The sequence below is a fragment of the Quercus lobata genome, chromosome 9 (assembly GCF_001633185.2).
Source record: "Quercus lobata isolate SW786 chromosome 9, ValleyOak3.0 Primary Assembly, whole genome shotgun sequence".
NCBI lineage: Eukaryota > Viridiplantae > Streptophyta > Magnoliopsida > Fagales > Fagaceae > Quercus > Quercus lobata.
The window spans coordinates 8,567,284-8,628,231 of record NC_044912.1 but is presented as its reverse complement, the minus strand read 5'-3'; the positions used below and the strand labels follow the sequence as shown (position 1 = coordinate 8,628,231).

Genomic DNA, 60,948 nt, shown 5'->3' with positions numbered 1-60,948 from the left:
CATTTTAACCCAACATGGTAATAGAATTTTGTTTAAAATAAATTATCTTAATATGGTTGATAAGCCACATAACGCCGATTAAATAAAAAACCCTCATAACTCAAAAACCCATTACAAGAGATGTAACACATTTTGAAACTATTGGTGCAATCATCTCAGTACTTGTGAAGCACTTTTGGTGAGACACATGTTTTGATCTTGGTGTATGGAACATCTCAATGGGAGAAAGCTCCAGGTTTGTTCAGATATAGTCTCTCTTAGTTCTATGGAAATCAAATACATGAAAATCATTCCGCTTACAATTTTAACTTTGACATAGAATTTGCCAACACTAAAATGATCATTTGTGTAGTTTCTAATATACTTCTAACTTAATTATTATTATGAGATAATTTTTGCTTCTGTCATTCTTTGGAAGTTCCAGCTCTTGAATTTTGGATTTCTTTGGAAGTTCCAACTCTTGAATTTTGAACTTTTCTTTTTATTTTTTTAAGGGCAAGCTATTGTTATATATGCATCTGATAGGTCATAAAACAATATCACATTCCATAATACTCCAGAGAAAGTTGGTTATCTAAACTTTTCCCCCAAGTTTTTTATTTTTAAAAGGGAAGCTTAGAGCCTGTTTGGGTAAGCAATTTCCACAACTCAATTCTCAGTTTCCATAACTCATAACTCAAAAATGGTGGGACCCATAGCAAAAAGGTTGTTTGGCCAAACGATAACTCTGTTTCCATAACTCTGTTTCCATCACTCAATTCTCTGATTTTTGAGTTATGAGTTATGGAAACTGAAAACAACAAAAGGCTGTTTTCAGTTTTCATAACTCATAACTCAATGGCATTTCCGTAAATAAACACACATGAGGGACCCACAGCCGCAACTTTTGACCACTTTTTGACTTTTTTTTTTTTTTTTTTTGGGTTGGCGTTGGCTGTTCGTACCTCTTCTTCTTCTTTTTTTTTTTTTTTTTTTTTTTTACTGGTTCGTCTGTTCTGTTCTATTCTTTTTTTTCTTTAGTACCTAGACTCACCAAACTTAGTGAAAAAAAAAAAAAAAAAAAGCTGCACTGTGACAGGCGTGGGCCCTCCAAATAGTGTGAAAAATAGTGAGTGATGGAAATTGAGTGATGAAGGCAAACGGATGTGAAAAATTGAGTGATGAGTGATGGAAATTGAGTGACGGAAATTGAGTGACGAAAAATGCTTACCCAAACAGGCCCTTATAATCTTTGGGGTCAAATCCCAAAATATTATTAAATTTTGATTAGAAGATCTTTCTTTTTATGTTTGGGTTCCATCTAGTACACCCCCTGCTGGGCACTTTAGAGCTGTTTGAAATTTCATTATTTTCTGTGACAAGTGACAGCTGCATTTCAGTACGTAGGTTTGGTACTTGTCCATTTCAAAGTTCCCACATGACTATTAGTTTAACTAGCATTTCATGGTGCTTCCACTAGAAACATACATGGTTTAATTCCCTTTTCCCACGATTATCGAATTATAAAAATAAAAAATAAAAAAAAATGTTCCAGCAACCTTGTAAAGCTTTCTTTGTAATTAACTTATAGTTGCACTTATGCCTTCGAGATTCCAAAACTATGATTATTCTGTATCTCAAGTGTCAAGAAGCAGAGAGATTTTTAAACAAAGGAGTCAAGAAGCCTTTTTTTTCTTCTTATAAATTGCCACTCAAAAGGGCATTGAGTTTGTTGAAGATTAGACACAAGGGAATTTGTTACATCATCTTTTGCAAGTATAAACAATTAAAATGAACCGATAGCAAGGGGAGAGGTATCTGCCTAAATATTGGCTGTCCCAATCTCCCACCTTTTTTGCCTCCAATCGCTTTGAAAATCTGAATGGCCGGATTGTCAGCCTCTCATCTTTTGTTAAAAAAATCGTTTTACGAATCCTGTGTATTCAGTATTCATCACTTTTTATGAATCCTGTGTATTCAGTATTCATCACTTGTTATGGTATATGAAGTAATGGAAGGGTGACATATCAATAAGCCCCTGCAAAAAGGAAAAGAAATGTTTAGCTTCTCTTATTTATGCTCTTAATCAAGAAAAGAGAGAGAGTGAAAACAACAACAACAACAACAAAAAAGAAAAGAAATCTTGGAGTGGAGGATTACCTGTAAAAACATGGGTTCATTGACTATCATCTGATGCAAGGGAAGGTCCAACTTTAACTGGTTTTAAACTTTTTAGAAACCTTCGTCCATTCTCAAATGCCAAAAAAATGAGACCAAAGAGGTATAACAGGAAAATATTCAGTCTTGATAGAATGTAAAGCACGTTAGAGATATTGCTTCCTCTCTCTGTGTTTATTCTGATTAATGTCACCCTTGGCCCTATCCACCCTGCAGGAAAAAAGAAAGAAAGCAACATGTATCAACACATGATTTCAAAAAGGAATGTAGAATATTATATTGCACATGTGATTTGGTTATTGTTAGTTTGTTACTTATGATTTAAGTAATAGCATATTTTTGGTTAGTAGTTAGATTCATCAAAAGTTGTTCAACTAGTCTATTGAGGTTAATTTTATGAACATGTTACTTATTAATAGCCCAACATTCAATATCATAAAACATAGCTGATCTTAGTTCAACTTGGTTACACCCTGAAGCTATGATGGATAAGCCCTTATTATGGTATAGTCTAAGCAGTAACTTTGGTTAGCAGCTGAGCTAGTTTTTTTATCACAGCATACTGAAATCTAGAATTATAGTTAAGAAATTCCAGTGCAGTGAATTTCCTGTCATTAATTTAAATTTCCAGATCACTTTATCCACAATATTGATATGCAATGGCTGAAGGGCTAAAACTAGAATGTTACTTCTAAGTGCTATAAGGAATTATTGGGCACTCCTACAGCACTATACTTCCGATTTACATGCATATCTGTCCTACTCCTATCTGCGAACTCACATGCAAGGCCCTATTTTATGTTAGTAGGGATTGTGGTGCTCTGATAGTATTGGATAATGACTCCTGAGCTACAGCTAAAGGTCATGATGTCAATCCAATCAAAGGAAGAAAGAGAGGCTTTTGTCTTCAATGTGGAATACTTACCAGACTTTTTCTTTGGCAAATTAGTCCATTCATTAGGATTGATACTCACTTCTGATGCCTTCATTAACTCAAGAATTGCTTGATTGACCTGAAATTTAAGGGAAAAGAAAAGTTTTTAGGTTCTGTTCTCCTTGTAACTATGGTCCAATCAAGTCACGGTCATAGATTTCAAGAAGCACTAATAATAATAATAATAATTATTATTATTATTATTATTAAGCACCAATTATTTAAATCCTTTTGTCTAAGATTTTCACCATGCCATAATCCAATGAGCTGCTTTATTGTAATCAAATCAATTATAGATGAAAAATATACCTCTTCGGTCCTCTCATGGCTCACTAGATGACCTCCATGAAGTTCTATCATTCTAGCAACAGGATGCAGTTTCTTTGCAAGTCTCCTTGCATAATATATTTGAGCAATTATATCATGCCTACACATTCACAAACAAAGTCTTGAGTGGAAATCCTGAATCAATGAAATTAAATGGTAAAATGTTCTAAAATTTATCCTTTCTGAAGCTTTAAAAATTGAGTTTGCAAGATATGCTTATTACTCATTGTACAAAAGAGTATTATCTTGATACATATCACAGAACATAACAACAATGCTCAAGTGCAATAAGAAATAGAGTTGAGAAAAGATTTTGTGACCAAGCACTGTTTAATTAATACAGAAAATATGCCTGCACACCTGCCATGGATGACTGAAACTAGAAATCCAGCTGAACGGATCAATTCAATTTCTGTTTGTGTCATTTTATGGGTCCAGCAAGCATTAAGTTGACCCTCAAAACCATAGTTAGACTGCATTCCAGTTGCTGATATACCTTTTACATATTCCTGCAGCACACAGATTGTAGGTCAAGTTAGGGACATCTTAATGTAAAGTCTATGAACAATTAATTGAGAATGATTTTCCATTAATAGAAAATCCAATTCTATGTTTAACCTCAATACTTCTAGGTGAGTTTTCAAAAATTTACAACAAATAGTTAAAGGAACGCAATTGAGAAGTGATAAGCTTTTAACATTTCTTACTTGATATAAGATTGCTCTTCTTGTGTTAGGTCCAACACATTCTTCAAGATATTCCTGCAGATTGTAGATAAAGTGAAATTGTACGAGTTAACCACAAAAAGAATGGCAGTGTATTTCTAGTTTAGAATAAGTGAAAGTAAACCAGTGCAAAAAAAATTGTAAAATGAATATCAAGATTATCTTCCACTAAATGTTCAAATAAAACAGTTTTTTTCAGCAGTTGAACATCCAAATACATAAATAGCAAAACTTTGGACAGAACCGAGAGCATCTTTTTACCTTTGAGTAGTGGGTGTCCAAGTCAACAGCTGCCCGTTGCTCAGGAGATTTGGCCCGTAAGAAATGGATTGCAACGGATAAAGTTTTTAGATCAAGCTGCAAGAAACAAAATAATTTGAGCATCATTTTGAGGAATAAGTTACTTGCAAAATTAAGTTACTGAACATAATAAATTTATATCAGGTGAGAATTTTACAATAATATATAGCTACAAAGTAGCTTTTGATACAGGATATCCAGCAGATCCCCATAAGTAGAACATATCATGTGCCCATGTTGGGCAATGGACATCTTATGTTTGCAATAGACACCAATACATCTCATATCTGTAAAGCAAACCTATTGGTGATTGCACTTCCTTCTTTTGTTAAATATGCAGAATTACAAGCATATGCTCATAATTTGTGAAAACACATGAAATTTATCTGTAATTGATGACTTTGATTCAAGATGGCTAGAGAAGAACAGACTTGAGTCGAATGTGGGCCTTGTGCCATTCATGAAGTCCATGATAGTCTTTTGGCCCTTGGTAGCTTAAACTCTACTCTTGTGATAATTAGGGTATTTATGTACAGTTGGGATTTAATTAAACTAAGGATTAAAATTAGCTTTTATTAAGGGTTTCTGATTTATAAGGCTAGTAAATCTTTGTTATTGTGATTTCCAAATGAGATTTAACAACTCATGGTTTTTTTAATCTTGTGTAGTTTTTTCTCTTCTTTACCTTGTAATCTCTGCAATCTTCTCTGATTTCTTATTCTCCTTCTTGGCCTCAACTTTCGAAACTACTTTGTTCTCCAGTAGTATCACCAACAGAACTGGCTTTGTTATTTTCTAACCAAAAATCTTATTTTAATATCCCCTTACCTTTCTACACTAAGCCATCTTCATAACACTCCGCAAAAGTTCATTGTGCACAATTGCCAAAAGAAGAAAAAAAAATCACTTTTTAAGTTGCACATGATTGATCTCTGCTCCCTCATCCGGAGACTAAATATGATATACTGAAAAGGAGCATCTCTTAAGCCTTGCAAAATCAACAGTCCTCACTTCTTCTCCTCTCAATTCACAATCATCTCCTCCAATGACAAGTGGTGGTATATCTATTTGATTCAGTAATAAAATAATACTCACATTTACCTCCATTTAGTTTTGTACGAAGCTAAAGAAGTTTTGGTGCGGATGGTAAAACATATCTTTTGCGTTATGAGTCAAACTATGACAGCAATGCAACAGATCTCAACTGTGTGCATTCATACTTGATCACAAATCATGTTCTTGCAGTTCTTCCAGAAATTACACCCTGAAAGACTCATCTAGTCCAATATAATGTATAAAAGCTGCTGCATAGCTAACAAGATTTAGTTTCAACTGATAACCAGTACCTGTCCACCCACACAACCAGCCAACCAATGGCAATAGTATGGATTGTGGACAACGTGCTAACCTCACATTAGGATACAAGACAGTCTGCAATAATTTTGTTTGGCAATATGGATCTTTTTATATAATGCAAACCTTTTTTAAACTACTGAATACTTATTTAATAAGAAATACCCAGATTAGATTGGCCATGAGTAAACATAAAATTACAAGACTTGGTAGTTATGCCTCCCCAACTATAGTCATCTAAAAGCAGTCTTCTAAGATGAGTATGTAAACTAATGACAGAATTTGAGCAAGGACGAGCTAGATGTTTGAAACCAACATGGGTTCCACTATATTAAATAAAAATGTGGAAAGCTGCCACGTTTATTAAACATAATTGGAAAGAAACAATGAGGTTGTACTCATATGATAGACATACATCAATATTCCACAGTTCAAGAAGGAAATAAAGATAGTCAAGATGAGTGGTGCTGAGAGATATAAAGTACCTTTGGAAAACATTCGAAACCTCCACCCGTCACATTAAGTAAAGCCAAAGACAGAATTCTTTCAGGCACCATTGCTGCCAACTTGCAAGCTATCATAGCTCCTGTTTTGATAGTAAAAAGAAAGAAACTTAAAAAGGATTTGATTCAATATCAATCAAAGAAAATATTTTTCCTGCAATGTGAATCTAAATCAAGGTACCAAGGCATTATGAAAATCAACCATTTCTGGGTTCTTTATAGAACCCTCTTTGATAAGTAATAAACAACCATTTAGAGAATCTTAAAGTTGAATTTCAATATTTCAACCAAGTGATTACTGAAGCTTCATCAAAGTTGGAACATTTTTCTCTTAAACATTAAAGCTAAAACACCACCAATAGAACCTTGAAAAATTCAGGGTCATAGACTTACCCATGGAGTGTCCAAAAACATGAGCTTTTTTCCAGCCCAAATGATCCATCAGTGCAATTGCATCATTTGCCATAATCTTTGTTCTGCACCCCAACAATCAGAGCAAATTAATTAGAAATTCAATTCATATTTTAAAAAATAACTTCCTAGTAAAAGAGCCATTTGATTACTCAAACTTTAAGTAAAATAAAATTGAAAAAAAGAAAAGAAAAAAAATTCAACTTTGTTATTTGACTTTGACTTTTACAAGATAAAAAATTCACTCCAACTAATAGTTTCTAGATAGTCTCATCTAGGAGAAAGCTGTCATTTCCTCCAATTCTGAATTTAAGCCACATAATCATTCAATAAAATGGAGTAAGGAAGAAAGAAGATTAAAATCCAAGCAAATGTGAAACATAACAATCCCAATGAACCAAAAATTTAGCAGAAAATTCACATGGACACAAGCACACACGCGCGTCCACAGCACGCGCCTCAAAATGCAAGTGTGGATTCAAAAAGAGAATGAAAAAGACATTATATCCTCATCTCTATGTCATACTATGTGAATTGTGACCTTAAAAAACCAAACAAAAATCAAGAAAAAACTGAAAAATTGAACAACTTTATTAATTATTATCCCTGTCTATGTTATATCAAGGATTCAAGAACACGCACGCGCTAGATTAAACTAGTATAGAATTTTAAGAACTCAATTAACATACGTGTAATGAGATTTTTTGGTGGGTACGGAGCTCTGACCCATTCCACGATTATCAAAGGCACAGACCTCGATGCCACCGCCACTCTCATTGTCATCTGGAATTGGATTCCAATCACAGCCACCGCTCCTCGTTTCATCTTCATTGGGCAAATCGCTCCCCACCATACCTTTGATCTGTGGGCCCCATGACTCGTGGGTCCCAGCTAATCCTGACCATCCAAATTCATCATCAACCAAAAAAAAAACCATCAAAATTCAATCACAACCCATTTCAACACATACAGATTCTGAATTCAATTGACCACCAAAAATTCTAAATACCCAGAAATGAAAAATGAAAAAAAAGAAGAAGTGGCACCTATGATGAGGAGGACCTTGGTGGGTCCATGACCATAGGTTCTGTAAAAGATTTTGGTCCCATTGTTGTTGTTGTTGTTGTTTTGGTCGTGATTGAGCTCTGTGTCTTCGCTGTCTTGCTGGGTTTTTCTAACCTCGCAAAACGGCATCGTTGTTTTTTTTTTTTTTTAAAAGACACAGAGCTGAGAGGGAGAAAACAAAGAAAATGTGGGTTTTTATTAAGGTTTAGATGTCTTGTACTGAATTGGAGGAGAGAGAAAGACAGAGAGAGAGAGAGAGGAGGTTTGGTCTGAGAGTCCTATGGTTTTTAAAGAGTTTGGTGCCGGCTAATACGTATACCTCGGATCCTACCACGTAGGATGGTCGGCTCGTTCCTTCCTTTCTAGAATGTAAACCAAACTCACTAAATCGGGAAGTTACTGTTATAAATTATGTTGCACTATTGCCTATGCAGACCCAAATAAAGAAAATAGAGAAAGCTTGCTTTTTAATTTTTTTTTTTTTTTTAATGATAGTAGTTGAATAATTAATTCTAGTGATTTTGATAATTAGGTGAGAAAGTAATCATGTTTAAGGGTCTCGTTTGAAAATTGAAAAAATTGTAAAAAATTTGGATTTGTTTGGAAACAGTTTTCAGTGTACAATATAACATATATTTTCATTACATTTTTTAACATGTATTTTCACAATATTTAAACAACGTTATTAAAAATATTTTATAAGCAGGTTTTAACCATTTTCTCATAAAAAATTCTGAAAATAGTATATAAGTTAGTAAGACTCTTATTTTAAGGTTTACCAAAAAAAAAAAAAAGACTCTTATTTTAATAATTAATAAACTGATGATTAGTTGATGATAATTGACTTTTTAGAAATGGAAAGTTTTCAACTCTCAACGTAGTTTCCAACTAATCTGGTGAATAATGGTTTACATTCTTGTCCAATTGCAAGAAAGTTGGGGTTCTTTTTGTGGGGGAGAAAAGGTCTGTTTGGTGGGGGCAAATTGCCAAAGAGTGGTAAAATGGGCGGTGGGAACAATGTCTAAGGTTGAGTCAGAGCCGCATACTTTGAATATTTCTTTCTATCTTTCGGTGTCAACAACATTTTTAAATAAAAGCTTTGACTTCATTTTTTGTGTGCCACTACTTGTGGTCTACATAAGACAGCAGAGTACTATTTACCCTTCCATCATACTGATGTGGTATTTTTTTCTTTTTTTTCATCTCATATGAGAAGGTTCTGATAATTAAAGTCATGGTGAAATTTATTGTTGCTGTATGTGAGAGAATAGAATAAAACGTCTTCTTACTTAATGGGAATAGACAAAATATTGTGAGAATTGGAATCTAAGATTTTGATGCTTCGTATGGACTCTTTTTTTTTTCGTCTCAATACTAATATGACATTTTGAAAATGAAGTTTTGGATGAAAATCAAATTATAATAAAAGAAAACAGAGTAGATGGGGTCAAATCATGGACGTCGTATACTCGCAATGTCTAGTATTTTAGGTGGGCAAAATCCATGCGAGGCAGGTTGAATCTAGGGCAAATTGAAAGTAGTTTTTACCATCTTTAATGAAGTCACTTTCAACATTAATGGAGTAGATATGAAAAAAAAAAAGAAATAAGAGGAAGGGTAGTTTTGAAAAGGTTAGGAGGGAGATAGAACCAGCTCAAGGTATTGTGGGGTTTAAGGCGACAACTTTAAGTGAGATTTATTTTTTTATACTTTGAATATTATTAGAATAATTATTTAATTTTTGGTTTTTTTTCATTTAAAATCTATTTTTTTTAGAAAAAAATTACAAATTAAAAAGAACCCATCGCATTACTCAATGACTAAACAATTAAAATAAATACTATTTATTAAATGAAGTAACCAAATACTAAAAAATTATTATTGAAAAGTTTAATAAAGTTATATATTTTTATTTATTGGTGAATATTTACTGCTTAATTAATATTTCTATTGGTACAAGAATATCTCTATTGGTAAAAATTTAGGGGCTTTTATTTATTGGGGGCTTTAGGCGGTTGCCTATTTGGCTCACCCATTGAGCCGGCACTGGAGAGAGAGAGAGAAAGAGAGAAAGAGAGTAATCAAGTAGGAAAGAAAATTTTTCATCCCTAAAAAGAAAAGTAAAATTTAGTTACAATTTCTTAAAGTTTATATCTTAAATTTTCTAATTAATTTAAACAGATGATTGTAAGTATCATTTCCAAACTCACATCTATCTAATTTCTAAGTAGTCAAGACACTTCCTTACTTTAAGATGATTCAATTACACATCAAAATAGGATTCCGTGGAAATATCTTAATTATATGATTATATTTACAACTATATCAAGTAAGTATATTTATCACATGTGTGATTTTCTATTCATTATAAATTTTACAACATAAATTACAAATTAATTTATTTACTTCTAAAATACCGAAAGAATTAAATACTTTATTATTATTATTATTATTTATTTTTGTTTTTTTTTTACGTGACAACTAATTGTCAGTTTATTAGTAGTTCTAACATTCCCCCCCCCCCCCCCCCCCTTTTTTTATACCTATGATATAAATTTATTGTCCAGTCACTAGTGTCCTTAGAATTTTCCTTACATAAATGGTTACATTAAAAGATTCTGGATATACATATCCTTTTCAGAAATGGATAACATCTCAGATTCACAATGATCCTATTCAGCAAAAAGAAATTACATCGTCTAATTTAGAAAGATAATCTAGAGAAGGAAAATAAAAGAGTGCAATCCAAATATCCAAATTCTAAATCACAGAGCAGATAAACACCTATATATGTATGTTGACATATTATTTATTGTTTGGTGGGTCATCACTATTCAATTTTGGAAGGTAAGGACGTGGCAGATAAGGAGTCCAACATTGAAATTGAATCCGCGTTAGGTAGTTGGCTATCTAGGGGTGGATGGAATTATTATTGAGGACACAGTCAAGCCTTCAACAAGGATTCAAGGTCGAGTTTGGCTCCTACCCCCAATCATTATATCTTTGTTTGGGGCTCTATATATAACAATGTCTTTGTTTACAAATCCATCTCTAAAAGGTTTGGCATATTAAAAATGTGTTTGTATAATTAAGCTACTGCAATACGCCGTTTTGGGTTTAAAATGAGTGTAAAAAATTATGAAAGTCGTAGTTGTAAAATGGCATTTTAGAAGACTCCCAAATCACCTAATCAAACAGACTATTAAGGTATCATAGGACATAGCACTGTATGTTATTTTTTATTTTTTATTTTGTCTTTTTTTTCAATTTCTAGAATCAAACAATAGAAAATTTTACACCTATATATATATAATACATACTTTACGTTTGAGTTTGGTTAAATTATCATTTTCACCAATAAATTTTTTTTTTTTAAATTTTTGATATCATTTTAATCCATACACTTTAATATTTTTTGTTAAATTGATCATTTTGTTTATAAAAGTGACACTATTCATATATGTGATATGACATCGTTTTAATGAACTTAACAAGAAGTTATCAATTTTATAGACGACAATGGATGAAAAAATCAACTCGAGAAATGTTATTTGACTTATTTCGGTGAACCTAATTATGTGAGGTTGGGCTTTTGGTCGTTGGAATAAATTTAAGGTAATTAAGTTTAACCGCTAGAAATCATTCAAACCAGCACCAAGCATATATTTTCATGAAATTCGTTTAGGTTGGAGCATAAAAAAAAGTGGATGGCCAATTTGTTTAATCACGGAGTGCACACTATTTTTGATAAGCTTATTTCCACGTTTAATGTTGAGGAGATATCTTGTACACCCATTATACATAGTTGTCTCACACTTTGTGATTCCCACGAATACATAATGATACATACATGGGGCAGAGAAACTATTTTGCCTACAAATATCATCTCCAATTAAACTAGCTTGGTGGGATTTATTCCAATCTACTGTGTGATAATTTATAAGACTATTTATGTATATTACACCAAATAAGTTACGTGATTAATTAGAATTACACATAAATGATCTCTTCAACAACCCAATTGCCACGTAAACCGTTTTGACAATACGAATTGTAGTTTCATATTAAAACTATATATAGATAGTCTCTTTAATTGCCACACAGTGAATTAGAGAAAGGTTTCTCTAAACTGCTTTGGAGGTAAATTTTTTTGAAATTATTATTAAAGTTTTGAAGTGTAGCAATTGCCAATAGATATCGCAAATATGACATAGCACATGAAAGTAAGAACAAAATGTTACATTTGGCCTGTCGCTTTCATGTTCCATCATTCAAGCAGTAAGTCTCAACTCTCACCATATGTTCATAAATAAATAAATAACTAATTTAAAAAAAAAAAAAAATCAACAACACTAAAGTAAACTCCACCATATAAAAGAAGAGAAACTTGAGCATGGCTCAAAGAAATATCTCACGCAAACTCATCTTTCACATCATCACATATTCACGTGTGTACAGTGTATGATCACCAACATATGCTACACGTTTAAAATGGCTCAATCATTGTTCTTTTTTGGCATGAAATGGCTTTCGAATCTCACAACTAGTGGGGATGCTATTATTCGTGATCATGATGTCAAGCATAAAGTATACAATATTCTCATCCATACGAGTTTTTACAAACAAATTTGTGTTATTACTATTTCTAAATTTGCAATAGTCTAATAGGGTAATAGGTCAACATTTTTAAAAGGATAAATTAATTTCATCTCTGAAATAGATACAATATATATCACATTTTTTGTTGAACTGATAAATTAACTTCATCTACGAAATGGATACAATATCACAATTTTGGTTGAACTGATAAATTATCACAGTCTCAACAACTTAAACTATTATCAAAATAATTATGAAACTGGATAAATTTGGTTGTGAAACAAGTCCATATACACCCATTCATACATATACTACTCTAATATATTAACTTACCTGTTTAAGTTGAACACATTATAAATTAATTTCTTTCGCTGCTGGCATTTTTATTTTTTATTTTATTTTTTATTTTTTATTTTTGTGTGTGTGTGGAGAAAATGAGTAAACAAGTTGTTTAAATAGATATTCTCCAAAAAAAAAAAGTGGTTTAAATAAAAAAAATGAGCTTGTCTCATGCTAAATCGATGCCAACTTTGCTTTTACCTTTAACAAACATATCACTTTCAGATTTAACCATTCAAAATATTTGGATAAAATGTTCATCCCTTCTCTAATATTCCCTTTAAGACGTAAGGGAAAAGAACAGAATAAAATGGATTGATTTGGATTTTTAGAGAATATTTCATTAATTCCTTCATTTGGAAGTCTAATAAGAAGGAATTGAATGATTACGAGGAAATGACCATTTCATTTCACCTCCTCCTAAATATTATTGGAAAGGGTAAAATATTATTTTGGTCCCTAAACTTTATTAAAAGTTTGTTTTTTATCCTTAGACTTTAAGAAGTTCATTTTCTGTCCCTAAACTATTGAAAAGTTCATATTTCATTCCTAAATTATTGAAAATGTTTTATTTATGTCCTTAAACTTCACAAAAAGTTTGTTTTTATCCCTAAACGATTAAAAAGAAAGTTCTTTTTTCATCCCCATTTTTGTTTCTAAACTATTGAAAAAATTCTTTACAAAGTTTAAAGATGAAAAAAGAACTTTTTAAAGTTTAGAGACGAAAAACAAACTTTTGGTAAAGTTTAACTACCCAAATAATATTTTACCCTATTGGAAATCACACCAGGAATATAAATGTATTGAAATCATTTGGATTTTCACTAAATCCAACTTTTATAATAATGAGAATTATTTTTAAAAATGTGGATATCCACACTCCTATAGTCCTATGGATGATTTTTTTTTGGTTGAAACCCACTCCTATGCATGACAAAATTAAGTTGTATAAAATAGTAAGTTTACCCTACTCCTCCTATTCTTTAACCAATAGAAATGGATCTCTTTTTAAGAATTAAATTTTCATGCACATGTTATGTTTTATTTTATTTTTTCAAAATGAATCATAATTCTAAGGGTCTGTTTGGATACCGCTTATTTGTCGAAAATTGAAAACTTATTACTGAAAACACTGTAGCAAAATAATTTTTAAAGGTGTGAATAGTGCTTTGGGACCCAAAAATGCATGGATATGCGCATTTTGCTGAGTTTGGTGGTCTCATGAACAGTGCCGGGGACCCAAAAAAAAACCAAACGCACTGAAACGCGCATTCAGTACTATCTAAACTCACACTAAATTTATCAAAAAATTATAAGGTAGATCAATTAACTTTTGTTTTGTAAGACAGATTACTTTGACAAGAACTGAAGTATAATTTAGGGAAGCTCGAAGAAAATAAGGAGGTCCTTATATTTTCACCTAAATTCAAGGATAGTTAAAAGAGTATTTTGCCCAATATATATATATATATATATATATTTTTTTTTTTTTGTGTGCAAAGACAAGACTTACTTTGGGTATTTTTCTTTTTATTGAAAAAAATTTCAAATTATTTTTATTTTTTATGGAGTCCTTAAACTGCGTAGAAGAAAGCCCTACAGCTAGTGTGGCATGTATTTATTTTACACACATGCCAGTTCAATTTTATGACAACCTTCATGAAAGGCTGTCTATCACTGCTTATGCTACGCATAAGATTAATAATAAAGAAAAACAAACAAACCATTTGAGTAATCGAACAGATATTAACAAATGAATAAAAGCAACTAAGATTTGCTGGCAAATAAGCAAAATTTTATTTCATCCCTCGCTGGCTGATAACTTCATTTTGGCTTGTTTTCTATTCAAACAAGCTGATTCCAACTATATGGCTTTTACAAGAGCTTGAGCTTTTTTTTTTTTTTAATAGAAATAGTTTCAATTATGGCGTTCACTCTAAAAGTTTAAGATAAATAGAAGTTAGCTCATGAATCATCGGGGAGGCCATAACCTTGTTTGCAGTATCATAAGTTCATAACCTCTCAAAGAAATATATGAAAATTTGGCAAGCAACATATAGCCACTGGTGTAAGAGACAGACACTCAAAGTATGATAAAGCTTGAATTGGACTTCTTAAGCTTGGACCAAGCTTTAACTGAATCAAAAACTCAGCCTAGCCCTCATCAAGGACAGGGTATTGGATGGTGGGCTTGGCAATATTTTGGGATCTTGGTGGTGAATGTGGATTGGGTTTGTTGCCAATGAGGGCAAGAGCCTCTTGGAAAGACTGACGTGGGCTGGTTTCTTTCTAGAATGGCTTGCCTAGGTTGCCATGGACTTCTAAATTACCACATGTGGCTTCTAAAATAATCATAGATAGTAAAATTATGTGAACTGTATCATAAATTATAGGCAGGGGCGGAGCCACATGGCTAATTCACCATCACCCCAAAGGATCCGGATCCTCTCTATTCCAATATGAAATGGAGAGTGTCCAGTTAAAGGCTGAGATTGATTTAAAATCAATCTATGGCCTAAAATCAGCCACGCCATTTAAAATACACTTAACAGAACAATGAGTTACTTAACGTTAGTTTTCAACGTTTCTTCTCACTTTCTCTGTCTCTCTCATCAAAACTCCATGGCTCCTCTCTCTCACCTCAACTGAGTTTCTCCCTCACTCTCCCTAGCGCTCCACTCTCGCAACCCCGACTGCGCCTCCACCGGTCTCTCCCCCTCCACGCTTGCTCTCTGCCTCTCCCTCAACCCCGTCACTTCCCGCATTCCCAACTCAAACCCATAAGCAAAAACAAAGAAAAAACAGTATATAGTAACTCACCAGCTGAGATCCCGACCCCACACACTCGCACCCTTTTTAGACCCAGATCAGAGAGAGAGTAAGGGTTGGGGTTTGGAGAGAATCGGGTGTTTAAGTGAGAATTTGATGCTTTTCAGACCCAGATGGGTTAGGGTTTGGATAGAAACGGGTAAGAGAGAAGTTGATGCTCAATCTCCATGGTTACAGCTAGCAGCCACCGTGTTCCGCTCCACCAATTCCGACGGTGGCTTTGGTAAAGTTCCCCTGTCTTTCTCTTTGATTTTTCCTTCTTTTAATTTTCTCAACAAAAAAGAAGATTTTTTAATTTTTTGTATTGTATTAGGATTTCGTTTTCTTTTGATAAAGAAACTGAATTCCCTGTTGTACTTGGGAAAAAAATAATGTTGAATTTGTGTTATTCGGTACAATTTGTGTTCAAGTGAAAATACAACAAAAAAACAGAATCTATATGTATACTAAAGTAAATAATGATTTACCTATGATACTAAATCTATGATTTTTTCCTCTGATCCTGATTTCTTTGCCTAAGAGTATCCATTTCTTATTCCTTAGTTTCTTTCACTGAAACAGAACTATGATTCTTAGCTTGATAATAGTTTCTTAGTTTGAAGTTTGTCACAATGGATCAGTTTTTTCTCGTTCCCTATGTTACTATTGTGGTTTGAGTTGTGAAATGCACTGAAGATGTTTGAGAAAATATACCTACTGAAATCCAACTTATTTGGTCTTGGGTGTCTGTGTTTCCCTAGGTTATCAATTAAGTAGAGTAGTGTATGTGTTCGTTTTGACACTTTAATGATCTAAAATCTGGTTTATTTGATGGAAAACCAAATTGTGTAAGTATCTTTGTTAGTGGATTTGTAATAAGAGTGTTGTGCATCTGTCTCCTTAGGTTCTAATTAATTGGAGTAATAAATGTGTTTTTGTCACATTTTTGAGCCTATAGAGTAAAAATATTTCATTTAAAGTCATAGTATCAAGAAATATGTTAATGTTTGTAATTGTTTGGCCTAATTAAACAGCCATGTGATGCATCAGTAAGTATTGGGCTATTGATTCACTTTTGGGCTATTGATGTGGTTTATATACTGTTCTTACAATTAACAGCTCAGATGCACTATTTATTTATTTATTTTTCAAATTTTTTTTATGCTGAAGTACTGATGAGTTTAGCTCCAGCAAGCCACTTGCTGGAGCTGACAGAAAAGATCTGATTGCTAGAGCTGACAGAAAAGATCTGATGAGGAAGTTGCCAAAATTTATATATGATGAGGAGAAAACTTTGGAGGTGAGAAGCTGTTCCTGCATTTGCAATCCTTTAAATTATTCATTATGTGTGTATGCATGTTTGTTAATGTGTTCAACTTTGAAAGTAAAGTCTTTTTGGTTACAAATAAAGGCCTAGTTATGGTTGGTTGTCATAAGAAAAACAAGAAAAATATAATGGTTCGTATGTATAAGTAAGCTTTATGAATTGTGCTTCAATAAAAAGAAAAAATGAAAAAGAAACACTGTACAAATTGTTTGTGTTAACTTGTATTTTCATCCTTTTTTAACTATTATTGATATTGTTTTAGTTATCATTTTTTTTAAAATGTTTGCAATGCATTGATATTGCATTGGTGGTGTGATGACTATAGAGAACCCGCAAAATATTAACAGAGAAGATTGCTTAATTGAATTCAGCCATAGACGATGTTTCTGCTCAGCTACATGGAGATGATGCCCCTAATGGAGTTGCAGTGAGTTCAAATGAAGTTGGAGCTTCAATGTAACAGAATATTTGTTGTAATTGCCATATAAATCATCACTACTTACGTGTGATTAGTACTGGAAAAACAATGTTTTGAATCCTTTATCCCTTTTAATTTTCTATTCGGTTAATAAATTCAGGTTGATTGTACTTATATAAAAAATTTACTAGAAATGATAGCAAAATATGATTTGTTTCACAGTAATTTTCCCTAAGTAGTAATTATTTATATTTAGGTACTAATTGTTCTCTCACGTGGTATTCTCACATTCCTACAATAGAGTATTGTGGATTTTTTTTTTCCACACAAACAGTAGCAGATTTTCCACCTGAGATTGCACACTTGAGCTTATGAATAGTGCAATGGTTTTAACTCTCTCCCTTTCCTTTTTCTTGTTTTGTATTAAAATAAAATTTCAAAGAATCCTTAGCTGTTAGTGCTTAACTTCAAGATGCATTCTATTTGTTGTTGACGGATTTCTAATAATAATTTGATTTTTAACTTTTGGCTTTAGAAGCATCGGTCATACAGCAAAAATTGAAGCACGACCATTCTCGGTTGAGGAGCATCTAGAGCATCTACTGTAAATTTGTTGTGGCTGGCAGTATTCCACCTCATATTACTTATCTTAAAGAAGTAAAAGTGCTGCACAAGTAATATATAACCGTGCTAGTTTCTCCAAGCCATGGCCTTTGATTTTGTTAGCAATAAATATGTTAGGATTGCTTTTAAGTATCTTATAAATCTTTAAGAAACTAATCCTTAATTGCTTCAGTGACTCCAAATCAGTCATCACAAAGTACTTATATAAAAGGCACAACCAGCGTGAATAAAAGCTAGTAATTTCTTCTCAAAGACAAGCTCATAATTATGATTCTCAAAGACAACAAAAATTCATTGAAATTTTTATCCACAACCAAATGAACAAAACCCAAAACAAAAAGGCTTTATAGCTTAGTTAAATTAGCTTTACAATATAAATATGTGATTTCAGTGTTTCAAGAAAGCCAAAATAGCTACATCTTGATTTTGATCCCAACTAAAATAGATACGCGTCATGTTCTTTATATCTAAAATTTCATGAACAATTTCTCCCAAAAAAAAAAGAAAAGAAATCGTGAACAAAGCCAGCTTCATGATCTTCACAAATCCCTCCAGCACTCGCCTTTTCTCACTCTCAGTGATCAAAAGAAGAATAGCATACCTATAATCATGCCATTCAACCTGACAAAAGAACAAAAGAGTGATTTCATTGATAAACATATATCAAAATTTCCAAAAAACTTGATCTAGCAGTAAAGAAACTTGATAAATGATAATAAGACCAAAAAAATTTCCTATCATGCATTACTTTAATGGTAATAATAACTGCTGATCACCACCATCACATCCATTTACAACTAATCCAATCGCCTTGAAGGACTTGAAACTTTTATGGGAACAGCTAAAACATAAAAATTAGATCAAGCAGGGATTCGTTTGCTTCACAGTGAGTAGCTTGAAAGTCACAAGCTTGAGCTATTTGTATCAAGCCTCTTTGCTACACAGAACTCCAAGCCATAATTCAACTAAAACTACCTAAATACTCACAGGTTGATCATGATAATGGAATTGTACCCAAATACTGCCCATGAATTTAGCTACAAGAAAGCATGTCTCTAGTAAACAAAGAACTTTATTTTTTCTGTGCAAGAAGTAGTGCTGCAAGTTTGCTTACACTTTGGAAACAAACAAGAGAGTCCCAAAAATCAACCAATATCTAATAAGCTATGATAAATCCTAAAGCCCCCATATCTGCTAACTGATAAGGAGTATAACCAAATCATAAGTAGAGCTAACCTTATAGCACTTTGACGCCTGTTCTCACCATTGTTTCAAATGAAGCTAATTTGTGATCAAATTCAACAAACTATTCTTCTCAATTATAGCCAATGGCCTTTTGGCCACTGTTTACAAATCAAATTTTTCATGAAAGACATAAAACAAGCACAAAATAAAAATTCAACCTTTAGCCAACTAAAAACACATTTTGAAGAAATAACACTTTGGAAACAAACAAGACAGTCCGAAAAAACAACCAATTATTAAACCAGTATGTACTAGAACAAGATAAATCCTAAAGCCTCCGTATCAATCTAAGATATCAGCTAATTGCTAAGGAGTACAATCAGATCATAAGTATAGCTAACCTAATGGCACTTCACAGCTCCTTGTATGAGGGAGTTTGACCATCAGTTCTCACCAGTCTTTCAAATAGATCTACTTTGATCAAATTCAACAAAACTATTCAGCTCAATCATAGATTTAGTATCATAGGTAAATCATCATTTACTTTAGTATACATACAGATTCTGTTTTTTTGTTGTATTTTCACTTGAACACAAACTGTACCGAATAACACAAATTCCACATTATTTTTTTCATAAGTACAACAGGGAATTCAGTTTCTTTATCAAAAGAAAACGAAATCCTAATACAATACAAAAAATTAAAAAATCTTCTTTTTTGTTGAGAAAATTAAAAGAAGGAAAAATCAAAGAAAGAGAGGGAACTTTACCAGAGCCACTGCCGGAATTGGTGGAGCAGAACACGGTGGCTGCTAGCTGTAACCATGGAGATTGAGCATCAACTTCTCTCTTACCCGTTTCTATCCAAACCCTAACCCATCTGGGTCTGAAAAGCATCAAATTCTCACTTAAACACCCGATTCTCTCCAAACCCCAACCCTTACTCTCTCTCTGTGTGGGGTCGGGATCTCAGCTAGTGAGTTTTTCTTTGTTTTTGCTTATGGGTTTGAGTTGGGAATGCGGGAAGCAACGAGGTTGAGGGAGAGGCAGAGAGCAACCGTGGAGGTGGAGAGACAGGTTGAGGCGCAGTCGGGGTTGAGAGAGTGGAGCGCTAGGGAGAGTGAGGGAGAAACTCGGTTGAGGCGAGAGAGAGGAGCCATGGAGTTTTGATGAGAGAGACAGAGAAAGTGAGAAGAGACAAAAGAATGAGAGAGACAAAGAAAGTGAGAAGAAACGTTGAAAACTAACGTTAAGTAACTCATTGCTCTGTTAAGTGTATTTTAAATGGCGTGGCTGATTTTAGGCCATAGATTGATTTTAAATCAATCTCAGCCTTTAACTGGACACTCTCCATTTCATATTGGAATGGAGAGGATCCGGATCCCACCCCAAACGCCCCAACACCCCCCCCACCCCCCCGCAGCGGGCAAATTTTTTTCATTTTTCCTCCAGAGTAGCTAGAAAAATGACATGGCCCTCCTAAAATAAATATCTGCTGCATGGCTTGCATGGCCCTTTGTTTTACAGCTCCTAAGCCAAGCCTCTTCTGTATACTGTTTTCTCTTTTCTTTATTAATATATTTCTATCATTGATGTCAAAAAATATCCCCCAAACTTCTTTTAGTCCAATAGCAATCTTTCTAGCAAAAAAAAAAAAAAAAAAAAAAAAAAAAAAATAGACATCTATTATTGTAATCAAATAAAACAAAAATTGGCTCAAAACAACACTTTCATATTTCAACCCCAAGTCAAGATAGCTAGGTTATTAATTTTTGGGTAAACTACTTATTTGGTCCTTATCCTTTACACTATATTTCAATTTGGTTCCTAATCTTTCAATTGTGTTTGGTCTCTAACCTTTTAGTATCGTGTCAATTTTGTCCCTGTTATTATATCTTGGATGAAAATTGATGACATGATGAACGATCGAAATAAAATTTCAGTATATTGTCACATTAATGAAAGCTAATTTTTTATTTTGGCCATTAGAAGCGTCATCAATTTTCTTCTAAAAAATGATTGTCAGGACTAAATTGACACGATATTGAAAGGTTAGGGACCAAATTGACACAATTGAAAGGTTAGGGATCAAATTGAAATATGATGTATAGAATATGGACTAAATACGTAGTTTACCCTTAATTTTTTTTCTCCTTTGAAGCGTTGCCAGCCCAGCCCTATATCCCGACTCAAACAAAACAAAACATTCATTAGTCTCATCTCTCATGCCTCCTTTGCTGCTCACCATCCGAAAAAAGAAAAAAAAAACTGACCTTTTTTTTTTTCCTTCACGTGACGCCGCAGCCACCACAAAAAAAAAAAAAAATCTATTTATTGAAATTTTTTTGCTGAAAGTGTGCTAATATTTGTACATTGAAAAAGTTTGAAAAAGTGAGAAAATGCGGAAAAGAGTGAGGTTTTAAAAAGATGTACATAAAAACTAAAAACTAAAAGTTAAAGCTGATCCCAAACAAGTTCTTAGTATATTGCTACTATGAATTGGCATCCCCAAGTAATAATTTCTGGCTACGCCCTTGATTATAGGTACATAAAATTAAACTCTTGTTTGTTATATACATTACAAAAATATTCTAAATGTGTACGGTTTGTATTAAAGTTTTTCCTATTAAACATATACAAAAATACTTCAACTTAACTTAATTTCATATTTTTATTGAAAGTGAAATTGTTTATTTTGTTAAGGTAGGTACTTCGAGATGGGCCTATAGGGTAAGATTTCTTATATTTGTAACCGCTTTTTCTTTTTAGTGGTTTTTTCGGGAGTGGTGCCTTGAAATTTACCCGATGGGGTTTTGTTTGCAAGTGTTTTCCCCATCGTTATCAAATCACCATGTCAAACTTATTTTCTATTACACTCTAATTTAGTTTGGTGATTTGATTGTGCTTTAATTTGATTTCCATGTAATTTTACTAATTAATTAATTTGAGTAATTTGATTAATTGCCTGAGGTCAATTTATAACCCAACAATGCTAGAGCTAGGATTTAATCGTTGTGTGGGCTGAATAGAATATGTTGTCCACATTGTAGTAACAACATATTTGTATTCTATTATATACATCCATATAGTTTGTAAATCTTAGCAAACATTATTGTGCTAACAACATATGTTGATTCTATTATCTATTTATATCATTATATAAATTTTCATTACACATAAGCATAGCAAACCTTAACCTAACCTTAAGGAAATAAACGTTTAATATCATATAATGCATATTATAATTAAAATATTATCAATACAATTTTATTTAAACTTGAGAAACGTTAAATGCTAAAAAAAAAAAAAAAAATCACCTTCTCAAGTTTTAGCTTCCAACCTTGAACTCAATATTCAATAATTTTCTAAAATTTTGTAGTATCTCAAGCCTTTGCTGCAATATATGAATCAGGATAATGAATCTGGTGCGGACACGAGGTACAAGCCCCCAATTATACGCATGTATAGGAGGAAGAGCAAAAAGAGACGGCCCAACTTGTGGCCTTATGGATGGAGCCTATTAGTTATTGGGCTTGAGATTAAGCAAGCCCAAGCATTTAATAATTAGGGTTTCTTTATGCATTTTATTGTTAGCTATTTAAGCAATTTTTCTGATTATTGTAAGACAGTTTTGAGAATTATAAAAAAACGTGTGTTTCAATTTTTGCTTGGTGCTAACTCCAAGCAGCCCTTAGGTGTTGACTCTTAGGGTTTATTTTGTGGTTTATTTGTTCCATTGAAATAGTGTGGTTGTCCTACGTCAGTTTTGGTATCAGAGCCAGGTTTCCAGTCCATACAACACAACCGTAGACAACCACTTGAAAGCAAAACCATCAAAAGAGCAAGCCAGCCAAAGATAATAGTACCTTTCAAGTTTTTGCCCCATGAGATCTTGAACAAGCCCAAACCAGCCCCTGCGATCCATATATTCCCCCAAGCCCCATATGAGTTTTTCACCCCTAAGCCAACAGAGAAGCCAGCGGCGCCTCCCAAGTTGGTGACCACGATTAGTGCCCGCCTCTGATCACAGAACCCATAACCCACAAACCACAAAAAAAAAAAGAACCCACGCAAGCCATTAGCCACCTGCCGCCGAGACCCACAAATCAACCCTCAGCTGCCCCAGACCCATCAGCCACCAGTTGTAGACCTATCAGCCACCTGCCGTCGACACCTTCTTCACCCCTGACCATCGCCGTTGAGGATGTCGGCCATCTTTGATGCAAGACCCGAGACAAGCAGCTACCACTTTGCCACAATCTTCCCCATCTTGCGTCACCATAGTCGTTGACCACTAGCATCGCCGTCCATCTCTTTTAGTTTCAGTGGTTTTCTTTTTAAGTATGTACTTGAGTTCCTTTTAAAGTCCTTTGTTTGATTTTCTTTTAAGTCCATGTCTGTAGTTTCTTAAAGCAACAATGCATTTTATTATTTTGCAAAAAAAAAAAAAAAAAAAAAAAAGGAAAGGAAAGAAATTATTGTTACTGTGATAGCCCATTGTATGTATTGGGCCTTAAATTGTTCTCCACAGGCCCATTTGTCCAAGTCAGATCCATTCATGTGAGGAGCTAAGCCCGTGATTATCTAGTGCAATAAGTTGGCCACTGACTAGGGTACAACTCTTACCCTCTTTTGGTGGGTTCAATTTTGTCTCAATGGAAAATATTATCTTTATATTTTTTATGTGCATATCCCACCATACCCCATTGGCCTACCCATTTTGTGCTCAAGTTAGCTATTTTATTATTTGTGCTTTCTTTCAGTACCCATTCTAAAATTCCAAAAAAAAAAAAAAATTTCTTTGAAATATATGATTCTCATTATTAATTGTGGAGCTTATTGGAATTTGACTTTTATTTAGGCTCTCTCTCAATATTGTGAACACTGTCACTACTTGATTGCAATTTATTTCTTTGATTCATTGATCTAGTCTCTAAATGCACTCTTGCTTGACCTTAATTTTATATTGAGAATTGGTTACTTGAATTTTTGGGAATCTCAACTGCATTCATAAATATAGTGCTGCATGCATCTACGTAGTGGTCGCATCATGTCAAACCCTGAACATCAATCCACTTCCGAGCCTAGGTCCTCCTTAGAGCAAACCATAGAAGACCTAGCAAAGAGTGTCCATAATTTACTGGATAGGGTAGAGCGAATTGAAGTATCTCAAAAAGAGACAATTAACCATGAAGGAGATAACATGCTTAGGCAAAATAACCACGGTTACTTTAATAGGGCTCCAAACTTTGAACATGATCACTATAATCACAATGGCCCTAGGGATTATGATGATAGGACATCCAAGGAAAAGATAGAAGCACCCACCTTTGATGGCTGCCTTGACCCATGGGTTTTCACTGATTGGTTGCGTCAAATGAAGAAATTCTTTGACTATTACCATTGGGCTGAGAATAAGAAAGTGAGGTATGCCAGGATGAAGTTAATTGGAAGAGCCGACCTTTTCTAGGAGGACCTTGAGGAAACCTTTAGGTGACGACGTGAGCCCCCCATTACTGATTGGCTTGAGATGAAGGATGCACTCTCAAGGAATTATCTTCCTCCAACTTATAGGAGCTCCCTTCTTGAGGAATGGGATCGTCTAAAGCAAGGCACTGCTCTTGTGGCTGAATATATAGAGAAGTTCAAGGAGTTCAAAAGGCGAATTCGAATAGTTGAGGAAGAGGTTGTCACACTCAATAGGTTCAAGAAAGGTTTAAATGCAAATCTACTAGGCAAGATTATCACCCGAGGAGTCACTACCTTAGTAGAAGCATATGACCTTGCTAGGAATTGTGAGTTAGCATCCAAATCTATCTTTTGGCGACGTTCTGAACTTCGGAGTGTTCCTACCAACCCTTAACCTTTTGGTAGAAAATCTAGACTTGCCTTACCCCCTAAGGTCAACCCCAGTAGCACCCCAATAGAAAAAGAGGACAAGGGAAAAGGTGTGGTCAATGAGCCTTCAAGGTTAGGCTCTCGCCTCCAATGCTTCAAATGCAATGGGGTTGGACACATCGCAGCTAGATGTCCCTCTAGGACCCTTGTCATTAAAGAGGATGATGAAAATGTAGAAGATGTTGAGGAGCTGGTGTATGATCCAAATGTTGAAGAAACCCAAGATGTTAAGGTAGAATGGGAAGATGATCATAGCTATCTTGCATGCATTAGAGCCATCTCTCACCAGGTTGATGACTTCAAGGACTTTGGTGTCCCTAGAGTGAATGTGGTAAGGTGTGCTTTGGCAGAGCAGAAAGACACTGATGATTGGCGAAGGAGTGCCATCTTCCAAACTTACACTAAGTGTGGAGACAAAACTTGCAAGGTTATTATAGATAGTGGGAGTTGCATTAATGCGGTGTCCTCTAATGTTGTTTCCCGCCTAGGCTTGAAATTGACCCCACACCCTAACACATATAAAGTTTCTTGGGTGGATACGTCCTCCATAGCCATAAAAGAAAGATGTGTTGTCCAACTTCAATTCCTCACCTACAAGGCTAAAATATGGTGTGATGTAATATCCATGGATGTAGGCCATATTATCTTAGGTAGACCTTGGCTTTATGATTTGGATGTCACCCTTCATGGGTGATCAAATTCTTGCTCTAACGTTTTGTTCCCGAATTTGGCTTGGAAATATTTTTCCTATATCATGAGGTCAATCATTTCAGAATCAAATTTTGGGTAAAAAATGCGTTGGTGGCAAGTAATTCACGAGCCTTCATCGCTCTGAAAATGTGTTGAAAAGTGACCTTCGGTCACCATTTCCACAATAACTTTTGAACGGTAAGGAATTCTAAGACGTGGCCTGAATGTTTTAGAAAGTACACATTCGGAGCTTGAATTTGAACATAAAATTTGTATTTTTTTGATGGAAATCGAGAGAGTTATTGTCATTTCTATTTGAACCAACAAGTTACACGAAATATGGATTCCAATTATGAGCCGATAGAAGGGCGTAAAAATGGAAGTCTAATGTTTTATTCCAAAAGGAAATATTTTTTCTATATCGTGAGATCACTCATATCAAAATCAAATTTTGGGTAAAAAATACGTTAGTGGCTAATTATTCACGAGCCTTAACCGCTTTGAAAATGTTTTGAAAAGTGACCTTTGGTCACCGTTTCGACAAAAACTTTTGAACAGTAAGCAATTCATAGATGCGGCTTGAATGTTTTAGGAAGTACACATTCGGAGCTTGAATTTGAACATAACTTTTGTATTTTTACAACGGAAATAGAGAGAGTTATTGTGGTTTGTATTTGGCCTAGCGAGTTACTCGAAATATGGATTCCAATTATGAGCCGATAGAAGGGCGTTAAAATGGAAATCTAACGTTTTGTTCCCGAATTTGGCTTGGAAATATTTTTCTAATATCACGAGCTCAATCATCTCAGAATCAAAATTTCGGTAAAAAATATGTTGGTGGCAAGTTATTCATGAGCCTTAATCACTTTGAAAATGTGATGAAATTTGACCTTTGGTCACCGTTTCGACAATAACTTTTGAACGGTAAGGAATTCTTAGACGCGGCCTAGATGTTATAGAAAGTACACATTCAGAGCTTGAATTTGAACACAAATTTTGTATTTTTTCAATGGAAATTGAGAGAGTTATTGTCGTTTCTATTTGGCCAAGCGAGTTACCCAAAATATGAATTCCAATTATGAGCTGATAGAAGCGCGTAAAAATGGAAGTCTAACGTTTTGATCCAAAATTTGGCATGGGAATATTTTTTATATATCGCGAGATCACTCAGCTCAAAATCAAATTTTGGATAAAAAATACGTTAGTGGCTAGTTATTCTTGAGCCTTAATCGCTTTGAAAATGTGTTGAAAAGTGACCTTCGGTCACCATTTCGACCATAACTTTTGAATGGTAAGCAATTCTTAGATGCAACTTGAATGTTTTAGAAAGTACATATTCGGAGCTTGAAATTGAACACAAATTTTGTATTTTTCCAATGGAAATCGAGAGAGTTATTATCGTTTGTATTTGGCCCAGCGAGTTACCTGAAATATGGATTCCAATTATGAGCCGATAGAAGGGCGTAAAAATGGAAGTTTAATGTTTTGTTCCCGAATTTGGCTTGGAAATATTTTTTTCTATATCATGAGATCACTCATCTCAAAATCAAATTTTGGGCAAAAAATACGTTAGTGGTGAGTTATTTACTATCCTTAATCGCTTTGAAAATGTGTTGAAAAGTGACGTTCGGCGGTCACCGTTTCGACAATAACTTTTGAATGGTAAGCAATTCTTAGATGCGACCTGAATGTTTTAGAAAGTAAAAATTCAGAGCTTGAATTTGAACAAAAATTTTGTATTTTTTCGATGGAAATCGAGAGAGTTATTGTCGTTTGTATTTGGCCCAACGAGTTATTTGAAATACGGATTCCAATTACGAGTCGATAAAAGGGCGTAAAAATGGAAGTCTAACGTTTTGTTCCCAAATTTGGCTCGAAAATATTTTTTCTATATCGTGAGATCACTCATCTAAAAATCAAATTTTGGGTAAAAAATACATTAGTGGCTAATTATTCACGAGCCTTAATCGCTTTGAAAATGTGTTGAAAAATGACCTTTGGTCACTGTTTCGACAATAACTTTTGAACGGTAAGCAATTCTTAGATGCAGCCAGAATGTTTTAGAAAGTACACATTTGGAGCTTGAATTTGAACACAAATTTTGAATTTTTTTGATGGAAATCGTGAGAGTTATTGTCGTTTCTATTTGGCCTAGCGAGTTACCCGAAATATGGATTACAATTATGAGCCGATAGAACCGCGTAAAAATGGAAGTCTAATGTTTTGATCCAAAATTTGGCTTGGAAATATTTTTCCTACATCATGAGGTCAATCATCTCAGAATAAAATTTTGGGTAAAAAATACGTTGGTGGCAAGTTATTCACGAGCCTTAATCGCTTTGAAAATGTGTTGAAAAGTGACCTTCGGTCACCGATTCGTCAATAACTTTTGAAACGTAAGGAATTATTAGAAGTGGCAAGAATGTATTAGAAAGTACACATTAGAAGCTTGAATTTGAACAGAAATTTCGTATTTTTTTGATGGAAATCGAGAGAGTTATTGTCATTTATATTTTGCCCAGCGAGTTACAGGAAATATGGATTCCAATGATGAGCCAATAGAAGGGCGTGAAAATGGAAGTACAACGTTTTGTTCGAAAATTTGGCTTGGAAGTATTTTTTCTATATCATGAGATCACTCATCTCAAAATCAACATTTGGGTAAAAAATACGTTAGTGGCTAGTTATTCGAGAGCCTTAATCACTTTGAAAATGTGTTGAAAAGTTACCTTCGGTCACCATTTCGACCATTACTTTTGAACAGTAAGTAATTCTTAGACGCGGCCTGAATGTTTTAGAAAGTACACATTCGGAGCTTGAATTTGAACACAAATTTTTGAGAGAGTTATTGTCGGTTTTATTTCACCCAGCGAGTTGCCCGAAATATGGATACCAATTATGAGTCGATAGAAGGGCGTTAAAATGGAAATATAACGTTTTGCACTCGAATTTGGCTTGGAAAATTTGTTCCTATACCATGAGGTCAATCATCATAGAATCAACTTTTGGGTAAAAATTACGTTGGAATTATTCGCGAGCTTTAATCGCTTTGAAAATGTGTTGAAATTGGACCTTTGGTCACCGTTTCAACAATAACTTTTGAACGGTAAGGAATACTTAGATGCGGCCGGAATGTTTTAGAAAATAAACATTCGGAGCTTGAATTTGAACAAAAATTTTGTATTTTTTCGATGGAAATCAAGAGAGTTATTGTTGTTTCTATTTGGCCCAGTGAGTTACCCGAAATATGCATTTCAATTATGAGCCGATAGAAGGGCGTAAAAATGGAAGTCTAACATTTTGTTCCCAAATTTGGCTAGGAAAGATTTTTTTCTATATCATGAGATCACTCATCTCAAAATCAAATTTTGGGTAAAAAATATGTTAGTGGCTAGTTATTCGCGAGCCTTAATCAATTTGAAAATGTGTTGTAAAGTGACCTTCGGTCACCATTTTGACCATAACTTTTGAACTGTAAGTAATTCATAGACGCAACTAGAATGTTTTAGAAAGTACACATTTGGAGTGTGAATTTGAACACAAATTTTGTATTTTTTCGATGGAAATGGAGAGAGTTATTGTTGTTTGTATTTGGCCCAGCAAGTTAACAAAAATATGGATTCCAATTATAATCTGATAGATGGGCGTAAAAATGGAAGTCTAATGTTTTGTTCCCGAATTTGGCTTCAAAATATATTTTCTATATTGCAAGAGCACTCATCTCAAAATCAAATTTTCGGTAAAAAATACGTTAGTGGCTAGTTATTAACGAGCCTTAATCGCTTTTGAAATGCATAGAAAAGTGACCTTCGATCACCGTTTCGACAATAACTTTTGAACGGTAAGGAATTCTTAGACACGGCCTAAATGTTTTAGAAAGTTCTCATTCAAAGCTTGATTTTGAACAAAAAATTTGTAAGTTTTTTATGGAAATCGAGAGAGTTATTGTTGTTTGTATTTGGCCCAGCAAGTTACCAGAAATATGGATTCCAATTATGATCCGATAGATGGGCGTAAAAATGGAAGTCTAATCTTTTGTTCCCGAATTTGGCTTCGAAATATTTTTTCTATATCGCGAGAGCACTCATCCCAAAATCGAATTTTGGGTAAAAAATACGGTAGTGGCTAGTTATTAACGAGAAAATGCGTAGAAAAGTGACCTTCGGTCACCATTTCGACAATACCTTTTGAACGGTAAGGAATTCTTAGACGCAGACTCTATGTTTTAGAAATTTCACATTCAAAGCATGATTTTAAACAAAAAATTTGTAATTTTTTTATGGAAATGGAGAGAGTTGTTGTCATTTGTATTTGGCCCAGCGAGTTACCAGAAATATGGATTCCGATTATGAGCCGATAGATGGGCGTAAAAATGGAAGTCTAACTTTTTGATCCCGAATTTCGCTTTGAAATATTTTTTCTATCTTGCGAGATCACGCATCTCCAAATCAAATTTTTAGTAAAAAATAAGTTGGTGGCTAGTTATTCACGAGCCTTAATCGCATTGAAAATGTGTAGAAAGGTGATCTTCGGTCACCGTTTCGACAACAACTTTTGAACGGTAAGGAATTATTAAATGCGGCCCTATTGTTTTAGAGAGTTCTCATTCAAAGATTGAATTTGAACTCAAATTTTGTATTTTTTTGATGGAAATCGAGAGATTTATTGTTGTTTGTATTTGGCCCAGCGAGTTACCCGAAATATGGATTCCAATTATGAGCCGATAGAAGGGCGTAAAAGTGGAAGTCTAACGTCTTGTTCTTGAATTTGGGTTGGAAATATTTTTCCTATATCACGAGGTCAATCATCTCAGAATCAAATTTAGGGAAAAAAATACGTTGGTGGCAAGTTATTCACGAGCCTTGATCGCTTTGAAAATGTGTTGAAAAGCGACCTACGGTCACCGTCTCAACCATAAGTTTTGAACAGTAAGAAATTCTTAGAGGCGGCCTGAATGTTTTAGAAAGTACACATTTTGAGCTTGAATTTGAACACAAATATTGTATTATTTTGATGGAAATGGAGAGAGTTATTGTCGTTTGTATTTGGCCCAGCGAGTTACCAGAAATATGGATTCCGATTCGGAGCAGATAGATAGGCGTAAAAATGGAAGTCTAACGTTTTGATCTCGAATTTCGTTTCAAAATATTTTTTCTATATCGTGAGATCACTCATCTCAATATCAAATTTTTGGTAAAAAATACGTTAGTGGCTAGTTATTCATGAGCCTTAATCCCTTTGAAGATGTGTAGAAAAGTGACCTTCGGTCACCGTTTCGACAACAACTTTTGAACGTTGAGGAATTCTTAGATGCGGCCTTACTGTTTTAGAAAGTTGACATTCAGAGCTTGAATTTGGATAAAAAATATTGTATTTTTTTAGTGGAAATTGAGAGAGTTATTGTTGTTTGTATTTGGCCCAGTGAGTTACCTGAAATATGGATTCCAATTATGAGGCGATAGAAGGGCGTAAAAGTGGAAGTCTAACGTTTTTTTCCCAAATTTGGGTTGGGAAATAATTTTCCTATATCACGAGGTCAATCATCTCAGAATCAAGATTTGGGTAAAAAATACTTTGGTGGCCTGTTATTCACGAGCCTTGATTGCATTGAAAATGTATTGAAAAGTGACCTTCAGTCACCGTTTCAACCATAAGTTTTGAACAGTAAGGAATTCTTAGAGGCGGCTTGAATGTTTTAGAAAGTACACATTTTAAGCTCAAATTTGAACACAAATATTGTATTATTTTGATGGAAATGGAGAGAGTTATTGTCGTTTGTATTTGGCCCAGCGAGTTACCCGAAATATGGATTCCAATTATGAGCCGATAGAAGGGCGTAAATGTGGAAGTCTAATGTTTTGTTCCCGAATATGAGCTGGAAATATTATTCCTATATCACGAGGTCAATCATCTCAGAATCAAATTTAGGGAAAAAAAATATGTTGGTGGCAAGTTATTCACGAGCCTTAATCGCTTTGAAAATGTGTTGAAAAGTGACCTTCGTTCACCGTTTCAACCTTAAGTTTTGAACGGTAAGGAATTCTTGGAGGCCATCTGAATGTTTTAGAAAGTACACATTTGGAGCTTGAATTTGAACAAAAATTTTGTATTTTTTTAGTGGAAATCGAGAGAGTTATTGTTGTTTGTATTTGGCCCAACGAGTTACCCGAAATTTGGATTCCAATTATGAGGCGATAGAAGGGCGTAAAAGTGGAAGTCTAACATTTTTTTTACGAATTTGGGCTGGAAATAATTTTCCTATATCACGAGGTCAATCATCTCAGAATCAAGTTTTGGGTAAAAATTACGTTGGTGGCCTGTTATTCACGAGCCTTGATTTTGTTGGAAAATTTAGACCCCGGTTGATAGAATTAACAAGTTTCAAACCCAAGTTGTTTATTAGATTTATTATGAATAAAGCTTGCATGTTGTGTGTGAAAAACATCACAAGATTGCATAAGTGTATACATGTTATGACAATTTTAGATATGAGAAAATCACTTTAACTCACACATAATCATAACTGCTTGATGGGGACTATCACCTTCAAGGTACATCCTATAAGTCCCACATCTCCTAGAATACACTCTTGCAATCATTTTTAAAACATTTTTGATCTTTTTGCTTTTAATTTTTCTTTTGCATATTTTTTCTTTTAAGCATATCATGCACAAACATATTAGAGAGAGAAAAGAAATACCTAATGATATTTGACATTCCAATTTTGCTATGCCTAAGCACACAAATGTCATTGACATTGCATTTTTGCTATGCCGAAACATACAAGTGTCATATTATGATTGGCGGGCAACAGTGGTGAGATGGTTATTTATGCCTTTCTCTTAGGATTTTCTAGTCCTTCTCGTAAAAAAGAGTGATATGAGTGTTAAGTACAAGAGATAACTTAATCTTACTCATCACTAACAAGAGCCACAAAACTCACTTGCTTAGTTGTGCATAGAGATACTCATCTAATTTACAAATGATACAAAGTTTAGAAGACTTTGTTTCAATGGCAATCCAAGGTACACAAGTACCAATGTACACAAAACACACACTGTTTTTGTATTTTTATGATTTTTTCTTTTTATTTTTATTTTGAAAACAAAACAAAATAAAAACTAAACAAAAACAGACAAACAATATGAAAGCATGAAAGAAAGATGCATATGCATGAAGGCATGATAGAAAGGTGCAGATGCATGAAAGCAAAGAGAGTCCTACTTCAGATAGAAAGAATTAAAGCAGAGGACAAACAAAAAAAGACAATTAAATCTTAGGCTCCTTTCTCACCCACACAGCACTAGTCTTTCGCCGTGAAGATGAAAAGGCACGTGTCCTAGTATGTCTACTGAAGGACATAGAAGAATTAAAATTCTCCTAAAATTGAGTTAAAAAGCTCAAGACTTTTAATAACTCTCCAAACAAAGGTGTTGGTCCTTGAGAGGAAACCTATGACTGTTTGGAAAATTACTTTTGAGGATACAACTTAAAGCAATTAGGACGAATGTATCCAGAAACACCATAATGGTGACAAACATGAGGTCTAACAAAGGATTTAGAATTAGCCAGATTAGTTTTGGATTTCATACCTTTATCACATTTCTCAGATTGGGGCATAAAGACAGTCCTTGATCTAGAAGCCGTGGAAGAGGAGGGGCTGGAGGAAACAGCATATCCTAAGCCAGTCTTATCAGAACTAAGCTTTTGAGCACTTAATGCCTCATCAAGCTTTGCACTAGACATCCTCTCTATTTGAGTTCTAGCTTGAATAAGCTTAACCTCAAGATTCTTGACCTTCTCTTCTAATGAGGTGTTCTCCACAACAAGAGTCTCAACTAACCTTGTAGTCTCACCTAATTTGACTAACAGATCAGCCTTTTCAGTTTTTGCCTCATTAAGCTCTTTTCTACATAGATAAAAAGTCTTTTCAGATTTTATGAATTCAGTACATAGCTTATCATAGGCTTCCTGAAGGGTCATCTTCTTGGGTACTTCATCATCAGAAGAATCCTCACTGTCACTAGCACTCTCCATAGTTACCTTATCGGTTGAGGCAGCAAAGGCCATAACGTGACTACATTCAACCACATACTCATCAGAAGAATCATTCTTAGTATCACTCCAAGTAGCAACCAACCCTTTATCTTTGGATTCCTTGGTCTTTTCCTTCATGAGATAGTTTGGGCACTCTATCCTCAAATGACCAAAACCTTTGCACTTATGGCATTGAATAAGGGGTTTCTCATTCTTACCCTTCCTAGAGGATTTAGATTTCCTAGGAGGTTTGCCCTTATTCTTCTTCCTAAATTGAAGAAGCTTGATAATCTCATCAGTTATGAAAGTTAGATCCTCATCCTCATCTTCATCTTCACTTTCATCTTCATCTTCAGAGTCCTCAATCTCTTCCTCTATACCCTTAAGAGCCAAGTTTTTACTCTTTCCACATTTTCCAATTAAGCCCAATCCCATCTCATAGGTTTGAAGGTTCCTTACAAGCTCAATCAAAGGAATTTGATTAATGTCCTTGACTTCTTCAATGGCAGTGATTTTGGCATGGAATCTTTCTGCAATACATTCTCCAAGATTGAAAGCAGAATTCACAATATCCTTGAGTTTAGCATAGAACTCATCAAAGGTCTCATCCTCCTCCATCCTTATTTCTTCAAAACTACTAGTGAGTCTTTGAAGCTTCACAGTCTTTATTGCCTTGGTACCTTCATAGGTGGTCTCAAGAATAGTCCATGCTTCCTTAGCAACTTCTGTGGATGATATTTTCTTGAATTCCTCATTGGTCACCCCACAAAACAAAGCATTCAAGGCCCTACTAAATTTGCCGCTAAGATTGTTGCATCATCCCAATCCACTGTCGCTTCCTTTGGTTTAATCCAGCCAACTTCAACAGCTTGCCATACCTGTTCACCTAGAGCCTGCAAAAAAAATTTCATACGAACTTTCCAGTACGCATAATTAGTTCCATCAAATAAAGGAGGAATCAAAAGAGAATGTTCACGATCCATGACAACGGGAGTCAAGGATCACACTCAGAAAATTAATCCAATCAGAGTGTACCCACTTTGATACCACTTGTTGGGAAATTTAGACCCCGGTTGATAGAATTAACAAGTTTCAAACCCAAGTTGTTAATTAGATTTATTATGAATAAAACTTATTAAAACAAACAAACATCAATATCATGTCAAAATCATGCAGCGGAAAAATAAATAAGACAAGATATGATAACTCAGGAAAACCGATGAAACCAACCAGTTTCACAGTAAAAAACCTGGGGGGAAATCTTCCCAAAAAGCAATCCACTATAGTAAAGAGAAGTTTCAGATCTAGTACAAAACCTTTGTCCCTAGACTCTACAATCCCTGTAGATGAACTTATAGCAGAAACCTTCTCCCCCTTCAGAACCTATGAACTCTTCAATATATGAACGCCACCTTTTTTGTTGCACGGATCCCAATATGTGACTAACTCCTTTGCATGAATCCTAGTACGTGACTCACTCACCAACTTGAGGAAGAAGAATGTTGGCTGCAAAGTTCTTCACTTCATCAACAATGAAGATCAAGAAGCAATTGGTTACAAAATCCTAAGGCGCAAAGACGCAGTAGCTTCTTTCAAAGAGAATAAGGTATCGGTCACCTTTTGCATATGTTCTCCTTGTATTCTCTTATGTGACGGCCTCTAAAAAAAGCTTTATATAGGTCTAGGGTTGTGAGAAAAGAAACCCTACACAAATACAAAAGCCTGGCCCATAAATCAGATATGAAAATTCTGATTTCCGTAACCTCGATAGATAGCAGGTGTCGAGCAGGTGTCGAGTTTTAAATTTCGATAGATATAACTATTGAGGAGGTGTCGAGAAGGTGTCGAGGGGACAGAAGCTTTCTTGATTGATCCACCAATTGTCGAGAAGGTGTCGAGATTGCGATAACACTTAACTGAAGATCTCGATAGATAGCCTAGCTGTTGAGAGGTGTCGAGAAGCTATCGAGCTATCTGTCCACAGGTGTCGAGCTATTTGTCCAGCTTTAGTGAATAGCTTTTCTTCACTTGTTTCTTAGTCCAATCTTCATGGCTTTAATACTAGACTTAAACAACATGTTTCTTGAAGTATTAAACACATCCTAGATCTACCCAAATACAAGTAAAGTGCGTTTTGTCAAAAGATTAGCCAATTACACAAAATATGACCTTAACAGATCGCTTTGAAAATGGGTTGAAAAGTGACCTTTGGTCACCGTTTCAACCATAAGTTTTGAACGGTAAGGAATTCCTAGACGCGGCATGAATGTTTTAGAAAGTACACATTTTAAGCTCGAATTTAAACACAAATTTTGTATTTTTTCGAAGGAAATGGAGAGAGTTATTGTTGTTTTTATTTGGCCTAGCAAAGTTAACAGAAATATGGATTCCAATTATGATCCGATAGAAGGGCGTAAATATGGAAGTCTAATGTTTCGTTCCCGAATTTGGCTTCGAAATATTTTTTTTATATCGTGAGAAAACTCATCTCAAAATCAAATTTTGGGTAAAAAACACGTTAGTGGCTAGTTATTCACGAGCCTTAATTGCTTTGAAAATGTGTAGAAAAGTGACTTTTGGTCACCATTTTGACAACAACTTTTGAACGTTAAGGAATTCTTAGATGCGGCCACAATGTTTTAGAAAGTTCACATTCAGAGCTTGAATTTGGACACAAATTTTGTATTTTTTTTGATGGAAATCGAGAACGTTATTGTTGTTTGTATTTGGCCCAGCGAGTTACCCGAAATATGGATTCCAATTATGAGCCGATAGAAGGGCGTAAAAGTGGAAGTCTAACGTTTTGTTCCCGAATTTGGGTAGAAATATTATTCCGATATCACGAGGTAAATCATCTCAGAATAAAATTTAGGGAAAAAAATATGTTGGTGGCAAGTTATTCACGAGCCTTGATCGCTTTGAAAATGTGTAGAAAAGTGACCTTCGTTCACCGTTCCAACCATAAGTTTTGAACGGTAAGGAATTCAAAGAGGCCGCTAATATCTTTTAGAAAGTACACATTTGGAGCTTGAATTTGAACACAAATTTTGTATTTTTTTGAAGGAAATTGAGAGAGTTATTGTCATTTTTTTTGGCCCAGCTAGTTACAAGAAATAGGGATTCCAATTATGAGCCGTTAGATGGGCGAAAAAATGGAAGTCTAATATTTTGATCCTGAATTTCGCTTTGAAATATATTTTCTATAACGCGAGATCACTAATCTCAAAATCAAATTTTTGGTAAAAAATACGTTAGTGGCTAGTTATTCACGAGCCTTAATCGCTTTGAAAATGTGAAGAAAAGTGACCTTTGGTCACCGTTCTTACAACAACTTTTGAACGTTAAGGAATTCTTAGATGTGGCCTCACTGTTTTAGAAAGTTCAAATTCAGAGCTTGAATTTGGACAAAAATTTTGTATTTTTTTAATGGAAATCGAGAGAGTTATTGTTGTTTGTATTTGGCCCAGCGAGTTACCCGAAATATGGATTCCAATTATGAGCCGATAGAAGGGCGTAAAAGTGGACGTCTAACGTTTTCTTCCTGAATTTGGGCTGGAAATATTTTTCCTATATCAAGAGGTCAATCATCTCAGAATCAAGTTTTACGTAAAAAATACGTTGGTAGCAAGTTATTCACCAGCCTTGATCGCTTTGAAAATGTGTTGAAAAGTGACTTTCGGTCACCGTTTCAGCCATAAGTTTTAAAGGGTAAGGAATTCTTAAAGGCAGCATGATTATTTTAGAAAGTACACATTTTGAGCTTGAATTTGAACACAAATTTTGTATTTTTTCGATGGAAATGGAGAGAGTTATTGTTGTTTTTATTTGGCCCAACAAGTTAACAGAAATATGGATTCCAATTATGATCTGATAGATGGGCGTAAAAATGAAAGTCTAACGTTTTGATCCAGAATTTCGCTTCGAAACAGTTTTTCTATATCGTGAGATCACTCATCTCAAAATCAAATTTTGGGTAAAAAATACTTTAGTGGCTAGTTATTCATAAGCCTTAATCACTTTGAAAATGTGAAGAAAAGTGACATTCGGTCACTGTTTCGACAACTACTTTTGAATGTTAAGGAATTCTTAGATGCGGCCTCACTGTTTTAGAAAGATCATATTTAGAGCTTGAATTTGGACACAAATTTTTTATTTTTTTGAAGGAAATCGAGAGAGTTATTGTTGTTTGTATTTGGCCCAGCAAGTTACCCGAAATATGGATTCCAATTATGAGCCGATAGAAGGGCTTAAAAGTGGAAGTCTAATATTTTTTCCCGAATTTGGGCTGGAAATATTATTCCTATATCAGGAAGTCAGTCATCTCAGAATAAATTTAGGGAAATAAATATGTTGTTGGCAAGTTATTCACGAGCCTCGATCGCTTTGAAAATGTGTTGAAAAGTGACCTACGGTCATCGTTTTAACCATAAGTTTTGAACGGTAATGAATTCTTAGAGGTGGCCTGAATGTTTTGGAAAGTACATATTTTAAGCTTTAATTTGAACACAAATTTTGTATTTTTTCGTTGGAAATGGAGAGAGTCATTGTCGTTTTTGTTTGGCCCAGCAAGTGACTAGAAATATGGATTCCAATTATGATCCAATAGATGGGCGTAAAAATGGAAGTCTAACGTTTTGTTCCTGAATATGGCTTCGAAATATTTTTTCTATATCGCGAGAGCACTCATCTCAAAATCAATTTTTTTGAAAAAAATACGTTAGTGGCTAGTTATTAGCGAGCCTTAATCGCTTTCAAAATGCATAGAAATTTGACCTTCGGTCACTGTTTCGACAATAACTTTTGAACGGTATGGAATTCTTAGACACGGCCTAATTGTTTTAGAAAGTTCACATTCAAAGCTTGAATTTGAACAAAAAATTTGTGTTTTTTTTTGGAAATTGAGAGAGATTGTCGTTTGTATTTGGCTCAGCGAGGTACCAGAAATATGGATTGCAATTATGAGCCAATAGATAGGCGTAAAAATGGAAGTCTAACGTTTTGATCCCGAATTTCGCTTCGAAATATGTTTTCTATATCGCGAGATCACTCATCTAAAAATCACATTTTTGGTAAAAAATATGTTAGTGGTTGCTTATTCACGAGCCTTAATCGCTTTGAAAATGTGTAGAAAAGTGACCTCCGGTCACCATTTCGACAACAACTTTTGAACGGTAAGGAATTATTAGATGCGACCTTATTGTTTTAGAAAGTTCACATTCAGAGCTTGAATTTGAATACAAATTTTGTATTTTTTCTAATCGAAATCGAGAGAGTTATTGTTGTTTGTATTTGGCCCAGCGAGTTACCCGAAATATGGATTCCAATTATGAGCCGATAGAAGGACGTAAAAGTGGAAGTCTAACGATTTTTTCCCGAATTTGGGCAGGAAATATTTTTCCTTTATCATGAGGTGAATCATCACAGAATAAAATTTTGGGAATAAAATACGTTGGTGGCAAGTTATTCACGAACCTTGATCACATTGAATAGATCTTGAAAAGTGACCTTCGGTCACCGTTTCAACCATTAATTTTGAATGGTAAGGAATTGTTAGAGGCCGCCTAAATGTTTTAGAAAGTACACATTTGAAGCTTGAATTTGAGGAAAAAATTTGTATTTTTTCTAAGGAAATTGAGTGAGTTATTGTCATTTTTTTTTTGGCCCAGCAAGTTACCAGAAATATGGATTCCAATTATGAGCCCATAGATGGGCGTAAAAATGGAAGTCTAACGTTTTGATCTCGAATTTCGCTTTGATACATTTTTTCAATATCGCGAGATCACTCATCTCAAAATCAAATTTTGATAAAAAATAATTTAGTGGCTAGTTATTCACGAGCCTTAATCGCTTTGAAAGTGTGAAGAAAAGTGACCTTCGGTTACCGTTTCGACAACAACTTTTCAAGGTTAAGGAATTTTTAGATGCAGCCAACTGTTTTAGAAAGTTCGCATTCAGAGCTTGAATTTGGACACAAATTTCGTATTTTTTTGGAGGAAATCAAGAGAGTTATTATTGTTTGTATTTGGCCCAGCGAGTTACCCGAAATATGGAATCCAATTATGAGTCGAAAGAAGGGCGTAAAAGTGGAAGTCTAATGTTTTGTTCCCGAATTTGGGCTGGAAATATTATTCCTATATCATGAGGTCAATCATCTCATAATTAAATTTAGGGAAAAAAAATACGTTGGTGGCTTATTCACGAGCCTTGATCGCTTTGAAAATGTGTTGAAAAGTGACCTATGGTCACCGTTTCAACCATAAGTTTTGAGCGGTAAGGAATTCTTAGAGGCAGCCTAAATGTTTTGGAAAGTACACATTTTAAGCTTGAATTTGAACACAATTTTTGTATTTTTTCGATGGAAATGGAGAGAGTTATTGTCGTTTTTGTTTGTCCCAGCAAGTTACCAGAAATATGGATTCCAATTATGATTCGATAGATGGGCATAAAAATGGAAGTCTAATGTTTTTTTCCTGAATTTGGCTTCGAATGATTTTTTCTATATCGCGAGAGCAATCATCTCGAAATCAAATTTTGGGAAAAAAATACGTTGGTGGCAAGTTATTCACGAGCCTTGATCGCTTTGAAAATATCTTGAAAAGTGACCGTCGGTCACCGTTTCATCCATAAGTTTTGAACGGTAAGGAATTCTTAGAGGCCGCCTGATTGTTTTAGAAAGTACACATTTCGAGCTTGAATTTGAACAAAAATTTTGTATTTTTTCGAAGGAAATTTATAGATTTATTGTCGTTTGTATTTGGCCCAACAAGTTACCAGAAATATGGATTCCAATTATGAGCTGATAGATGGGCGTAAAAATGGAAGTCTAATGTTTTGATCTCGAATTTCGCTTCGAAATATCTTTTCTATATCGCGAGATCACTCATCTCAAAATCAAATTATGGGTAAAAATTTCGTTAGTGGCTAGTTATTAACGAGCCTTAAATGCTTTCAAAATGCGTAGAAAAGTGACGTTCGGTCACCGTTTTGAAAATAACTTTTGAACGGTATGGAATTCTTAGATGCGGCCTTACTGTTTTAGAAAGTTCACCTTCAAAGCTTGAAATTGAACATAAATTTTGTATTTTTTCGAAGGAAATCGAGAGAGTTATTGTCATTTTTTTTGGCCTAGCAAGTTACCAGAAATGTGTATTCCAATTATGAGCCCATAGATAGGCGTAAAAATGGAAGTCTAATGTTTTGATACCGAATTTCGGTTCAAAATTTTTTTTACAAATCACGAGATCACTCATCTCAAAATCAAATTTTGGGTAAAAAAATACTTTGGTGGCTAGTTATTCATGAGCCTTAATCGCTATGAAAATGTGAAGAAAAGTGATCTTCGGTCACCGTTTCGACAACAACTTTTGAAAGTTAAGGAATTCTTAGATGTGGCCTTACTGTTTTTGAAAGTTCACATTCAGAGCTTGAATTTGGACAAAAATTTTGCATTGCTTAGAAGTAAATCGAGAGAGTTATTATTGTTTTTATTTGGGCCTGCGAGTTACTCGAAATATGGATTCCAATTATGAGTCGATAAAAGGGCGTAAAAGTGGAAGTCTAACGTTTTGTTCCCAAATTTGGGTTAGAAATATTATTCCTATATCACAAGGTCAATCATCTCAGAATCAAATTTAGGGAAAAAAATACGTTGGTGGCAAGTTATTCACGAGCCTTGATTGCTTTGAAAATGTGTTGAAAAGTGACCTATGGTCACCGTTTCAACCATAAGTTTTGAGCGGTAAGGAATTCTTAGAGGCAGCCTAAATGTTTTGGAAAGTACACATTTTAAGCTTGAATTTGAACACAATTTTTGTATTTTTTCGATGGAAATGGAGAGAGTTATTGTCGTTTTTGTTTGTCCCAGCAAGTTACCAGAAATATGGATTCCAATTATGATTCGATAGATGGGCATAAAAATGGAAGTCTAATGTTTTTTTCCTGAATTTGGCTTCGAATGATTTTTTCTATATCGCGAGAGCACTCATCTCAAAACCAAATTTTGGGAAAAAAATACGTTGGTGGCAAGTTATTCACGAGCCTTGATCGCTTTGAAAATATCTTGAAAAGTGACCGTTGGTCACCGTTTCATCCATAAGTTTTGAACGGTAAGGAATTCTTAGAGGCCGCCTGATTGTTTTAGAAAGTACACATTTCGAGCTTGAATTTGAACAAAAATTTTGTATTTTTTCGAAGGAAATTTATAGATTTATTGTCGTTTGTATTTGGCCCAACAAGTTACCAGAAATATGGATTCCAATTATGAGCTGATAGATGGGCGTAAAAATGGAAGTCTAATGTTTTGATCTCGAATTTCGCTTCGAAATATCTTTTCTATATCGCGAGATCACTCATCTCAAAATCAAATTATGGGTAAAAATTTCGTTAGTGGCTAGTTATTAACGAGCCTTAAATGCTTTCAAAATGCGTAGAAAAGTGACGTTCGGTCACCGTTTTGAAAATAACTTTTGAACGGTATGGAATTCTTAGACGCGGCCTTACTGTTTTAGAAAGTTCACCTTCAAAGCTTGAAATTGAACATAAATTTTGTATTTTTTCGAAGGAAATCGAGAGAGTTATTGTCATTTTTTTTGGCCTAGCAAGTTACCAGAAATATGTATTCCAATTATGAGCCCATAGATAGGCGTAAAAATGGAAGTCTAATGTTTTGATACCGAATTTCGGTTCAATTTTTTTTTTACAAATCACGAGATCACTCATCTCAAAATCAAATTTTGGGTAAAAAAATTCTTTGGTGGCTAGTTATTCATGAGCCTTAATCACTATGAAAATGTGAAGAAAAGTGATCTTCGGTCACCGTTTCGACAACAACTTTTGAAAGTTAAGGAATTCTTAGATGTGGCCTTACTGTTTTTGAAAGTTCACATTCAGAGTTTGAATTTGGACAAAAATTTTGCATTGTTTAGAAGTAAATCGAGAGAGTTATTATTGTTTTTATTTGGACCTGCGAGTTACTCGAAATATGGATTCCAATTATGAGTCGATAAAAGGGCGTAAAAGTGGAAGTCTAACGTTTTGTTCCCAAATTTGGGTTAGAAATATTATTCCTATATCACAAGGTCAATCATCTCAGAATCAAATTTAGGGAAAAAATACGTTGGTTGCAAATTATTCACGAGCCTTGATCGCTTTGAAAATGTGTTGAAAAGTGACCTACGGTCACCGTTTCAACCATAAGTTTTGAACGGTAAGGAATTCTTAGAGGCAGCGTGAATGTCTTGGAAATTACACATTTTAAGCTTGAATTTGAACACAAATTTTGAATTTTTTTGATGGAAATGGAGAGAGTTATTGTTGTTTTTGTTTGGCCCAGCAAGTTACCAGAAATATGGATTCCAATTATGATCCGACAGATGGGCGTGAAAATGGAAGTCTAACGTTTTGATCCCGAATTTGTCTTCAAAATATTTTCTCTATATCACAAGATCACTCATCTCAAAATCAAATTTTGGGAAAAAAATACGTTTGTGGCTAGTTATTCACGAGCCTTAATCGCTTTGAAAATGTGAAGAAAATTGACCTTCGGTCACCATTTCGACAACAACTTTTGAATGTTAAGGAATTCTTAGATTCGGTCTCACTGTTTTAGAAAGTTCACATTCAGAGCTTGAATTTGGACAAAAATTATGTATTTTTTTAATGGAAATCGAGAGAGTTATTGTTGTTTGTATTTGGCCTAGCGAGTTACCCAAAATACGGATTCCAATTATGAGCCGATAGAAGGGCGTAAAAGTGGAAGTCTAACGTTTAATTCTCGAATTTGGGCCAGAAATATTATTCCTATATCAGGAACTCAATCATCTCAGAACCAAATTTAGGGAAAAAGATATGTTGGTGGCAAGTTATTCAAGAGCCTTGATCGCTTTGAAAATGTGTTGTAAAGTGACTTAGGGTCACCGTTTCAACCATAAGTTTTGAACGGTAAGGAATTCTTATAGGCAGCCTGAATATTTTGGAAAGTACACATTTTAAGCTTGAATTTGAACACAAATTTTGTATTTTTTTGATGGAAATGGAGAGAGTTATTTTCGTTTTTATTTGGCCCAGGAAGTTACCAGAAATATGGATTCCAATTACGATCCGACAGATGGGTACAAAAATGGAAGTCTAATGTTTTGTTCCCGAATTTGGCTTCGAAATATTTTTTCTATATCGCGAGAGCAGTCATCTCAAACTCAAATTTTGGAAAAAGAATATGTTAGTGGCTAGTTATTAATGAACCTTAATCGCTTTCAAAATGCGTAGAAAAGTGACCTTTGGTCACCGTTTCAACAATAACTTTTGAAAGGTTAGGAATTCTTAGATGCGGCCTCGTTGTTTTAGAAAGTTCACATTCAAAGCTTGAATTTGAAAAAAAAATTGGTATTTTTTTTTTTATGGAAATCGAGAGTGTTATTGTCGTTTGTATTTTGCCCAGCTAGTTACCAGAAATATGGATTCCGATTATGAGCCGATAGAGAGGCGTAAAAATGGAAGTCTAACATTTTGATCCTGAACCTTGATCGCTTTGAAAATATTTTGAAAAGTGACCTTCGGTCACCGTTTCAACCATAAGTTTTGAACGGTAAGGAATTCTTAGAGGCTGCCTCAATATTTTAGATAGTACACATTTGGAGCTTTAATTTGAACTCAAATTTTATATTTTTTCGATGGAAATCGAGATAGTTGTCCTTGTTTTTATTTGGCCCAGAAGTTACCAGAAATAAGGATTCCAATTATGAGTCGATAGATGGGCGTAAAAATGGAAGTCTAACGTTTTTATCCCGAATTTTGGTTCGAAATATTTTTTCTATATTGCGAGATCACTCATCTCAAAATCAAAATTTTGGTAAAAAATACGTTAGTGGCTAGTTATTCACGAGCCTTATTCGCTTTCAAATTGCATGGAAAAGTGACCTTCGGTCACTGTTTCGACAATAACTTTTGAACGGTAAGGAATTCTTAGATGCGGCCTCACTGTTTTAGAAAGTTCTCATTCAGAGCTTGAATTTGAACACAAATTTGGTATTTTTTTTTATGGAAATCGATAGAGTTATGGTTGTTTGTATTTGGCCCAGCGAGTAATCCGAAATATGGATTCCAATTATGAGCCTAGAAAGGCGTAAAAGTGGAAGTCTAACGTTTTTTTTCCCAAATTTGGGCTGGAAATATTTTTCTATATGACGAGATCAATCATCTCAGAATCAAATTTTTGGAAAAAAATACGTTGGTGGCAAGTTATTCACGAGCCTTGATCGCTTTGAAAACGTCTTGAACAGTGATCTTCGGTCACCGTTTGAACCATATGTTTTGAACGGCAAGGAATTCTTAGAGGCGGCCTGAATGTTTTAGAAAGTACACATTTGGAGGTTTAATTTGAATGCAAATTTTATATTTTTTCGATGGAAATCGAGAGAGTTATTGTTATTTTTATTTGGCCTAGCAAGTTACCAGAAATACGGATTCCAATTATGAGCCGATAGATGGGTGTAAAAATGGAAGTCTAATGTTTTGTTTCCGAGTTTGGCTTCGAAATATTTTTCCTATATCGTGAGAGCACACATCTCAAAATCAAATTTTGGGTAAAAAATACGTTTGTGGCTAGTTATTAATGAGCCTTAATCGCTTTCAAAATGCGTAGAAAAGTGACCTTCGGTCACCGTTTCGACAATAACTTTTGAATGGTAAGTAATTCTTAGACGTGGCCTTACTATTTTAGAAAGTTCACATTCAAAGCATGATTTTGAAAAAAAATTTTTTAATGGAAATCGAGACAGTTATTGTTGTTTGTATTTGGCCCAGCAAGTTACTAGAATTACGGATTCCGATTATGAGCCGATAGATGGGGCTAAAAATGGAAGTCTAACATTTGGATCCCGAATTTCGCTTTGAAATTTTTTTTCTATATCGCGAGATCACTCATCTCAAAATCGAAATTTTCGTAAAAAATACTTTAGTGGCTAGTTATTCACGAGCCTTAATCACTTTGAAAATGTGTAGAAAAGTGAGCTTCGGTCACCGTTTTGACAACAACTTTTGAACGGTAAGGAATTCTTAGATGCGGCCTCACTGTTTTAGAATGTTCACATTTAGAGCTTGTATTTGAACACAATTTGTGTATTTTTTTTTTACGGAAATCGAGAGTTATTGTAGTTTGTATTTGGCCCAGCGAGTTACCCGAAATATGGATTCCAATTATGAGCCGATAGAAGGGCATAAATGTGGAAGTTTAATGTTTTGTTCTTGAATTTGGGCTGGACATATTTTTCCTATATCATGAGTTCAATCATCTTAGAATGAAGTTATGGGTAAAAAATACTTTGGTGGCAAGTTATTTACGAGCCTTGATCGCTTTTAAAATGTGCTGAAAAGTGACCTTCGCTCATCGTTTCAGCCATAAGTTTTGAACAGTAAGGAATTCTTAGAGGTGGCCTGAATGTTTTAGAGAGTACACATTTTGAGCTTGAATGTCAAGACAAATTTTGTGTTTTTTCGATGGAAATGGAGAGAGTTATTGTTGTTTGTATCTGGCCCAGCAAGTTAGCAGAAATATGGATTCCAATTATGATCTGAAAGATGGGAGTAAGAATGGAAGTCTAATGTTTTGTTCCCGAATTTGGCTTCGAAATATTTTTTCTATATCACAAGAGCACTCATCTCAAAATCAAATTTTGGGTAAAAAATACATTAGTGGCTAGTTATTAACGAACTTTAATAGCTTTCAAAATGCGCAGAAAAGTGACCTTCGGTCACCGTTTCAACAATAACTTTTGAACGGCAAGGAATTCTTAGACGTGGCCTCACTGCTTTTGAAAGTTCAAATTCAATATGGATTCCGATTATGAGCGGATAGATGGGCGTAAAAAAGGAAGTTTAACATTTTGATCCTGAATTTTGGTTCGAAATATTTTTTCTATATTGTGAGATCACTCATCTCAATATCAATTTTTTGGTAAAAAAAATGTTAGTGGCAAGTTATTCACGAGCCTTGATCGCTTTGAAAATGTGTAGAAACGTGACCTTTGGTCACATTTTCGACAACAACTTTTGAACGGTAAGGAATTATCAGATGCGGCACTCTCTCGGATCAATCCTCGGTCTCAGGTATACCCGCATCTCATATAGAGAATAGATTCCTTTTGAATCCGTATCCGTGCGTGCTTCAGAAAGAACTTCCGTATCTCGGTAATGGGGTCTGTTGATTCGGAAATCACGGGATGGGTAAATGTAACAGATCATGAATCCACTTTTTTTTCTACCTCTGTCACTCTATCTTTCTTAGTGCCGTCTATAATGATAATGACTGATGAATCAAAAACTGTCAATTGGTATTTTTTCTTATCCTCTACTCTTTTAGAAAGTACACATTCAGAGCTTGAATTTGAACCCAAATTTTGTATTTTTTTGATCGAAATTGAGAGAGTTATTGTTGTTTGTATTTGGCCTAGCGAGTTACCTGAAATATGGATACCAATTATTAGACGATAGAAGGGCATAAAAGTGGAAGTTTAACGTTTTTTTTTCCCAAATTTAGGCTGGAAATACTTTTCCAATATCACAAGGTCAATCATCACAGAATCAAGTTTTGGGTAAAAAATACGTTGGTGGCATGTTATTCACGAGCCTTGATTGCTTTGAAAATGTGTTGAAAAGTGACCATCGGTCACCGTTTCAACCGTAAGTTTTGAACGGTAAGGAATTCTTAGAGGAGGCCTAAACGTTTTAGAAAGTACACATTTTGAGCTTGAATTTGAACACAAATTTCATATTTTTTTGATGGAAATGGAGAGAGTTATTGTAGTTTGCATTTGGCCTAGCTAGTTTCCAGAAATAAGGATTCCAATTATGATCCGATAGATGGGCGTAAAAATGGAATTCTAATGTTTTGTTCCAGAATTTGGCTTCGAAATATTTTTTCTATATCGTTAGCGCACTCATCTCAAAATAAAATTTTTATGTAAAAAATATGTTAGTGGCTAGTTATTAACGATCCTTAATCACATTCAAAATGCGTAGAAAAGTGACCTTCGGTCACTGTTTCGAAAATAACTTTTGAATGGTAAGAAATTCTTAGACGGGGCCTGAATGTTTTAGAAAGTTCACATTCAAAGCTTGATTTTGAACAAAAAATTTTTATTTTTTTTTATGGAAATCGTGACAGTTATTGTCATTTGTATTTGGCAGAACAAGTTACCAGAAATATGGATTCCAGTTATGATCCGATAGATGGGTGTAAAAATGGAAGTCTAATGTTTTGTTCCCGAATTTGGCTTCGAAATATTTTTTCTATATTGCGAGGGCAATCATCTCAGAATCAATTTTTGGGTAAAAAATACGTTAGTGGCTAGTTATTAACGAGCCTTAATCGCTTTGAAAATGTCTTGAAAACTAACCTTCGATCACCGTTTCAACCATAAGTTTTGAACGGTAAGGAATTCTTAGATGCGGCCTTAATGTTTTAGAAAGTTCACATTCAAAGCTTGATTTTGAACTAAAAATTTGTAATTTTTTAATGGAAATCGAGGGAGTTATTGTCGTTTGTATTTGGCCGAGCGAGTTACCAAAAATATGGATTCTGATTATGAGCCGATAGATGGGCGTAAAAATAGAAGTCAAACGTTTTGATCCTGAATTTCGCTTCAAAATATTTTTTCTATATTGCGAGATCACTCATCTTAAAATCAAATTTTTGGTAAAAAATACGTTAGTGGCTAGTTATTCACGAGCCTTAATTGCTTCGAAAATGTGTAGAAAGGTGATTGTCGTTCACCGTTTCGACAACAACTTTTGAATGGTAAGGAATTCTTAGACGTGGCCTCAATGTTTTAGAAAGTTCACATTCAAAGCTTGATTTTAAACAAGAAATTTGTAATTTTTTATGGAAATCGAGAGAGTTATTTTCGTCTGTATTTGGCCCAGCGAGTTACCAAAAATATGGATTTCGATTATGAGCCGATAGATGGGCGTAAAAATGGAAGTGTAATGTTTTGATCCCGAATTTCGCTTCAAAATATTTTTTCTATATCATAAGATCACTCATCTCAAAATCAAATTTTTGGTAAAAAATACATTAGTGACTAGTTATTCACGAGCCTTAATCGATTTGAAAATGTGTAGAAAGGTGACCTTCGGTCACTGTTTCGACAACAACTTTTGAACGGTAAGGAATTATTAGATGCGGCCTTACTGTTTTAGAGAGTTCACATTCAGAGCTTGAATTGTAACACAAAATTTGTATTTTTTTGATGGAAATCGAGAGAGTAATTGTAGTTTATATTTGGCCCAGTGAGTTTCCCGAAATATGGATACCAATTATGATATGATAGATGGGCGTTAAAATGGAAATCTAATGTTTTGTTCCCGAATTTGGCTTCGAAATATTTTTTCTATATCGCGAGAGCACTCATCTCAAAATCAATTTTTTGGTAAAAAATATGTTAGTGGCTAGTTATTTACGAGCCTTAATCGCTTTCAAAATGCATAGAAAAGTGACCTTCGGTCACAGTTTCGAAAAAAACTTTTGAACGTTAAGGAATTCTTAGATGCGGCGTCACTGTTTTAGAAAGTTCACATTCAGAGCTTAAATTTGGACACAAATTTTGTATTTTTTTGATGTAAATCGAGTGAGTTATTGTTGTTTGTATTTGGCCTAGCGAGTTACCCGAAATATGGATTCCAATTATGAGCCGATAGAGGGGCGTAAAAGTGGAAGTCTAACATTTTGTTCCCTAATTTGGGCTGGAAATATTTTTCCTATATCATGAGGTTAATCATCTCAGAATCCAGTTTTGGGCAAAAAATATGTTGGTGGCATGTTATTCGCAAGCCTTGATCGCTTTGAAAATGTCTTGAAAAGTGACCTTCGGTCACCGTTTCAACCGTAAGTTTTGAATGGTAAGGAATTCTGTTAGGTTCTAAAGGCTTAGGATTTTATGTATTTAGAAATCTAATGTGTATTGTTGGCATACCATGATCAAAACAATATGTTTAGTTGTGTTTAGACTTGCTCAAAGTTGACTCAATTATGTAAAGTTGGAATAAGCTGTTGTAGGATTAATTTAAGCTTCTCAGCCTGGTTTGATCGATCGAAGCTTTGGCTTGATCAATCAAAAATCAGGTCAGAGGCGTTTTTCTACAGAATTCCAACTTAGCCCTAGTTTGTTTAAAATGTTTTGGGTTTTCTAATTTGCCCTAGGTATTATAGGCAAACCCTAGCCACGTTTTATTGTTGGTCATATTGCTGTTTGTGTAAATCTCTTGTGAGATCTATGAGGAGTTTTCCTTTACACAAGCTTAGGATTATCAAAAAGGAGATTTCTTCAAGAGCTTGATGATCATTCAGTTGCTGCACTAAAGATCTTAAAATTGTTAGGAAGATTCTTAGATCTTTGACTGAAGATTTTAGACCCAAGGTGACTGCCATCACTGAGAGCAAGGATGTTGACTCCATCCCTATTGATGAACTTGTAGGATCACTTCAATCCTATGAGTTGGACCTACCCAAAACTAGCAAATCCAAATCAATGGCTCTTAAGTCAGTTGATGATGTTGAGGTTGGTGGATTTGATGATGAGCTCTCTGCTATAGAGATTGCTTATCTTGCCAAGAACTTTAGAAACTTTCTCAGGAATAGTAACAGAAGGGCAAGAGATACGAACACTGCTGAACCTAGAAAATTTAGGAAGAATGATCCCACTAAGGTTAACAATAATGATAAACCTAGAGAAAAAGTAGGACAATCTTCAAATAATTCTATGGGTCCCCAGTGTTTTGGATGTCAAAGTTATGGTCACATGAAATCTGAATGTCCTACCTATTTGAAGTCTAAGGGTAAGGCTATGGCTGTAACCCTTAGTGATGGTGAAGTTTCTGATAATGAGTCTGGTTGTGACGAGGATGGAAACTTCATTACTTTCACTACTATTGTTGTAGTCAATGAGAGCGTATCTGTTGAAGAGAACCCTTCTGATGGGGAACTCTTTGAGGATGCAGATCTTCAAGAGGCCTACAATAAATTTTGAGAAGTTGCTGCAAAGGATGCTAAGAGTGTTGATCTTGGCCTGAAGAAAATTGAATTTCTTGAACTTGATAAGAAGAATTTGCTTGTAAAACTGCTTGATGCTAATGAACTTTTGAACAATGTGAAAACTGAGAATATGATATTGCTTGATAAAGTTAAATCTTTGGAACTTGATTTATCTGTTGCTAGATCTGCTAGTTCTAAACTTGATCAAATGTTGAGTGTTTAAAAGTCTCCTTCTAACAAATCTGGATTAGGTTTTGTTGAAAGCATCTTAGTGTCTGCTCCCCATTCCACAAACTTTGTCCCTTCATCTACTTCTGAACCTTCTGTAAGTGAGATTGTGAGTGAAACTGTCAAACCCCCTGTGAGTGAGGTTGTCAAACCCATAGAAGTTTCATCATCTAGGAAGATTAGGGTTTATCTGAAAGAGTCTAAACCTACGCAGTCTACCCTTTCTAAGGACAAGTCAAATGATAAACCTGCATGGGTTTGTCATTTTTGTGGAAAGTCTGGACACATTCGTCCAAACTGTTACAAGCTACAAGTTGCTAAGAGAGCAAACAAACCTAAAGTACCTGTGCCTCAAGTACAAGATCCTATGGTACTTATTGGTGAATTGGTAAAGGCTTTAAACCTTTATTCCAATCCTGGAGTTGGTAATCATTTCCATGTGAATAAGAACTCCAATGCTCATGGTGCATCTAAAAGGTTTTGGATGCAAAAGACTTGAACTAATTGAGTCTTTTTGACATGGTCCTTGTACTTCTTTGCTCTACCCTTTGTGACCATTGTTCTTTGGTTATGTAGTGTGTGTTTTTTTTTTTTTTTTTTTTTTTTTTTTGGTGTTTCTAGGATTTTCATTGCATAACATTCATGCATTTCATTCTAGGTGTTTTTTTTAATAATAAAAAAAAAGGAAGAAAAAGGAACCAAATTATGTTTTGCACTATTTTCTTGGTTTTTGAAAACAAGGTTGGTCAATTTATTTTCACATAACATGTCTTTTGTACCTTGTTTAGCTTGGATGAGCTTATTTATTGCACTTTACTAGTTTGAGCTTTGTAGTGCATGTTGTGTGGGAAAAATGTCTATGACTTTAATCATTTTGTCTTGATCTTGAAGTCACTTGTCTTTGACTGATGGACTTGAACTTTTAGAGAAAGGCATAAATAACCATCTCACCACTGTTCATTAGCCAATCATGAACACCTTAGTGCATATCGTAAGATTTCGTGCTCGAGAAAGTGTAGCACATGCACAAAAAGAATATAAGGTGTAGCCTCGGTTATAATTGCTAAAATTGGTGTGTACATTATTGGACTTAATGTTAAATCTATCAAATAAAATTGGTGTGTACATTATCCTGACTATTTTAATAAGTTTCTAAACAATTAAAACTGGTGTGTATAATATGAGGTAAAAATCAATAAACTTACATGATTGCAAGCTTATGATCTAGGAAATGTGGGAGTTATATGATGTAACTCTTTAGGTGATAGTCTCTTTCAAATTCTTTGTGATGAATTTTGTAGACTTTGTGTTTAATTGCTATACACATATCACCTCACATGTAACTCATGTTTTTGCTAGTTGCACACACTACACAAGTTACTTCTTTGCTAAACATTGTACATGTGATTGTGTGTGTCTTAGGTTTGACCAAACAAGTTTGCAAATACCTTGAGTTTTGTGCAAAACTATTTGATGCTTGAAAATTTATGGAGAATGTAAGAAATTTTAACTTTGGAAAAATTGGGCTTAATTCCTTGTTTTTGAAAATCATATTATCTCATACTCATGCATTTTGTTCATCAATTTCAATGCTCTGAGTTGTTCCTAAAATTTTATTCAAAAACTGAGTTTTTCCTCAAATTTTTGTTAGCCTCTGCCAGTTTCGATTGATCCAATCTGTTTTTCGATCAATCGAAATTGTTTTAATTTTTTTTTTTTAACGAGCCTCTGTCTATTTCGATCAATCGAAACTCGTGAATCATGTTTTTAAAAAACAGATTTGACTTGTTCAAACCACTTTTTCAAAACTTTTCAACACCTTTTTCTCTCTCTCCGACTTGGCAAGGCTCCACAACGATTTTTTTGTCATTTTACTTCAAATTTCTTGAAAGGATTCTCTCTCCCTAAGCCAGTATGTCTATATTACCCTTCCTTTTGCATTGTTTTTCACATTTTCACGCATTAATCTCATGGTTTTTGGGTAATTTTCGAACTATGCACTTTTTGGGATTTTTGATTAATCAAGCCTTCTTTTATGAATTTGATCAATGGGTTTTGTTGCTACAATGATATATTCATGATCTATGTTGGTTAATTTGATCAATTTGGGGATTTATAAAAAATCAGGAATTCTAGGGCTTGTATTGAACCCGAATTGGGGATTTTGGTCAAATTGGTTTCAATTGATGAAATTGGCTTGTTGAATTGATGAAATTGGTCATTATTTTCTGAAATCTATCTTGTATGATGATCAATTGGTCAATTTGTACAAATTAATCAAGTGGTTTTTCAAATATTTTGGGGTTTTTGTTCGAAACTCTATGCTCAAGCCAAATTTTGTGAACTTGATCTAAATTTGAACTTAATTTCACTGCATTAGGGCCTGCATCATGTCATTTAATCTGTTCATGCATTATATAGATTTCGGTTTCCAAAATGCATAGAAAAGTGACCTTCGGTCACCGTTTTGATAATAACATTTGAACGGTATGGAATTCTTAGACGCGGACTCACTTTTTTAGAAAGCTCACATTCAGAGCTTGAATTTGAACTCAAATTTTGTATTTTTTTGAGGGAAATCGAAAGAGTTATAGTTTTTTGTACTTGGCCCAGCGAGTTACCCGAAATATTGATTCCAATAATAAGCCGATAGAATGGCATAAAAGTGGAAGTCTAACGTTTTGTACCCAAATTTGGGCTGGAAATATTTCTCCTATATCATGAGGTCAATCATCTCAGAATCAAGTTTTGGGTAAAAAATACGTTGGTGGCAAGTTATTCACGAGCCTTGATCGCTTTGAAAATGTGTTGAAAGGTGACCTTTGTCACCGTTTCGACCATAAGTTTTGAACGGTAAGGAATTCTAAGCAGCGGCTTGAATGTTTTAGAAAGTTCCCATTTTGTGATTGAATTTGAACACAAATTTTTATTTTTTCGATGGATATCGAGAGAGTTATCGTCGTTTGTATTTTGCCCAGCAAGTTACCAGAAATATGGATTCCAATTATGATCCAATTGATGGGCGTAAAAATGGAAGTCTAATGATTTGTTCCCGAATTTGGCTTCGAAATATTTTTTCTATATCGCGAGAGCACACATCTCAAAATCAAATTTTGGGTAAAAAATAAGTTAGTGGCTAGTTATTAACGAGCCTTAATCGCTTTCAAAATGTGTAGAAAAGTGACCTTCGGTTACCGTTTCGACAATAACATTTGAACGGTAAGGAATTCTTAGACGTGGTCTTACTGTTTTAGAAAGTTCACATTCAGAGCTTGAATTTGAACAAAAACTTTTTATTTTTTAGATGGAAATTGAGAGAGTTATAGTTGTTTGCATTTGGCCAAGTGAGTTACCCAAAATATGGATTCCAATAATAAGCCGATAGAAGGGCGTAAAAGTGGAAGTCTAAAGTTTTAGTTCCCAAATTTGGGCTAAAAATATTTTTCCTATATCACGAGGTCAATCATCTCAGAATCAAGTTTTGGGTAAAAAATACGTTGGTGGAAAGTTATTCACGAGCCTTGGTCCCTTTGAAAATGTGTTGAAAAGTGACCTACGGTCACCGTTTCAACCATAAGTTTTGAACGGTATGGAATTCTTAGAGGTTGCCTGAATGTTTTAGAAAGTTACCATTTTGAGATTGAATTTGAACACAAATTTTTTATTTTTTCGATGGAAATCGAGAGAGTTATCGTCTTTTGTGTTTCACCCAGCAAGTTACCAGAAATATGGATTCCAATTATGATCCGATTGATGGGAGTTAAAATGGAAGTGTAATGTTTTTTTTACCAAATTTGGCTTCGAAATATTTTTTCTATATCGCGAGAGCACTCATCTCAAAATCAAATTTTGTGTAAAAAATACTTTAGTGACTAGTAATTAATGAGCCTTAATCGCTTTCAAAATGCGTAGAAAAGTGATTTTCGATCACCGTTTCGAGAATAACATTTGAACGGTAAGGAATTCTTAGATGCGGTTTCACTATTTTAGAAAGTTCACATTCCGAGCTTGAATTTGAACACAAATTTTGTATTTTTTCGACGGAAATCGAGAGAGTTATAGTTGTTTGTCTTTGGCCTAGTGAGTTACCGAAAATATGGATTCCAATAATGAGCCGATAGAAGGGCATAAAAGTGGAAGTCTAATGTTTCGTTCCCGAATTTGGGCTAGAAATATTTTTCCTATATCATGAGGTCAATCATCTCAGAATGAAGTTTTGGGTAAAAAATAAGTAGGTGGCACGTTATTCACGAGCCTTGATCCCTTTGAAAATGTGTTGAAAAGGGACCTTCGATCACCGTTTCAACCATAAGTTTTGAACAGTAAGGAATTCTTAGAGGGGGCCAGTATGTTTTAGAAAGTAAACATTTTGAGATTGAATTTTGAACACAAATTTTATATTTTTTCAATGGAAATCGAGAGAGTTATTGTCGTTTGTATTTCGCCCAGCAAGTTACCAGAAATATGGATTCCAATTATGATCTGATTGTTGGGCGTAACAATGGAAGTCCAATGTATTTTTCCCGAATTTGGCTTCAAAATATTTTTTCTATATCGCAAGAGCACTCATCTCAAAATCAAATTTTGGGTAAAAAATACGATAGTGGCTAGTTATTAACAAGCCTTAATCGCTTTTAAAATGCATAGAAAAGTGACCTTCGGTCACCATTTCCACAATAAGATCTGAACGGTAAGGAATTCTTAGATGCGGGCTCACTTTTTTAGAAAATTCACATTAAGAGCTTGAATTTGAACACAAATTTTGTATTTTTTCGTTGGAAATCGAGAGGGTTATAGTTGTTTATATTTGGCCTAGCGAGTTACCCGAAATATAGATTCCAATAACGAGCCGATAGAAGGGCGCAAAAGTGGAAGTCTAACGTTTTGTTCCTGAATTTGGGCTGAAAATATTTTTCCTATATCATGAGTACAATCATATCAGAATCAAGTTTTGGGTAAAAAATATGTTGGTGGCAAGTTATTCACGAGCCTTGATCGCTTTGAAAATGTGTTGAAAAGTGACCTTCAGTCACCGTTTCAACCGTAAGTTTTGAACGGTAAGGAATTCCTAGAGGCATCCTGGGTGTTTTAGAATACACATTTTGAGATTGAATTTGAACCCAAATTTTGTATTTTTTTTGATGGAAATCGAGAGAGTTATTGTCATTTTTATTTCGCCCAGCAAGTTACCAGAAATATAGATTCCAATTATGATCCAATAGATGGGCGTAAAAGTGGAAGTCTAATGTATTTTTCCCAAATTTGGCTTCGAAATATTTTTTCGATATCGCGAGAGCACTCATCTGAAAATCAAATTTTGGGTAAAAAATACGTTAGTGGCTAGTTATTAACGAGCCTCAATCCCATCCAAAATGCGTAGAAAATTGACCTTCGGTCACCGTTTCGACAATAACATTTGAACGGTAAGGTATTCTTAGACACGGTCTCACTTTTTTAGAAAGCTCACATTAAGAGCTGGAATTTGAACACAAATTTTGTATTTTTTCGATGGAAATCAAGAGAGTTATAGTTGTTTGTATTTGGCCCGGCGAGTTACCAAAAATATGGATTCCAATAATGAGCCGAAAGAGGGACGTAAAAGTGGAAGTCTAACATTTTGTTCCCGAATTTGGGCTAGAAATATTTTTCCTATATCATGAGGATAATCATCTAAGAATCAAGTTTTGGGTAAAAGATACGTTGGTGGCAAGTTATTCAACAGCCTTGATCCCTTTGAAAATGTGTTGAACAGTGACCTTCGGTCACTGTTTCAACCATAAGTTTTGAACAATAAGGAATTCATAGAGGCAGCCTGAATGTTTTAGAAAGTTCCCATTTTGGGATTGAATTTCGACCCAAATTTTGTGTTTTTTTGATGGAAATCGAGAGAGTTATCACCTTTTGTATTTCGCCCAACAAGTTACCAGAAGTATGGATTCCAATTATGATCCGATAGATGGGCGTAAAAATGGAAATCTAATGTATTTTTCCCGAATTTGGCTTTGAAATATTTTATCTATATTGCAAGAGCACTCATCTCAAAATCAAATTTTGGGTAAAAAATAACGTTAGTCGCTAGTTATTTACGAGCCTTAATCGCTTTCGAAATGCATAGAAAAGTGACGTTTGGTCACCGTTTCGACAATAACTTTTGAACGGTAAGGAATTCTTTGATGTGGTCCATTGTTTTAGAAAGTTCACATTTAGAGCTTGAATTTGAACACAAATTTTGTATTTTTTTGATGGAATTCGAGAGAGTTATAGTTGTTTGTATTTGTCCCAGCGAGTTACCCGAAATATGGATTCCAATGATGAGCCGATAGAAGAGCGTAAAAGTGGAGGTCTAACTTTTTGTTCTCGAATTTGGGCTGGAAATATTTTTCCTATATCACGAGGACAATCATCTCAAAATCAATTTTTGGGTAAAAAATACGTTGGTGGCAAGTCATTCACGAGCCTTGATCGCTTTGAAAATGTGTTGAAAAGTGTCCTTCGGTCACCGTTTCAATTATAAGTTTTGAACAGTAAGGAATTCTTAGATGTGGCTTGAATGTTTTAGAATACACATTTTGAGATTGAATTTGAACACAATTTTTTTTTTTTTTTTTCGTTGGAAATCGAGATAGTTATAGTTGTTTGTATTTGGCCCAACGAGTTACCCGAAATATGGATTCCAATAATGAGCCAATAGAAGGGCATAAAAGTGGAAGTCTAACGTTTTGTTCCCGAATTTGGGCTGGAAATATTTTTCCAATATCATGAGGACAATCATCTCAGAATCAAGTTTTGGGTAAAAAATACGTTTGTGGAAAGTCATTCACGAGCCTTTATCGCTTTGAAAATGTGTTTAAAAGTGACTGTCGGTCACCGTTTCAACCATAAGTTTTGAACGGTAAGGAATTCTTAGAGGTGGCCTGATTGATTTTGAAAAAAAATTTTGAGATTAAATTTGAACACAAATTTTGTATTTTTTCGATGGAAATTGAGAGAGTTATAGTTGTCTATTTTTGGCCCAGTGAGTTACCCTAAACCTGTTTTGATCTGAAGCAGATTTCTGAATACTCAGCATCTCATCCAGCTTTGTGCTTGAAGTCCTCTCCAATTGAGCTCTGACTTGAAACAGCTCCTCTTCAAGCTTCTTGGTCTTCTCAGCCAAGAAATTGTTCTCGAATCTCAGTGCTCGAATAGTCTGATTGGCTTCATGAAATTTTGTGGAAAGCTCCTCACGATCAAGTTCCACATCACTGAGCTTCTTTGTGGTTAGCCTATATAATTTCTCATGCTTCTCGGAAAGCTTATACAGCTTCTCATAGGCTGTATGGATGTCATCTTGGTCATCCATCTTCTCAAACTTAGATTCCACCAGTTCCTCTTCTTCAACCACATCTTCAACAATCCCATCAGTAGGATTGACTGTGGCTGTGAAGGCATTTAAGATTCCGTCATCCTCATTGTCGGAATCATCCTCAGGCTCAGTGTCGCTTAAGGTAACAGGAAGTGCCTTGCTCTTCCTAATGCTCTTGAGGTATGTGGGACACTCATGCTTCATGTGACCGAAGCCTTGACACCCAAAGCACTTAGGTCTCGAGGGAACAGTGTACTGACCACCTTCCTTAGCATCCTTCTTCCCTTTGTCTTGGCCTTTAAATTGAGAAGAACTGGATTGCCTGCGGTCCTTATCGAAACCTTTTCCATTGGCGTTCTTCATGAACTTCTTGAACTGCCTGGTGATGTAGGACTTCATCTTGGAATCTTCATCATCAGAAGATTCATCTGTTTCACTACTCTTGGCCTTTAGTGCCATACTCTTACTTTTACCCGACTTGCCTATTCTTGTCAACCCTAGCTCGTAGGTCTGCAAGTTTCCAACCAGCTCAGTTAGAGGAATCTTGTCAATATCCTTTGATTCCTCTATTGCCGTAATCTTGGCGTGAAATCTCTCAGGCAGAGATCTGAGCACTTTCCTCACAATCTTGGGTTTAGGAATGGTTTCCCCAAGATTGAAGGCTGAGTTCACTATGTCCTTTAGCTTGGCATAGAACTCATCGAAAGACTCATCCTCCTCCATCTTTATTTCTTCAAAGCTTGTAGTGAGCCTCTAAAGCTTTGAATCTTTGACAGCCTTAGTACCCTCATAGGTTGTCTGGAGAATGGTCCAAGCCTCCTTGGCAGTTTCAGTGGAGGATATCTTCTTGAACTCCTCATTGGTGACAGCACTGAACAATGCATTCAAAGCTCTGCTGTTGAAGTTTGCCGCCTTAATCTTGGCATCATCCTAGTTGGCTGGCGCTTCTGTAGGCTTAGTCCAGCCTAACTCCACAGCTTGCCACACTTTCTCATCTAAGGACTACAAGAAAGCTCTCATGCGTACTTTCCAATATGCATAGTTAGTGCCATCAAATAAAGGAGGTATGATTAATGACTGTCCTCTATCCATGACAAACAGGGGTCAATGGATCAACACAGGAAAGATTAAACCCTAATCAGAGTGTGCCTGCTCTGATACCACTTGATAGGCCACAAACTAAATGACCCCTTGTGATAGAAATTATTTAATTAACTAGCCAAGTTATTAATTAATCAATTTATCATGCAAACGCGTGGTAGCACAAACAAATCACCAACAAACTAAATTATGCAGTGGAAAATAAATAACACGGCGATTTATTTACGAATGGGGAAAACCTAACGGCAAAAACCCCACCGGGTGATTTTCAGGTCATCACTCCCGAAACTCCACTATTATCACAACAAGCAGTTACAAGTAAAGGAATCCAAGTACCATACCAACCCACAGTTGAACCCTTATCCCAATACCCAATTGGACTTGTTCTGTAGTGACAGTTCCCCTTTCTGATGCACGACTCCCAGTACGTGACTAACCAATTGCGTGGATCCCAGTACGTGACTTCAATCACCAACTAAGAAGGTTGTTGGTTGCAAAGTTCTTCAGTTCATCCACACGATGAAGATCAAGAAGATGCTTGGTCACAAAACCCTATGGTGCACATACACGCAACTTCTTCAAGAGAAAGAGATGAACTAGGGCAAGAACTTCGTCTCTGGTCACAATTTTCTTGAACAGAGTTTTCTCAATGCTTGTGCAACTTGTGAACACTTTGACGGCCCTTAAACTTATCCTTTTATATGTCTAGGGTTAGGAGAAAAGAAAGCCTAAAGACACATTCACAGATCCCAAGAAAATCATATTGAAATTCTGAAAATCTTAAACCTCGACAGATAGCAGGTGTTGAGCAGGTGTCGAGCAGGTGTCGAGCACATCGAATGAAGAACAGCTTCCTTAAGCTCGATAGATGTAGCTGTCGACCAGCTGTCGAGCTTTAATGATTTTGCACTTTGAACTTGTTTTCTTGAACAGACTTAAAAGTTTTAATACGTGATCTTAAAACAAGGTTTCTTTAAGTATTTAAAACATCCTAAATCTACCCAAATACAAGTAAAGTGCGTTTTGTCAAAAGATAAGCCAATTACATAAAATCAAGACATATGTTCTTAACATGTAAAGCACATATGTCCTAACACAATTATGATCCGATAGATGGGTGTAAAAATGGAAGTCTAATGTTTTTGTCCCGAATTTGGCTTGGAAATATTTTTTCTATATCGCGACAGCACTCATTTCAAAATCAAATTTTGGGTAAAAAATACGTTAGTGTCTAGTTATTAATGAGCCTTAATCGCTTTCAAAATGCGTAGAAAAGTGACATTCGGTCACCGTTTTGTCAATAACTTTTGAACGGTAAGGAATTCTTAGACGCGATTTGACTGTTTTAGAAAGTTCACATTCAGAGCTTGAATTTGAACACAAATTTTGTATTTTTTCGATGGAAATCGAGAGAGTTATTGTCGTTTGTATTTCGCTCTGCAAGTTACCAGAAATATGGATTCCAATTATGATCCGATAGATGGGCGTAAAAATGGAAGTCTAATGTTTTTTTCCCAAATTTGGCTTCAAAATATTTTTTCTATATCACGGG

The 60,948-nt window shown here is 34.8% G+C and overlaps 1 protein-coding gene and 1 long non-coding RNA gene across 2 annotated transcripts; one reads left to right on the top strand and one right to left on the bottom strand.

The window, feature by feature from the left end:
• Positions 1 to 1,639: 1,639 nt before the first annotated feature.
• Positions 1,640 to 8,138, bottom strand: LOC115960874 (putative non-heme bromoperoxidase BpoC). Its single transcript, XM_031079872.1, has 11 exons — positions 7,757 to 8,138; positions 7,400 to 7,607; positions 6,693 to 6,775; positions 6,282 to 6,382; positions 4,405 to 4,500; positions 4,126 to 4,179; positions 3,779 to 3,927; positions 3,401 to 3,518; positions 3,083 to 3,170; positions 2,140 to 2,367; positions 1,640 to 2,017 (listed from the first exon to the last, which is right to left on the bottom strand). The coding sequence occupies exons 1-10, from the start codon at positions 7,902 to 7,904 to the stop codon at positions 2,156 to 2,158; spliced, it is 1,257 nt and encodes a 418-aa protein (XP_030935732.1). The 5' UTR covers positions 7,905 to 8,138; the 3' UTR covers positions 1,640 to 2,017; positions 2,140 to 2,155.
• Positions 8,139 to 16,749: 8,611 nt separating this feature from the next.
• On the top strand, positions 16,750 to 17,485 carry LOC115959307. The gene is made up of 2 exons (XR_004084825.1): positions 16,750 to 16,821; positions 17,220 to 17,485. It is a non-coding gene; the product is annotated as an uncharacterized LOC115959307 (long non-coding RNA).
• The last annotated feature ends 43,463 nt before the right edge of the window (positions 17,486 to 60,948 follow it).

Coding starts and splice junctions, on each gene's coding strand:
- LOC115960874 (XM_031079872.1), bottom strand. CDS start 7,904: ATGCCGTTTTGCGAGGTTAGAAAAACCCAGCAAGACAGCGAAGACACA. Junction 7,608..7,756: donor CAAGGTCCTCCTCATCATAG/GTGCCACTTCTT, acceptor TTGGATGGTCAG/GATTAGCTGGGACCCACGAG. Junction 4,180..4,404: donor TGGACACCCACTACTCAAAG/GTAAAAAGATGC, acceptor TACAATCTGCAG/GAATATCTTGAAGAATGTGT.